At 40.9% G+C, this 72,089-nt stretch overlaps 2 protein-coding genes across 6 annotated transcripts; one reads left to right on the top strand and one right to left on the bottom strand.

The window, feature by feature from the left end:
* Window positions 1-5,405: 5,405 nt before the first annotated feature.
* LOC148025971 (carbonic anhydrase 2-like) lies at window positions 5,406-9,780 on the bottom strand. Of its 3 annotated transcripts, none has more exons than XM_087693213.1 (11): window positions 9,622-9,776; window positions 9,396-9,536; window positions 9,113-9,194; window positions 8,380-8,455; window positions 8,002-8,252; window positions 7,640-7,688; window positions 7,421-7,540; window positions 7,098-7,151; window positions 6,624-6,706; window positions 6,267-6,372; window positions 5,406-5,816 (listed from the first exon to the last, which is right to left on the bottom strand). In XM_087693213.1, exons 3-11 carry the CDS (start codon window positions 9,166-9,168, stop codon window positions 5,649-5,651), a joined length of 963 nt encoding a protein of 320 aa, XP_087549339.1. In that variant the 5' UTR covers window positions 9,169-9,194; window positions 9,396-9,536; window positions 9,622-9,776; the 3' UTR covers window positions 5,406-5,648. The 3 variants fall into 3 exon arrangements, with proteins under 3 accessions (XP_087549339.1, XP_087549340.1, XP_087549338.1); XM_087693214.1 differs by having other exon boundaries at window positions 9,396-9,522; window positions 9,622-9,775; XM_087693212.1 differs by lacking the exon at window positions 9,396-9,536 and having other exon boundaries at window positions 9,622-9,780.
* Window positions 9,781-42,085: 32,305 nt separating this feature from the next.
* On the top strand, window positions 42,086-70,127 carry LOC148025970 (putative sugar phosphate/phosphate translocator At3g17430). 3 transcript variants are annotated; one of them, XR_015693171.1, is made up of 11 exons: window positions 42,086-42,452; window positions 64,141-64,274; window positions 64,424-64,531; window positions 65,438-65,469; window positions 65,556-65,606; window positions 67,606-67,667; window positions 67,787-68,048; window positions 68,251-68,516; window positions 68,626-68,732; window positions 68,813-69,051; window positions 69,439-70,127. XR_015693171.1 is itself a non-coding variant. In XM_087693210.1 (10 exons), exons 2-10 carry the CDS (start codon window positions 64,191-64,193, stop codon window positions 68,975-68,977), a joined length of 1,137 nt encoding a protein of 378 aa, XP_087549336.1. In that variant the 5' UTR covers window positions 42,086-42,452; window positions 64,141-64,190; the 3' UTR covers window positions 68,978-69,422. The 3 variants fall into 3 exon arrangements, 2 of the variants coding, with proteins under 2 accessions (XP_087549336.1, XP_087549337.1); XM_087693210.1 differs by lacking the exon at window positions 69,439-70,127 and having other exon boundaries at window positions 68,813-69,422; XM_087693211.1 differs by lacking the exon at window positions 69,439-70,127 and having other exon boundaries at window positions 64,104-64,274; window positions 68,813-69,422.
* Window positions 70,128-72,089: the final 1,962 nt, after the last annotated feature.

The following is a 72,089-nucleotide window of genomic DNA, read 5'->3' as shown; positions in this document are numbered from 1 at the left end:
CTGAATTTAGTGAGGAAGGCCAACTTCAGGTCGTTCCATGTGCCAAAAGTTCTTGCTGCTTGTCTCTCATACCACTGAAACACCGCGCCCTTGAAAGTGGTGGGGAATATTGCTAACCAATGCTTAGGGGTTCTGGCATTGTTAGCCACACATGCTACCATAAATTCTGCTACATGAAGATCAGGGTCTTCATTGTACTCTCCCTTAAAAACTGGCAATGGGACTACATTTGCTGGCATGTCATCAATATTTCCAAGACGAATCTAACTAGGAAGGGGACCTTGAGTCGCCATGGGGACTTCTATAAAGAGTGCTTTTAGGGCGTCAAAGGAGGCTTCTGCTGTGAGCTCGTTCTCAGCTTTGATTTTTGCCTTCTCTCTTCTCACGTACCTCTAGACTCGTTTTGGACTCAATAGGATAGTATCCGAGAGGACTTTAACCAGTTGTTCTGGACTCAATAGGATAGTATCCGAGAGGGCTTTAGTCTTTGATAGATTCTTTGGCCAACATCTCCTTTACTTCCTTCTTTTCAACATCTCTGAATTCAGCTTTCAAACCACTATAGAGGGGAAGATATTCTATTCTAAAAGTATCAAAACTCATTCTTCTTAGGATAGTTGTTGCGTCATTATAATAATACCAGCTTCTGAGGGTTTCAACAGTGTATGTTGTGAAAAACACTCTGTCTACCAACTTCCAGTGGGTTGCTAATTGAACAAATAGGAGATTGTCAGTGCACCAAGCATCCCATGTATCTTGCTGTTGAGCATCCACGAACAAATTCAAACTCTTTTCCTTCTTGTTTTCGTGAACCTCTATAGACCAAGACTCCTGAAGCTTCTTCACAATCTCCCACTTGATGATGTCTGGAAACTTCTCAATGAATGCCAAATCTTCCATGGATGGTCATTCTCTGTGTTTCTTCTCTTTAGTTTGTTCCCAAATAGTTTGCCACCAAGATGCAAGTTTTTGCTGCTTCAACAGGAAGAGAAAAAAGTCCACCCCATAGAGCATGCATCATGATGGTGATATGTTTCCGCCATTGTGGGATGAACTTCTTGTGAAAAGTGGCTTTGATAATGAGAAAAAATTCCAAATCTTCAGTCGAAGAAGGAACTTTGCAAACATCCATTGAATTCTTCTATTCTTGGCAATGCCATTTCCTTCATTTTCAGCCTCTTTTGGTGCTTGTTGATGGCAAGCTTCCCCGGCTACGCACCAAAAACATGGAGCCCCAAGAGAAACACCAAGGAAAATGGAATTATCTTGCAATAAAATCTATCTTGTAACATCAACAAGATTTTATTTCATTCCTTTGATCATCAAAACAAAGAAAACAGCTAGATATCTCCCACGGATTTGATAGAATCAATCATATTCTCAAACATCTTCACAAAAGCCATCAATAGAACAAAGAACACAAAGGAATACACCATCTTTGAATGAAAATGCATCACATATTATTCATCTTCAATATCTTCTTAATTCTATTTCTCAATCTCTCATATACAGTCACACTGTTTCGATAAATTTGACTATCTCTAACTCTCTCGCTCTCTCGCTCTCTCTCTCTCTCTCTCTCTCTCTCTCTCTCCATCAATAGTACATCATATCCTCACTATAATTCTCTCATAATAACCCTCAATAATCCTTCTTAGGTCGTGGATGAACCTCCCAAGAGGTATGTTTGATATGAAGAGTCACCAGAGCCACTACAGTGTCTTTTCACAGCTCACTACTGTCACTGTCACTTAGTCTTCTCTTCAGTCTCTTCAGCAGCTGTTTCTTTCACCTGTTTTAGCTCTTTTGAACTTAGATTCATCATTTCCAAAGGTTAGAAAACTTTCCCAAAGTCACACATACTTTCTACAGAACAGTCACAGTACAGCACCAGAACAGCTACAGTACAGCTACAAAATAGAGACAGAAGCTCTACAGAAGATCTACAAAAGGTTACAGAAGGTCATCAAAACTTCATAACTCATACTCAAACCATTCCAAACTCTCAAAAACAATTCAATAAGCTTTCACAAGATCTCAATCTTCATCAATCATCAATCCATGCTTCATACAAAAGACAATCAAAACAAAACAAAAGCTATACAGAAGGTATACATAACCAATCAGAACCTATCAGGACATCATAGAACCTCATATCTCCACTGAAAATCATCATGAACTTCTAAACATAATCAATATCATCCAAAAAACTCTCAAATACTTCCATTAACAATCACACATCACTCTAAATTCACCAAAAGTCAATCATTCAAAAACTCAAAAACAACAAAAATCAGTCAAAATTTTAGTCTTTTTCCACTCTCAACAACGTGCTTGACCACTTAGTAAAATAATCAAACGCTATAATAATATATCTTTTATGTGCAATGGACGACGGAGTAATAGGGCCCACAAAGTCGATCCCCCACTTCTCGAACGGAAGGATCACCATAATAAGAGGGAGTGGTCGCTTCCTATTCTCTTGGCAATCATGTCGTTGGCAGATGTCGCATCTTTTAACGTACTCGAATGTGTCCTGGAAGATGGCCGGCCACCAATATCCCGCCCTCAAGGCTTTTTGCGTAGTTAGCCACCCAGCAAAATGACCTCCGCAAGCAAAGTCATGGCACTCTTCTAAGATGAAAGGGACCTCGTTAAGCATTATGCATCGGTAGTAGATATCGTCTACCCCTTGCCGATACAAGGTGCTTGCAATTACTGTGAATTTTAAAGCATGTTACTTGATATTTCACTTTTCTGACATTGATAGACCAAATCCAGTCTCTCCCGTCGACAAATAATGTGTTATCATTGCATACCAAGAGGGAATAGATGTCATGTCAACCTTGAACAATGAGTCCCAGTCACTGCCTTCAACCATCCTTTGGCTCCCCAAAGTCCACAAGGCACTCTACGATACCCTACAACCTAGATGTCTTGCTCTTAACCTCATAGTCAAACTCTTGCAAAGTGATTAACCACTTTTCCAAACAGTTGGGCAGTTGTAGCTTATTCGTCAGCAGTCATAGCCCTTCCGCCTTCGTATAAAGGACAACCCTCTCATAAAGGATGTAGTTCCATGAACTTTTTAGTCGCAAAGACCATCGCAAGGCACAACTTTTCCATATAAGTATAATTAATTTCGGATACACCCAGCTTTCAGGACTGGCAAAAGCAATCGGGTGATACCACTTCTCTTTCCACATCTGTGCTAAACAACAACTAATGCTATGCATGGTAGCTATGCTGAAAATATATAAAAAATTTCAACCCTCTTTGGTGCTTTCAGCATAGGTGCTCTTGCAAGTTCCAGCTTTACATCCTCGAAAGCCACCTTACAAGGGTAACTCCACATAAACAAATAGTTGAAGCATAACATATTTGTCAATGGCAATGTTCTTTCTGCCAAAGCGTTTATGAACCGTCGATAATATCCAACTGATGACAGAAAGTTGTGGACTTCTTTGGGGGTGCATAGCGGACTCATGGCGACTATAGCTTTGATCTTTTCAAGATCTATCTCAATCCCTATCAAGCTGACTACATGGCCCAGCAAAAGCCCATAAGGTACGCCAAAAACTCACTTCCTTGGATTGAGAGCTATGCAAAATTGTTTGCATCGCTCAAAACATTTTCATAAAATAATCAATTGCCTTTCTCTCATGGTGGCTGCCCCTAAATCGTTAATAAATACCTTCAACTCCTCAGGGGAAATGTCACCAAAGGTGTTATCGGTAGTTCATTGCCAAGAACTAGGGGCATTGCATAGACCAAATGCCATCACATGATACGCAAAGGTCCCAAAGACTGTTATGAATGTCGCTTTGAGCTTATTCTCTTCTGCGATTGCCATCTGATTATACAAAACAGTCCATGAATGAATATATCTCCCTACCCGCCAATTGATCCAGAATCTGGTCGATAAAGGGTAGTGGGTAGTAATCCTTTATTGTTTGCTTGTTCAACTCTCAAAAGTCCACACACATCCGGATTTGATTATTTTTCTTCTTCCTGATCACAATTAGTGAGCATCGTTCAGTGTGCTATACAAGGAAGATCAAACCCGCTCTACGAAGGCATTGGGCGCAGAGAAGCTGCGTAAGTTCAGAGACTTGCTTGGTGTGCAGGAATTGGGATTGAGCTCGAGGGGGAGTGTTGAGATATCGAGCTCCACTCGTGATATGCCAGGGTGACCGTTGTGCATTTATGTCACCGACTTATCAATGCAGATGCGGTTGGTACACCGCCCATGAATAATAGCTACATGATAGCTATCCTTATCTACTCTAGTTCGTGGCTCAGTTAGTATGCCACCTTAGTTAGTTGAGTTTGGTTTGAGACACATATATAGGGTTCTTCTATTTCCTTGTACTAGAGTTCTTTTGGCTTACACAACTAAGAAGAGGAAAACTGTTTTCAGCCTCCATCTCTGTGTGTATTCCCCCATTGTGCAAGCAAGAAAGCTTCAAGTGAGACTCCTTCCTTCTCTCCCACAATCTTGACATGCACAAGGTTTCCCTTGAACCTAACAGAGATCCCAAGCATACACTCCATCTTAGAAGCAAAGTCCACAAGAGCAAAAAGAAACCTTTCTTTAAAAATTTGTATTCGCTTCGAGATGCTTTATTTTGATTGGTAGACTGAAATTGCCAATAATCAAATAATTCATTTTCAAGAGGAAGGCAATCCAAACAATTTAAAAAACACTAGAGACAAAATAGTTGACATATCTATCCTTAATCCATTTGATTATCTTTAAGAAATTCCATTTTCTAAAATGCATCCCACCATTGACAAAATAATGGTGTCCCATTTGGCATGTTAAGATAGCAAGGGAGAAAGCAATATCCAACTTTCACACCTTTCTACCTTAACTTCTAATGTTGTGCATTTGAGTTCACTACAAAGCCATAGGTCTTCTTTGAAAGCCTTCTCCACTTCCGACATATGTATCTAAGAGGCCTTAATGACAATAATAAAATCAACATCTATTCCTCACTAGTATTCTTCTATAGCTCGTTGGTTGAGTCATGGTCCAAGGTTTCCACCATCTACAGAAATTTTCTTCCCTCACAAGGCTCCTTCCATGCATGCAATCACATGCTTCTAAAAGGAAGGCACTACCACATGTCACAATTCACACCATTTCTCATCAAGTGTCTATCTCCAACCCATAGCCCTTCTAGTTTGTAGACCGTTTGTAAAAACATCATCATTGGATAGAGAATTTCAAAATTTGGACATACACATCAACCTATGGGTATGCCTAAGGTTTCATATTCAAGTATTTAGAAATCTCAAAGGGACTTGTGATTGTAACTTAAAGGACTACAAGTACGTTTTCTAATAAAATACAATCAAAAAATTTTTTACACATCTTTCAGTATAATGATAACAAAAGAGAATGACGAAACAAATTTTTATTGGCAAACCATGGTAGATTGTATGTATATCATGGTGAAATACAAAGGATGTTATGTCGATATATAAGACAAAGTGGTATCCTCCCTTATGAGTGCACAAACCTTATGAGGAAGGTAAGGTAGGTCATCTAATCATGGTATAATGAACTAAATCAACAAACCAATACAATGAAATATTTTATCTTTATTCCCAATTCTCATCATCTAATCCAGCATGATAGTACTTTAGAAATACTTTTCTGCTTCACCATACTTGTAGTCAAGCTTCCAATGTTCAAAAGAGCATTTGCTAAAGTCATAGTAGCCAGCATGTAGAGAGACCTTCTTCTCAGCCACTGCCTCCTTCACGCAAGGGTAAGTCAAGCAATTATGTAGGGAATGGCTCACACACTCCTGCTCAAATGACAATGCCAACATTGGTAAGTAATATGTGGCACTCATTGCTAGGAGACTACAAATGCATGCAATATTATGCACATCACAAACATGTATATGCACACATGTGCATGAGCACACATGCATGCATGTATATACACACACAAACACGTGCAAATGCGTGCACACACACACATGCACACACGCACGCACGCGCGCGCGCACACACACACACACACGTGAACATGTATATGCACACATGTGCATGAGCACACATGCATGCATGTATATACACACAAACACGTGCAAATGCGTACAAACACACACACACGTGTGTGTGCGTGCATGCGTGTGTGCGTGTGTGCGTGCGTGCGTGCGTGCGCGTGTGTGTGTGTGTGTGTGTGCGCGCGCGTGTGCATGCGCGTGCACAAAAGATAAAATAAGTATGGAAGATACTATGTCACTCACCTTTTCACATACTTTGCATTGCTCTTCTACGGAATAAGATGCATATGATTCTTTCACCTTCTTGGATGAGTGTTCTCCAATTTTGAGCCAGCTCTTGAATGAATCCCTAAGGACGGAAGAAAGTATGGCATACGTAAGTCTTGTGTAACTAATGCTTCTAATGTTTTGTATCAAATTCTAAAGCATTGTATATAGTGTAAAGTAATTCTCTTTAGTTAAGATTCATTCTCAAATTTCATCAATAGAACACTTGTTACTGTTCAACATAAGACATATTTTTGAAGTGAAAAAATTTACAATGCATTACAAAATATATTTTTAAGTAAAAAATAGATTTTGAGAATGTGGAATTCTTACCCAAAGTGGGTCTCTGGTTTTGGGTTTACCAAATGTTGTACACCTTCGCACTTACTGTGACCAATGACCAAGATGTGTTCCACCTAAATACAAGGTTTAAGAATACAGTCATGACATGTGCTATCTTGCCAAGCTTCTTTATCTATGTGTGTGTGTGGGTGGGTGGGTGGGGGGGTTGGGGCGGGGGTGGGGGCGGCTATATGTGATTATGCTTCTTTGTATGTGTGTGTTCACGCCACACTAATCATGTGGCCTTGTATACTTGTGGTGTGCACATTCATGTGTATATGCATATATATCCCAAAGAGAAAGTATTGAATGTCCATGATTAAGGTTACATATTCATGTAATTATTGTATGGCTTTTACCTTTATCTTAAGAAGTTCTCTATGTTTTTTAGCTTTAGATTAAAAAGAGATCATATGTTCCAAGTTTCTAATTTGGGACAATACAATGGTAATAGTTATGCTTTACCTTCACTGCCTTAATAGCGTACTCAATTGAAGCTCCGGTTGATGGGCATGGACCCTATCAAAATCATGATGCATTGAATTAGAGGGCTCAAATTTAAAAAGAATACATTTACTACATGGGGCCCTATTATCCTAATTTGTAGTTAAGATTTACAAAACAACATTATCATCCTCTAGATCCTCACATTTAGAGATTACATGTAGACATATAGAAACATTTATTCTTAAGATTCTTAAGTTACTAAATTTCAATCTAACTTGATTCACATAGAGAGTTTATCCCTAATCTTTCTTTTATCATTTTAGATACAAAAACAATGTTACCTCTTCTCCACATGGTGCAACAAGGTTGGCAACATTGCGCACAACAATTGCTTCTCCTAGTTGCAAGTTAAGGATCTTAAAGGGATCAACCCTTGAATCACAACAACTGAATATCAAGAACTGCATGTGAAATGAAGGAGTTAGTGACTTATAATGGCAATTATCATTATTATCATATGCAATTTTACTCAACAAAGCTATGATCTATAATGTTAATACCTTTGGCTTGTGACATTCCACAAGTTTCTCATAGTACTCTTTCTCCTCTCTGCATAGAAGATGCAAGGGCTTATAAAATTGATCAAAGCTTTGCACTTACAGTTAGTACAAAGAGGCTAACTTTTTATCAATCTATTTCCTAGATTCCTAATCAATTTTTTTAATTCATATTATTGTTATATAGTCCTCTCTCTCTCTCTCTCTCTCTCTCTCTCTCTCTCTCTCTCTCTCTCTCTCTCTCTCTCTCTCTCTCTCTCTCTCTCTCTCTCTCTCTCTCTCTCTCTCTCTCTCTCTCTCTCTCTCTCATGTGAGCTATAAAGATCAAAATAGACTTGTATAAAGGTTGAGGTTAATGGTATTACTCAAAGTGGCTCTTGAACTTGAGGAACCCATATTTGATCTTCTCCAATGGGTTGATTTCATGGCCAATAAATTCTGCTTTGGCTTTGAGTTCTTCAGCTTCTTCACAAAGGTGAGCTTCACATGCAAGTTTCTTCTCTTTGAGTTCCTCTAGCTCCTCATGCACTTTGATCTCAGTCGCTTCTTTCTTTAGATGGATCTTCTCCTTGATAAGAAGCTCTTTAGCTTTCAATGCTTCTAGCTCCTCCAATACCTAATATCCAAAAAAGTGTGCTTGTTAGTGCACGAGAAATGGAAATTTAGGTATAGTTGGAAACAATGTTTCATGAAGAAGGTGATCCCTTTAAGGCTTTATCTATGTAGCTAGTGAGTTTACTTACTTTAAGCTTGAAAGAGAGCTCCTTTATGACTTTCTCAAGCTTCTTGCATGCGGTGGTCTTCAACTCAGGGCAATGCCTATATTTGGTAAATGAGTAACATTGATGAATAGATAAACACACTACAATTAGAAGAAGCACACATGCTAATATATATGATAGCCAGTGCTTAAGTAAGTCGAGTAAAAGGGTAGTTTAGGTTTGTTTTGAAAGACAAAATACAATATATCTTATTATAGTAATCCTAAATGTTTTCATGTGATTTTGAAGACCAATTTCAACCAAATTTATGGCTAGATAATGGGGTTGTTGTTGTGTTAAATCACTCACTTTTGTTGCATTATAGTGAAGTTATTAACCAAAACCCCTTTAGGCACCCATTTCAATATAACCTTAGAAATTAGGTGATCAAATAGGTCTACCTACACAAGTAGTTTTGGACATATTAAAAATTTTATTCCCGTGTGTATCAATTCCAAGTGACCGGAATGGATCTAAAACTTCTTGTAATAGTGTAGTGAAGTCATTCACCAAAAAAACATTTGAACATCAATTTCAATGTAACCTAACAAATGAATCAATCAAATGCTTTTACCATAGTGTAGTGAAGTCACTAACTAGAGAACCCCTTAAACACCCATTTGAATGTTGTGACTCTAATAAAGTATTATGATGTTTCAACAGTTTCAATTTAGCCTAATTGATGAGTTAAGATAGACATTGGCGAGGTACCCACTTTATGATGCCGTTCAACTCCTCGATGCACTCCTCGTAGCATCCGCATTTACCCATGTTTTATGGAAACCAGGCAAGCAAGTCTGATAAAACCCAATAAGATCAGATCAAAGTGAAATTCGACTGCGATAAACAGAAGGAAAACAAACGAAGATGGAAACGATCCATCAGGCCGTCCCAACAGAAAGCGCAAGCGAGGCATGCTCTAATGAGACGCTAATTACGAAGCTAACAGGCGAGGATTAATCACAGGCCTAGCTAGATCAGATGCGTTGATGAATCACCTGCTGCGAATGGGTTGATGATATGGGGACGGGATGATTGAGCCTCTGGGGATGAAAGCTGCAGCTTGGTATGACTATAAGAGCGGGCTGGCGGAATGACGTCGTAATGAAAACCCTAATCACGAAGCTGAAAAGCCAGCCCTAATTATCACAGGCCTAGATTATGAGACGCGCTGATAATCACCTGATGCATAAGAATGATAAGTGAGGGGATGATGCTAATTACCTGATGCAGATGGATTAATATGGACCGGGATGATAAAGCCTCGGGGGGGCTGGAGTCTGATCAGAACTGCAGGTTGGCAATATAATTAGAGTGGGCTGGCGGAACGTCTGATGGAGTGACAATTAGTATGTGGGCGGGAGGGCCTTATATATATACATATATATATATATATATATATGGAAATATATGTATATGTATATGCAGTGCGTTTAGATTGCGTGCCTGATATTCACTGTCTAATTCTTATTAATGCTTTCTTCTGGAATTGCGAGAAGACGTAGCCATGAAAGCTGGATGGAGTCCCTTCCGCCTGTCGTTTTGCCCCCACTATAATTCCCTTGCACGTTATCCCCACCCACAATATCTCAGCTACCCCTACCCCCCCTTTGCAAAACAAAGATAAGCACGTAACACAAAAGTCTAGAAAACTTACATTGACCTATTCATGAGTGCGATAGATTTGATTCTCTACCCCATCTCCCAAAGTTTATCCCAATCATTCCCTTCTTGTTTGATGGAAATAACAGAAAAATATTTGCCCTTGGCCTAACTTTGCTAACCTTTCTAAACCATCATCACCTCAACTTGCACCGCTAGCAAGCACAAGAAATATGTGTGTGTGTGTGTGTGTGTGTGTGTGTGTGTGTGTGTGTGTGTGTGTGTGTGTGTGTGTGTGTGTTGTGTGTGTGTGTGTGTGTGTGTGTGTGTGTGTGTGTGTGTGTGTGTGTGTGTATATATATATATATATATATATATATATTGCTATAACATGTCCTAAATTACTCAACATAATGACACATTTATTTGCACACCTAGTTTCCAAAATATTTATGTTATTCATATTGTAAGTGACATATATGTCAACAAATTATGAGAGAATTCTTAATGAAGTATGTTGGTAATTCAAACAATATCATATACAATAGGAGAAGGGAGGGGGGGGGGAAAATCAACATGATCTTTTGGGTGGGTCAAAATCAACTTTATTCACGTTACCTACTCTTCATGGCTTCACCGTCATGATGAAACACTTGAGTGATTAATACGTTCTTATGTGAATTGTCAACATGTATGCAAGATTCTCAAACACCAACATCGATAACTATCAAATTTCACCCACTTGAGTTGAAAACAAGTGCGCACCACCATGCACTGGAGCATTACCCTTTTGTTTCCAAGAAGAGCTCCTAGCACTACTTTAATTCCAAAAAGCAAAAGCTCTTTCAAAAAATTTATTTAAAAAGAAATATAAAGTTTAGTCAAACAAGTGACGTTAAGCTGAACTAAATCAATTCCTAACTCAACAAGTCTAAAAGTGGGCCAGTTAACTCAAGTTAATTAGAAGTAAATCCTTGATCAATAATCACGTTATCATTGTACTATTAAAATAACATAAGCCCTAAGGCAATGCTAACAAAGGTAACTTCTATCCTTGCTAGATAGTACTTTGCACATTAGATTGCAAGCATGTTATTAATAAATATAACTAAGCCATCAAAATCACTAGTAAAGTTGATCGCATGAGTTTGTTTGAAAGTGATATTAATTTCCTATTGTCTTAGATAGTACGTATGATATCTCTTATTCTCAATCATGACATCTCTCTTGTAGTTACTCACAATTACATAAATGAAAGATCTCTCTCTTTCTTAAACTATTAATAATCAAAAAACTTGTGGGTAACACCAATTTTATCCTCTTTTAAAATGGCAACCATAGTCATATCCAAGAAGTTCTTCTTTTTTCACTCCACAAAAAATATCTTTATATAAACAGATTTTGTATAGCTAAAACTTTTCAATGAACATTACAAGAAGTTTTATCTTTAGAAGGCCTACATAAGGGATCTATTTGTACTTCTAATCCCAAAAGTCCATAAATAGCCAATTCTCACAATACCACTTTAACAATAGTTCTTTGGTGGACTTTCATTTAGTGACACCACCCCTTTGAAGTGAATCTCAAAGAGGTTAGAATTGAGTCAACATTCATTTCAAATTGGTCCTAGTTTGCAATATTGTTTATATCTATATGGTTGATTATGTTGTATTTAGAAAATAAGTGTTTTTTAAATGACTATTGATTTATCATTCCAACATGTAGTGCATTCATTAGGCTCATAAGCATGTGGAAATTATATGCATTTTTCTGAAACTCAAGTTTTATTTTTAAAGAAATGTATTGTTTATGTTTCTACATGTCTAGCTATGTATACCCTTGGTATTATTTGGGAGATATATCATGTTTCCTATCTTCTAATATCAAGATTATATATACTTCTAATATAGCAAGACAATGCTATCTGTAGCTCATTTTTATATGGAATGAAAGCGAAGCCAAATTAGATGCATTTATAGTCAAAAGCTTTTGTAGTACGAGAGACATGAGATGAAGAAACTGTTGTGTTATTACAAGACCACTTTAGTCAAGGTATCATAGTGATGCATGAAATACCTAAAGAATATGGCTTTGTTACATTCATTATATGCCCACAATATTGTTGATGCTTGCATCTAGATAAGGATTATTAGTGTTCTTCATTTCAAAATAACAATGTATTAGGAACATGGTTAGAACATTACAACTAACCACAATGGATGTGCTATGGAATGAAAATGGTATCCATGAATGGATTTTGATAGGTAAATAGCACCCAAAAAAAAAGTCAAATGATCTCTTTTCACCTTATTCAAGTGTAATCATAAAGTGATTATGCTAACACTAAAGTAAATATAAGTTATGACATTATATTATTTGTTCTAGAATGCAAATTGTACGTCCTTGATGATAAGCTACCACGTAGAACTAAATATTCTTACACTATGAAAAATCGAGTCTCACATCAATGTAAACACTAATGAAATTGTAATTCCCTACTAACGTCATTGCATGTAGAAGCTATTACATAGGATAGTGATTACTCCTAAAGGATGTGTACATTGCAAAATGGATGTGAGATGCACATGTAGCAAACAATTGAAAAGCTCTCGCTCTCTCTTCTCTTTGTGTCTCCCAACTTATGAAATAGTAAAATGGACTTAATGTAAAAGTGAAAGGAAAAATACACAAGATTGGGTGCAATCATCCCCCTAATGCATAAAGAGGTGCTCCTTCATGCATGTATTTAAATATATGTGATCTTCTTTTGCCTAAAGTAGCCCTTTCTACCAACAATGACCATACCAATAATTGGCATGCACTAGCTCTCATTATTTTGAGATTTCCTTAATGTTTATCACTAGTAAAATGTAAATAGACTAATGCATGTTATTGTACTAGGGTCTCTTCAATATCCATGTTACATGATTTAATTGAAGAGTTATTCCACCACGTAGATCTATAATAGAATAAACATCAAAATAACAATGGTACTAGTGATGCTCTAATCTCATCACCTATTATTATCAAGCATTATCATCTTTGCTCTCAATACAATTGAAGCTCCAAATCATTCAAGCAAATACTATATCAATAAAAAGTGGATATGAATGAAATTTAACTAAATATCAAAAGTAACGCTAACTATAACATGTAGAAGAGTAAAATGAACTACAAACTACTCTTTTATGTTCAGCCATAATGCTAATTGTAACATACTCTTAGAGTAAATTAGCTAAATGCAATAAAACAAAGAGTAACCACTATCGACAACCCTCAAGCAATGCTAATCACCACATTGCTTATGTAATTTACTTGAGAAGCTACTCTATGTGAACTTACCAAAATGATTAAAGTTTTTACAAAGAGCCCAAGGATGAAACCTCCTCAAAATGAAATATCATCCAAAAATTCATTATTGGAACACTACCATAGGGTGATAAAGCTAATGTCTTGATTTGCAAGTCTTATGATCCTAATGAGAAATGAGATCAATGTGAGATTAAAGAGAAAACTTGGGAAATTATTGAGTACTTTTGAGCAAATGATCTTTATATTCAACCAAATGTCTAAATGCTTCGATGTTGATCAGTTGTTGTTTAATCAATTGACTTCAAGTTATGGAACGGTGATGGTTTCCTCTAACGAAGCTAGAGAATCAAATATTGGATGCGAATGAAGCTTGCCTTGAAAATGATAAATCAAGCCAATGTGAATATTTTTATGTATGTCTTAGTGAGAATGTTACTCTAATCTAAGAGCATTGTCATTAACCTTAAAAGTCATCTTTATAAGTGCACCATAAAATGAAGGTCCTAACTTAATAGAAGATTTTTCTCCATGCTTTTAACTTGATTTTCTAAATTTCTAACCAAGCATAGTCACCTCTAGTGAAAGTTTGGGCTCTTATATTTACTAGTTATGCAATGTATCATTCTTGTCATTGAGCAATATCTTAGTTTAACTTGATCAAGAGTGATTGGATGATCTTTGATAAATTATCAATAGAGGATGTTTTGCCATAAGGTAATGATAGCAATAGGAACTCTAATATCATACAAGAAAATTCAAAAGATGCCTTTTTCCTATGGACATAGTTTCTATCATGGTGCTCTTCTTCTCCACCATTGCTACTATAGATCTTCTATATCATATTTCAAGCTCTCCCTCTACTATTTCACCACTCCTCTACACCATAACTTCCCCGGGGAGGTTAGTCATAAAGATATGTATATATCATGTGGGTTCAACATAAGGGATTTTTAAAATACAAATTTACACGTTTTTTACATACATAAGGGTCCCATACAAGAGGTTGCTTACAGATTGAAGAGAAAGGATTATGTTTTATTAAGGGAAATTTCATAGATAGGGATATTTATAAATGGGCCTTGAATGCACGTGATATAGAGGGTATACATATAGTGAACTGCCTGGGATAACTTCCACCTAGCTAATGGTTGTACTACACTATTGCTATTGTTTCCTCTCCTATCTATTTAAACTCTCCCCCTCTTCTACCACCATTGTAGGTCTATAGACTCTTTTAACTATCTCTCACACTTCGCTCCTCCCCCTCCCTTTCTTTTGCATCCACCACCACCATTATAGAGCTCCATCTCCCTAACTTTTCTCCTTGCCAACATTCCTTCTATATCCACTACCATCATTGTAGGTTTGAGCTTCTACTCTCCATCTCCCACACTTTTCTCTCTCAACCTATCTTGCTTTTGCCTCGATGTGGGGATCACCTTATAAAACATGTTATGTATCATGTCAGTTCAAAAGAAAGGGTATTTTAATTATGTTCACTTATAGTTTTCCAAAAAAAGAAGAGGTTTGTGAATGTGCCTCATGTAAAATTTACATTAGAGGTTTTCTAATTCGAAAATTTTTAGAAGCACTTTTTAGGGATGGGGCTGGGGTGGGGAGCTATGGAGGGCGATGTAGGGTGGGGGAGGGGATGGTTGAGGGAAAGGTGGGAGGAGGGCAATCAATACTCTCTCTCTCTCTCTCTCTCTCTCTCTCTCTCTCTCTCTCTCTCTCTCTCTCTCTCTCTCTCTCTCTCTCTCTCTCTCTCTCTCTCTCTCTCTCTCTCTCTCTCTCTCTCTCTCTCTCTCTCTCTCTCTATAACATGCCATTCTTAGGCATTTTTCATGCCTTGTGTCTCTCCAAGTGATTAGATAGTGTTATAGGAGAGGCCAAGGAGAGGGGGTTGATGAATTAATGCACTAAAATCTATGCATGCTTGGAAAATAACCTCAATGGATTCACTATGAAAAACTTATGGAATCATGTAAGTGCAAGAGAGGGAGATTTCCTCAAAGTACATACGTGTATACATTAGGGGTAAGGCCCCATTGATCCCCCATTCCAAGATTAAAAATAAGGGGGGGTTGGTGAAAGGGGGGCATGGAAGGGGGGGGAGGACAAGGTGGATACTAGGCTATAAGCTTATTCATTTCATTATATTAGCATGGTTCTCTTCTAGGGCTCTCATAGTTAGGTGTATTTATGGTGCTTTTCTCACAATGTTCTAGGTAGCTCGCTAGAAAGAGTTCTTAATATTGACATTCCCAACACTCTTTTGCAAAGGTAAAGACAATAATTTGGTTTGATACAACCTTGAGTTTTCTCTAATATTATCCACATTCTAACAAGTTTCACATCATACCCCTCACCATACTAATTGAATATATTAAAGGTTTAGATTAGTATGTTTAAACTAGTTATGTTTATGTTCACCATAGTTCTTAACCTATCACTTTGTAGTAATATGTTGAAACTTCTAAGTTTCAACTAAATTTCAAGTCACACCAAAATATTACTCACTTTTTATTTAAGAGCAAGCTAATATCTCTCATTATTTTCATCAATCATTATACTAAATATATGTTAGGTATCAAATGAAATGTACACATGCACTCTAGTAGCCCTTTACATGGTCTTAAGCTTTCTTGGGCCTAACATTGTATGAATAGTGGAAAATCTTGACGTACGATAAGAGGGTAAAGCTATGGGTAGAGATTGAGTAGAGAATAATTAAATTTTTAAAAAATGATAACAATACCAAGTCCATCTCTAAAGCTAGAAAGATTAAATACCTTGTTCTCAAATATCATATTTTAGGAAGCATATAAGTCTCAAGATAAATTGAAGCATATAAGCCTCAAGATAAATTGAAGCATATAAATCCAAAGATAAAATTTTCTTAAAATGTAATCACTAGCTTTTAACCTTTAATGTAGAGGTTGCCCTCCTATTACTACCCTACCAATAAAAAATAAAACTTCAACTTGCTTAAATTCTCCCAATCCTTTACTCACACATGGTTTGCTAGCATTATCTATTGGTATAATAGTATCTAACAATGGTTTCATGACAATGTGGTTCTTCTCTAAAAATTTTCCCCTATTTAATTAAAGCCGTCTAAGTTTAAGATTTTATAGCCTATTATTAATAGAGAATCTTAATTACTAAATGTAATTCTTGCTTCTTCTTTGCTTGTTTGTTGTTGCAGCACAATAGCATTGGTTAAAGTTCATTTCAAGCTCAGGTAGTGAACAATAATGCTAGCAAACATTGAAGCACTTGTTTTAGGCAATGTAATGAATGATACTAGTAGCAATAGATTATGCTAGCTCTATGCAATAGATAGGAGGATTTGATTTTTTGCAACCTTTTTATTATTTTTTTGTGAGATTGCAAAGTATTTTGCAAGGTTTTATGCTATACTAGTAGGGTTTGAAAGGCAAAAAATAAAATGATATCTACACTACCTATATAGTCTAGACTATATTATAATTGATGCATATACTAAGCCAACGCTAGTTTTACATGGAGTTTATGGACGATTCCAAATCTTTGAATTTAATTTTAAATAACTAAAGTACCCTCCCTCACAACTCCCTCTTCTTCTTCTTCTTCACACACACACACACACACACACACATTATGCTAGGGTTGATAGTCAAGGGCTCTACCCAACATGTTCAACATCTACAAAAGACTATGTCTGACATACATGTGTTGAAAAGTGAAAATTTTGCAATGCTTCAAACTATTCTCCTTGTGCTACATGCCACTTATCATTCTAGATGGGCTAAGATAATTTGTTGGCATTTGCAAGACTTAAAATTATAATTAGCAAATATTTGTATATCTAAAGATACAGATGTTGATATACACTACAAGGATATGAGGGTATAGCGATGCCCATTAACGATGAGAAATAGTGGCGTCACTATTTGCGTCACTTCACGCATTCACAAAAGAGAGAGAGAAAGGGAGAGCGAGAGGGAGAGAGAGCATCTTGTTGAGAGGGAGAGAAAGAGAGAAAGAAGGAGAAAGAAGGCTTCTCACCGCCACCACCGTTGTTCACGAAGAAGAGGAGAAGGTGTACAGAGGGCAAAGACAAAATGCCATCGCGACGAGGAGCCGCCAAACCCTTCTTTGAGCCTTTACGATGAGTGCATTGTCCATTCTTGCTTTGCTTTTGTGTTTTCTCTCTCTCTCTTATTTGTTTTTGGTATAATTCGTGTGTATTGAGAGAGGGAGAGGAAATGAGAGAGAAAGAGAGGGAGAGCGAGGGAGAGGGAGAGGAAATGAGAGAGTGAGAGGGAGGAAATGGGAGAGGGAGGGAGAGAGAGGGAGAGAGAGGGAGAGGGAGGGAGAGAGAAAGAGAGAGGGAGGGAGGGAGAGGAGTTTTCTCTCTCTCTTTTACTTGTTTTTGGTATAATTCGTGTGTATGGAGAGAGGGAGAGGAAATGACAGAGAAAGAGAGGGAGAGGGTATAATTTGTGTGTATTGAGAGAGGGAGAGGAAATGAGAGAGAAAGAGAGGGAGAGGGAGAGGGAGGAAGAGGAAATGAGAGAGGGAGGAAATGGGAAAGGAAGAGGGAGGGAGAGGGAGAGAGAAAGAGAAAGAGAGGGAGAGGGAGAGGAAATGAGAGAGGGAGAGGGAGAATGAGAGGGGGACATTAAACATAATAGGAAAATGAGAGAGGGATAGGAAATGGGAGAGGGAGAGGGAGGGAGAGGGAAACATTGAAAGAGAGAAAGAGAGGGAGAGGGAGAGGGAGGAAGAGAGAAAGAGAGGGGGAGGGAGAGGAAAAGAGAGAAAAAACATTAAACATAATAGGGAAAGAGAGAAAGAGAGGGTGAGGGTGAGGGAGGGAGAAGAAATGAGAGAGGGAGAGGAAGAAAGCAAAAGGAAATGAGAGAAGGACAGCAGATAGAAAATGAGAGAAAAGATGTTAAACATAATAGGGAAAGAGAGAAAGAGAGGGAGAGGGTAAGGGTGAGGGAGGGAGAGAAAATGAGAGAGGGAGAGGAAGAGAGAAAAGGAAATGAGAGAGGGAGAGGAGAGAGAAAAAGAGAGAAAAAACATTAAACATAATAATGGAAGAGAGAAAGAGAGGGAGAGGGTGAGGGAGGGAGAATAAATGAGAGAGGGAGAGGAAAAGAGCAAAAGGAAATGAGAGAGGGAGAGGAGAGAGAAAAAGAGAGAAAAGATGTTAAACATAATAGGGAAAGAGAGAAAGAGAGGGTGAGGGTGAGGGTGAGGGAGGGAGAGGAAGAGAGAAAAGGAAATGACAGAGGGAGAGGAGAGAGAAAAATGGAAAAAAAACATTAAACCTAATAGGAAAAGAGAGAAAGAGAGGGTGAGGGTGAGGGAGGGAGAGGAGAGAGAGAAAAGGAAATGAGAGAGAGAGAGAGAGAAAAGAGAGAAAAAACATTAAACCTAATAGGGAAAGAGAGAAAGAGAGGGAGAGGGTGAGGCAGGGAGAGGAAATGAGAAAAGAAAATGAGAGAAAGAGAGGAGAGAGAGAAAACATTAAATATAATAGGGAAAGAGAGAAAGAGAGGGTGAGGGCGAGGGAGGAAGAGGGAGAGGAAATGAGAGAGGGAGAGAAAGAGAGAAAAAAATGAGAGAAAGAGAGAGAAAAAAATGAGAGAACGAGATTTAAAAGTGACAAAGGGAGAAGAGAGAGAAAAAGAAAGAAAAAGAGAAAAACATTAAACCTGATAGGGAAAGAGAGAAAGAGAGGGTGAGGGTGAGGGAGGGAGCGTATATGAGAGAGGGAGAGAAAGAGATAAAAGGAAATGAGAGAGGGAGAGGAGAGAGAAAAAATGAGTGAGAGAGAGAGGAGAGAGAAAAAGAGAAAAAAACCCATATACCTAATAGGAAAGAGAGAAAGGGAGGGAGAGGGTGAGGGAGGGAGAGGAAATGAGAGAGGAAGAGAAAGAGAGAAAAGAAAATGAGAGAGGGGGAGGAGAGAGAGAAAGAAAGAAAGAAAGTTATATTAACGTCTTCTAAAGACCAAAACTGGCCTATGAGACAAACTGTGATACAACTGATGAGGTCCAGCTATCCAAAATAAAAGTGCTGAATGAAAAGCTAAAAACTGGAAACTGAAAATACGGTGCTGTGAGTGTGATAAGTGTCATGTATGTGTATGTGCGTATGTAGCTCTGGTACTCCAGATAATGGCTACAAAAGGGGAACAAATGTCGGCTGTGATAGGGGAACAACTGTCGGCTGTGATAAAGTGGTGCGATGTGTATATGTAACAGATGCAGGGAGATATACTATCCTGGGATGTAGTAGCAGTCGTCGAAGTCGCTAATAGCAGGTGATCCCTCCTGGATGCAGGATGTGGTACATCGGCGGTGGAGAAAGAGCAAACTGGAGATCTGAGATCCAATGTGTGGAGTGTCGTCGGATCTCAGTTTTTCTGTCGATGTAGATCAAGAATCCTCCGGATCTCCTATCGGTGTGGTTGTGGGGTCCGAAACCCACGGATCCTCGTGCGGCGTCGGGTACGCTGGTCCTCAGCCTGCTGTAGTGTGAGCCCAGAGGTCTGGCTGGAGGCTGGTATAGTAGCTCTCACTCTGTCTGTCTGAAAGAACTATGTAATAGTCATCTGGGTGGGCCCCTCTCTGACTGGGACCCGCTGTGTGCTCTGCTCTCTGATGTGCCATGCCTCTCCCAGAAAACGGCCAAATGATCTCTGATCCATATCAGTCATACATCCCTGAAGTGAGCTGCTCAATGTGTATCTAGATCTCAATTCTGAGAAAAAAATGAGAGAGAAAGAGGAGAGAGAAAAAGAGAGAAAAAATATTAAACTTAATAGGAAAAGAGAGAAAGAGAGGGTGAGGGTGAGGCAGGGAGAGAAAATGAGAGAGGGAGAGGAAGAGAGAAAAGGAAATGAGAGAGGGAGAGGAGAGAGAAAATATACTAAACATAATAGGAAAAGAGAGAAAGAGAGGAAGAGGGTGAGGGAGGGAGAGGAAATGAGAGAGGGAGAGAAAGAGAGAAAAGGAAATGAGAGAGGGAGAGGAGAGAGAAAAAATGAGAGAGGGAGAGGAGAGAGAAAAAGAGAGAAAAAACATTAAACTTGATAGGGAAAGAGAGAAAGAGAGAGAGAGGGTGAGAGAGGGAGAGAAAGAGAGAAAAGGAAATTAATTGTTGTTGTTTGTTATTGTTTTTTGTTGTAGTAGTAGTAGTAGTAGTAGTTTTTTTTTCTTTTCTTGTTTATTGATGTTTAGTTTTCTTTTTTTTTGTAGTAGTAGTAGTAGTAGTAGTAGTTTTTTCTTCTTTTCTTGTTTATTGTTGTTGTAGTTGTAGTAGTAGTTGTTGTTGTTTTTTTTTTCTTCTTCTTATTCTTCTTTTATTGTTTATTATAGTGGTCATAGTCGTGGTAGTGGTAGTGGTAGTGATAGATGTGGTGGTCGTAGTCGTGGTAGTGGTAGTGATATTCGTGGTCGTGGTTGTGGTCATGGTCGTAGTCGTAGTCCTAGTCCTAGTCGTACTCGTGGTCATGGTCATGGTCGTGGTCGTGGTCGTGGTCGTGGTCGTGGTCGTGGTCGTGGTCGTGGTCGTGGTCATGGTCATGGTCGTAGTCGTAGTCGTAGTCGCAGTCGTCGTCGTCGTAGTCGTAGTCCTAGTCCTAGTCGTGGTCATAGTTGTGGTCATCGTAGTCGTAGTCGTAGTCGCGGTCATAGTCATGGTTGTGGTCATGGTCGTAGTCGTAGTCGTAGTCGTAGTCGTAGTCGTAGTCGTAGTCGTAGTCGTAGTCGTAGTCGTAGTCGTAGTCGTGGTCGTGATCTTCATCGTAGTCGTAGCCGTAATCATTTAAAAAAATGAGAGAGGAGAAGGAAGAGAAAAAAGAAGAATGAACAAGAGAGAGGGAATAAACATACAGCATAATAAAGAAAGAGAAAAAGAGAGAGAGATGGAAGGAGAGGAGATAATGAATGGATAAAAAACAAAGAGAGAGTGGTGGCAAGGCTCGGTGCAACACCACAAGACGGGAAACACTTATATATGTTAATCTGTGGTGGGTGAGTGGGTGGGTGGAGACTTTATATACGTTAATTTTTGCTGAGTTACAAGAGAAGAAATCCCTTCTCAAACAATTTAAGAAAGAAAAAAAGAATGATAACAAAAACAAATTGTTTGTCATAACGTAGACAAAATGGAAAACGATGAAGGTCTTGTTGTTCAAGATCGCGACGCATATCTTAATCAACGTGTCCCATGTCCTTGCTCTCAATGCAAGCTAGCAATGAGATGAAAACGTCAATTGTCTATAGAACATGTACGACGCTTCAGCGAGTTTCAATCTGAGATCATTGATCAGGCGATCTTGGATTTTCAGCAAACGATAAGAAAATTTAATATCAATCATGCATTGTACTCACAAGCTAATTGAATACCATATATAAGAAGATTGGGTGTGGCTAGCAAATTTTCTATCCAGGGAGGTGACGTCTCGTCCCAAGGAGGAGTGCACCCTTTGCAGCCAATCAGAAGAGTTCGTGGGCGTGTGATGGATGGAGTACTTGAGCCAATCCACCACTTGGAAGGTACTACCCAATCTATACTGTCAATACCAAAGGAGACAGGTAGCCTTCCAAACCTACCTACAATCTTGGAGCTTGAGATGGAGGCAATGATCGATGCATTGATTCCCATGGATTTCGAGACTTCTGATCCGCTTAGAGAGGAAGCATTCATACCATTATATGATGGGTTCCGAGTATCTCGCCTGAAGACACTGCTTGCACTCCTAAGTGTGCAAGCAAAATACGGGTGGAGCGATGCGAGTGTGACCGAGTTGTTCAAGTACCTTGTATGTACACTTTGTTGATTTCTTTTCGGCACTATTATTAAAAATATTTGTACATTTTCAAGGTGTTTTATGATTTTTTTCAAGTTACTGAAATATCATATATTACCACCTGCAAATACCATGCCTGAGTCTCGTGATGATACACGACATGTTTTACGAAAGCTTGGCATGGACTACAATAGCATCCATGCATGTATCAACGATTGCATTCTGTTATGAGGAGAATACGAGACTATGGAGACATGTCCAAAGTGTGGTGCTCACAAGTATCGATAGGACTTGCAAGGGCAAACCATCCCTCAAAAAGTTCTTAGACACTTTCCGCTTATCCCTCGCATAAACCACATGTTTCGTACGTCTGGCATGGCAAGCTTGACAATGTGGCATGCGCAGAATAGATCCACAGATGGAGTTCAACGAATATCAGCGGATTCACGCGCATGGAGCCACGTTGACTCTACCTTCCCAGGCTTTGCCTGAGAGCCAAGGAATCTTCGGCTCGGTCTTGCAATGGATAGCGTGAACTCATTCGATCTGCGCTCAACTTCTTACAGTGTGTGGTCTATAGTCCTTGTCAACTACAATATCCCTCCATGGCTTTATACGAAGAAAGGACATCTCATCCTTAGCTTACTCGTCCCCGGCCGCTACAAAGTCAAAAATATGGACGTGTATCTTCATACATTAGTTGATGAGCTTAAGATTTTGTGGGAGGAGGGGGTCACTATGCAAGATATGAGCAAGCGTGATGGTCGACGGTCCGCCAATATTCGAGCCACTCTCATGTGGACGATGCATGACTTTTCAGGATTCAGAGAGTGCTCAGGTAAATAGGCTTCCCTTTTATTGGTAATATCTATATTTTATCTCGTTCAAGTTTGTATTCACTGGATAGAGGTGTTGGAATAGGTCTGATTACCTCAGGTTATCATGCATGTCAATTGTGATGGCCACAGTTAGACTCCCGAAGGTCACGAACCATGAAAAAGATGGTATATCAAGGATACGCCACTTTCTTGCCAGAGGGTCATGAACTCAGGGAAGGTTTTCTTGGACGACCTCCAGCACGTATGAATGCCGCAAGTTGGTACGAGCTGAAAATGGTCCACGCGAAGTCACATCCAAATGGAATGCGACGGTTCTCAGTTTTCTACAAGTTGCCGTATTGGACCCACTTACAGATCAACCACTTGTTGGATCCCATGCATATTTTCAAAAATGTGGGCAGCTTGCTATGGGACCACATCACAGGAAAGAGAGACACTATAGGGGCACAAATGGATTTGAAGGAGATAGGCAAGATAGAGGCGCTTTGGCCGCAATCAAGTGCTGATGGTCGCGTGCAGCAACTACCTCGTGCTTCTTAGGTTTTGTCCACTAAAGAAGAGTACATTGAGAAGCAAGTAGTCAAGTCTATCCGCACGTTGACGGGTATGATGTATTCTCTCAGATCTGCATTTTTTAAAGACGACCAATTATCAGGGCTAAAATCCCATGACTGGCATAAGATATGTCAGGTTTGTACTATGAATGGATTGTAATTGGCGTGCGCATTTTGCTATTTAGAGTGCAGCCATTGTTCATAATGCTTTCTCATTTGTGGCAGTTTGTACTACTGATCGCAATCGCAGGATGCCTTACTTTAGAAATACGCGGGGCCATTTACAAGTTGTCGACTTTGGTGCAATGGATCTCACAGAAGGAGATTAAGACATCCTCTATTGAATCTATGAGGCGGGAAGCAGTGGAGACGGTCTATCTCTTTGAGAAATACCTGCCTACCAACATGCTCACGATACAAATCCACCTTCTTGTGCATCTTGTAGATGAATTGGAGATTGTTGGACCTGTCCATACGCAATGGATGTTCTTCTTGGAGCACTTCATGAAAACCGTGAAAGGCTTTATGCGACAATGAGCTCGGCTAGAAGGTAGCATGGCTGAAGGTTGGTTGGTGTCTGAGGCGCTAGTGCATATTTCACAATGGCTACCAATGGTGGATCCAAACAACAAAATGCTATGGTCGCTGAAGGACGATGATAGACTGACCAGAGATGTGGTGGTTGGAAATGGGGTAGAAAAAAGAATGGATGCTGCAATGGAGGAGAAGGTGAATCGCTTTTGTATGTTGCACCATGCCTCTATGGAGACATGGCTCACCAAGTACCAAATTGCTAAGCAAGATCGAGAGGAAGCACAATCTAAATTTTGACGTAGTACGTGCCATTGACCGATTCGATATCCCGAGAACATGGAGGAGATGCCGCCGTTCATGTCAACGCGATGGTTGCATGGAGCTTTGACTGCAACGTCTCGCAAAGGGGTGGAGGTCTCAATGGAGGAGTGAAAATTTTCGAGGGACGTAGTCCAAAGGTGGTGACATGTTTAGGATTTGTCGTATCTATATTTTATATGTTGAGTGTTTCAATGTACAGTACAAAATATATAGTGCAGCAAGGTCACGCGGACGGCATTTTCGTGTGGAGCGTATTGACAAAATGCGCTCCACAATGGACTATGGTACCATGGCAAGGTTCGAGCAAGAGAGACGATAACAAGCAACGGATCCAAACACGGTTATAGATGAGATGGAGTATTTTGGGAACTTGCAAAGTATTGTTATGGTGGATTACTGTAGCTTCTCCGTGATACTATTCGATGTGCAGGGTTCAAAGTGGTACTTGAAGGAGCTAGAGCAACAGCTCGACAAGGTCCATCTAGATTTCTAAAAATATATTCCGAAAAAAATGGACGAATTTGCGCGACACCTTTGTGTTGCTGGCCCATTGTGAACAGGTGCATGAACTCATTTGTTTGTTATTTGTATTACAACATGATACATGTCACAATAGTTTAATCTCTCTTGTACGTGTTTGTGAACATGTAATCTTCTATCAAAACCCTCGACAACCTCGATGGTGGTATGTTATACCTTCAACTCCCCAAAGTGTGAGAGTATATAATCAAAGCGATATTCTGAGCATAGATAGGACAGTATGCAAATAGAGGGGTTGATATTGCAAGGGGTGGAGGCCACCGAAAGCTTGGGGCATGTAGAGGAGCCAGCATCGGCTAACAATGATGGAAATACAAGAGTCCAAGAATTCTTTGAGAACGAGGTGGACTCATCCTTTTGTGGTGACATGTCTATCGACCTTCTAGTGTATGCGGAGTTGTGTCAGGAGATTGATATGGGACCATAGAATACTTCATACTTGGAGCATCCACTTACTCAATTCGTTGACTAATCCCTTATAAGGGTACATAAGATATGCATTTTAAGTGAGATCGTTTTTTTAGGATTTATATTACCGTGCTTTGTATGATTTAAATTGATTATGCTAACATCATTATTTGTTTGTGCAGGTGACCTTTTCAGGATGAGTCAAGGGATGAGCGATGAGGAGTTGCAGGATATCTTCACGCACATGTCTCCAGATCAGATGGCGAGATTCAGAGACATAGCGGACCAGGAGCTGTCTCAGACATCGTCAGGACGCTCTATTAGATCTACTTTGGTGCGATCAGATGCTTCAGCTTCGAGCAGACGAGGTCGACGCTCCAGACTTGGGCCAGAGGGAGGGAGTGCTTCAGGGTCAAGGGGAAGCTGTAGAGATACGAAGGCAGTGAGGCCGTGGTCGGCATGGGATATAGGTGCAACTCCTCGCTCTCATGGCGATTCCAGGGAGCGTGGCTCAAATGGTTGATGTGGAGGCACGAACGCGATGTCTACATCTCGTCGTTCTACTAGAGTTGTGTCACCTCCAGGATTTTTCACACCTATGGGGACGTCTACTCTAGTTACTCCGGCTTTTGCTCAGTCGTCTGCAGCACCCCTATGGGTGCTACACCGATAGATACTACCCCAGTAGGTACACCGGATGTACAGGGGTCTCTTGGATATGCCCAAGAGCATGGACACAGGTGGGAGAGGACCCATCTTAGGCATACCCCAGAGGGATATGCATATCTTGTCGATGATAGGTCAGGAGCCATCATCATGAATGATGAGGGGAAGAGGGTGATGGCTCGCATGAGAGAGTTGTACCAACAAGTTTTTCGGCACAACGTCTTAGATCATTGAAAAAACATACTGGAGGGGAGCAAGGACTACATAGTAGCATCCTTGCATGAGGAGTTTCCGGTTCCAACCCACAGCAGATAGATTTTCTATGAACTGGATGATGGACTATATGCGTGCATATATGTCACACAGACAATCGGACGCACGCAAGGCACTCAAGAGTGGGGCTGCAAAGCTCAAGTGGCTAGACGCAAACGACTGGCGTCGACTCAGGGAGGAGGCTATAGATTCTCCAGGACGTTGGAGTTAGCAATGCGAGGCGGCGAGGGCATGACTAGAGGCTCGAGTGGTCCATCATCTTGGGAGTGGTGGCCACAGGACATATCTGGAGGGCTTTGTAAGTTTTTCTTTTGTTTTTCTTGCTTTTTCTTTTTTGCAATATCCTTTATACTAACAATCATGTTTCTAACATTTAGTATTTTGTTTTCTTTGCAACACTCCATTACAAATCGAGATCCGACCGGCCTTGAGACTCGATATGCAGAGAGACACGGTCTCATTGCATTGATCGACCGATTGTATAGACGCGGCGGCCCTGTAAGTCACTCATCTTTCTTGTCCGTAGTTACCATGTTTAATTAGAATGCATTATTGTATGGTGGACTGATGTGTAGTTGTTTCTTTTTTTGCAGAGTCCGTTCGATGCTTCTTTGCGGTGGAATGAGCTTTCCGATAGCAAGGATATGTAGCTTGCCCTTGGATCCCTGGAGCTCACACACCCTTCTTTTTTGGTCGCCTGATTTGTGTAGACATTTTCTATGTAGTAGTGATATCTTGTCATGATTGTACCAGTCGCTTTCATTATGCAATCATGTATCTATTTCATGTATTAGTGTTATGATTTAAGTATACTTTGTTTTTATTTACACGAGCATTGTACACAGTGCAGAAACTATTTTGTATGGCCCAAATAAAGGATGATTTTTTTTTTCCTGTTACCGTCACTATTAGCGTCGCAAATTTACCTGCACATGTCATTATTAGCGTCACAAAGCATCGTTATTTGTGTCAGTATCAGCATCGCATTTGTGATGCTGATATTGACGTAAATAGCGACACTAATACCGACTATTCTATGGCCTCGCCAATAACGACGCTTTTTGCGATGACTGGGGCAAATTTTGTTATTTACATTTTTGTTGCTTTTAACGTCGGTATAAGGTCTATATCTTGTAGTGATATTTTTTAGGCAACTCCCTAGCACCGTGCCCACTATGTCTCTTCTAGGGGATCTAACTCATTCAATCACACTCATTTTTCATTTATTGGGGTTTAACACCTTACATGTAGTGCTCTCTCTCTCTCTCTCTCTCTCTCTCTCTCTCTCTCTTCATCCTCATCTTGTAGATATCCATCTCTAATAGCTGAGCCATTGAGATTTCTTTTCATTGTCTTTTGAGGTATGATCCCATAGAACGTGTTTAGCTTCAATGATCCTACTTCTATTCAACACTCTCACATGGTATCATCACTAAAGGAGGAGAACCAAAGTTGTTCATGGAGAAGAGATTCATTCAAGTACTACGCTTTGCATTCATCTGAAGCATTTTGGCATGACTTGGCATATTAACGGCTAAGCAAATCTAAAATGCATCTTTTCAAACAATTTAATCCTCTCTCCCTTTGATGGAGAGAGAGAGGGAGGGAGGGAACAATGCTGACAAAAATGCTAATGCAAGAATCATCTTATCACGCTTGAGCAGTGATGGCATGTGTGGTGTAGGTGGTGCGTGTGGTGAACAAGGATAGGAGTTGGGCATGGCTAGGATTGCGCGTGCTAGCTACCTAGATTAGCATGCGCCATTCAGCGCTTACATGCTAGTCAACGTGGTGCATGAGGAGAAGTAGGTACCGAAACAAGAAGGTGATAGCAATAGGATATCGGGGTGGTGGGAGGGGCAAGAGGAGGCAATGCCAATCATGGGGGTGGTATTTAGGTGGAGCTCATGCATGAGCATGCTAAGGTTTCTTAGCGCACCCAAGATGGTGGTGATGTTCACTGGGGCACTTCCACTAATTGCCAGTAGTTCATATCTAGTAGGGTTCAGACTATTAATACCTTTTAGCTACATCTCTCAGCATGTGATGCTTGCTATTCATAATCTTTGATTCCATTGTTTTATCTACTAGCAAGTTGAGATACACATTGTTTGTGCAATAAAGTCTTCACTAATCCAAACGTGGTAGCCTTTGTGACAATATTTCATAGATGACTTGATGATAGGTGCAACCATTTGGACGATTTAGTGCAAGATTTAGGCTTTCAATGATTGTCATATAAAGGAATGTTAGCATTGATGGGGTCTCAAGGCGTGTGACTCATTGTTTTATCTGCTAGCAAGTTGAGATACACATTGTTTGTGTAGTAAAGTCTTCAATAATCCAAATGCGGTAGCCTTTGTGACAATATTTCATAGATGACTTGATGATAGGGGCAACTTTTGGACAATTGAGTGCAAGATTTAGGCTTTCAATGATTGTCATATAAAGGAATGTTAGCATTGATGGGGTCTCAAGGCTTGTTGACTGCTCAGATCTCACTAGGCTTTATGGGTAAATGCTTGCCATACTTCCTAAATCTACTCAAGTGGAGGCTATCATAATGACATGATTTGCATTCATTTTGTGACATGAATAAGAGGAAGATATAAGAAAAAACATAATCAATATTTCATGATATTTTAGGTGGCATGAAAATGGTGGTAGTCCAGCAATAACTATTACAAACCAAGAGCACATCGATGTATGTGGCCAGTTTGAGGTGTGTATCTAATATGCTAGATTAAAGCTTTGATTAACCTGCATGACCTAAAGCATGATACACTACATTAAAGTCTTGACTACGCTTGTGTGACCTAAAGCATGATACTTGTATTTTGATGCAGGACATGGCGTACATTCAAGATTTCATGCTTGTATAGAGGAAGCTCATGCTCAACTGCCAAGATCCACGAATCGCTTATTCCTTCAAGTGTTTCAAGCAAGTATCTATGGCTATCTCTCACCTAGATGATGCACCTTTGATCCTACTGGAGTGTAGTGAGCTTACCTTGATGCCCAAATGAGTTGCCTCCTCCCTCAAGCACTCCAGTAGTTCCATGATTCGTGATGCAAGCTCAAGCATCCTCAAGCCTCCTCCTCCAAGCTCCATCCTCCATAGCCACGCGTGAGATGAGATAAGAGAAGAGAAGAGAAGAGGAAGAGAGGAGATGATGGAGAGCTTCATCTCCAAGATCCCTCACCCCCACACATCACTCCCTTACTCACTGACATTCTCTCCCTCAAGCACTCACAAGCAAGCAAAGAGAAGAGAAGGAGAGAAGAAGATGAGTCTACTTTTGCCACACACCAAAGAATGAGCTCTCATTCACGTTTTGGAGTTTATATACATTCCCTAAAATCCCTTGGACACCCATCCCTTTTTTACATGGCCGACCATTGTGGCAAGGTCCTCTTTTTCATTTCCATTCTACTTGCCTTATTCTTTAGCATATGCCTGCCTACCTTTTACATTTTGCACAAGAGGGAGCCTGGCGCTCTTTTACAACGGATTTTAGGATGCCTTGCACTTAAAAATGTGTCCTTTAACTTGATTTTTGAGGCCGTCCTTGCCCCTTGCTTGTTCTCTGTCTTGCTTCTTTCATTGTGTTCATATTTTATTTCTTTTTCTTCCATCTCGAGCCGGGGTTAACGTTACCCCCTCCTAAACGAGTGCCACTCCCATGGCACTTGCGGGTCTTTGGTGAGGAGGCTTGGTTCTTCAGAGGGTGGTTGCCTAGTTGGTGATGGGGCCTTGTGTGGATTGTTGCTCATTGAGAGGCTTGGAAATGATTGTGTCGTTGGAGGCTAAATGTCAACAAGTGGATGATAGGGCTTGTGATGTTGGTGGTTTGTAGCATCCGGTATTACTTGAAAAGAGAAGAAGTGCGCTGCCTAGGGGGAGTGTCTACCTTACTATGTGGTGTATTATGCTCATGCTAGTGGAACTGGGAGCTGGGTCTGACCACAAGCAAGCTTGGGTGTTGTCCCACACTTGAGGACCTATGTTGTGCATAAGGGAGGTGCAGTGTGTGTAGCTTAGGATGACAGATCTAACCATAAATGAGTGTTACCTCCCTAGGTATGTCCTGCCCTTGATGTGCCCTAAGCGTGAAGAAGTGGGGAATCCAAATGAGGCTAGGGGGTTAGGGATGAAGTCAGTCAACCAAAGCCACCGGACGCACCTAACTTGAGAACCCCTAGGTACAATGATGATTGTTGCCTATGTGGGGTGAGCTGCTTTTCGTTGTGATTTCTTCTCTTTTCATCATTGTTTTCTTCTTTCTTTCTTTTTTTTGGATTACATAGGCAGGATGAGAGTTAAGCTTCGTCGTCCAAGTGGGGTGGAGAAGGGGGCCTAGGAGATTTATTCAAGAATTGCCAACTCTACAAGTACCCTTTGAGGTTCAGGCAGAATTGCAGAGTGGTAGTAGAGAGAAATGGATGATTGCAACGTGTAAAGAGGCTATCATTCATATCTTCTAGAAGGGATAAATAAAATGAAGGGAGAAGAGCAGCACACAATATCAGTCGATGATGGGACCTAAAATGGGTCGGCACTGGCTATGGCACTAGCCGGACCTCATGCTCATGACACACAAACACCCTCATGGCCTCACGGACTAGGAGTGTCAATCTAATGCTAAAGGACAAACTGCCCTAAAGCTTAATCTATTGTGTTTATAGTTCATAGTCCAACGTTTCCCTTTTCATAAGCTCCTCAGAGGGAGAACCCATACACATTGGCAATGTCACGATCACACACATGGAGGCAACCTCTCAGTAGAAACACTGCAGCCCCACTGCAGCTCTCCTTCGCAGGGATTGGCCCCTTAATGCGCTTCTCAACATATAATACAAAGGAACACAAACTCCTCTCTTTTATATTTCTCGTATTTCCAGGAGATATACCATGTTTCCTCAATTAACAGTCCCTTAGGAAACCGACCCTCTATCCTATGGCAAGGGATGACTTTACACTCTCAATCGTGGGTCAAATTTCTAAGAAAACAATTGCTATGCAGTCAGGAGCTTTTCTTTTAATACCATGAACCATGTATAGTGCATAATGTGAATGGTTTAGTGCACAAACAGAAGAAAAGTAGAATTGTGCATCATGCGAAACCAATCTTTTCATGATTTCCATGCTAACGTTTATGTATTGAAACGAGGAGAGACACCGAGCCTTACGCTCATGTTGCTTTTCTCTTTTATTTTAAAACAACATCCTATAGGCATGATGCAACACATAAATCAGATTTTAGTATGTATTTTGACGCTCAAACTCCCCTCTCACCCTACCGTTTAATGTTTTGCATTCATTAATAGGTTAAAATGTCGTTTTATGTGTATTTCTTTACAAAGAAAGCGATAAACACGAATAGAAACATAGAAACGAGGGTAAACCGAGGCCAATCTCATGCTCTACTTTTATTATACATTGCACAAACACACATGTAATTTTTTGGAATTTTTCTTTTACCGTTTTCTAATTTTCTCCCATTTAAATCCCATTTTTCACTATTTTTTTGGATTTTTCCTCTATTTTATTCAATTAAAAATGACTAAAAATTAAAATTGATTGTGGATTGTGGCCCTTAGGTTCCTTGATAGCAAAATTTTAGGTTTTTTTGGCATTATGTCTCATATTTCCCATTTATTTTGTAAAAAACCCCATTTTACCCCTTAAACGCATGTTTTACAGGTTTTAAATAATTAATTGCAGCCATATCACTTATGATTTTCTGATTTTCAAAGCATAAACTGATAAAACTCATAGAAAACAACATTAAAATGCATAATCAGCCCATGGGAACAATGTTTCATCATCCAAATAGCATAAAAACTTATTTTTCCTTCATAAAAATTGAATTACCGCTTAGGCTTTGTGTTTCGGGATCTTGGTTTTGGTGCGGGACTGCGTTCAATGTCCAACATCTTCACAATCAGCAATCTTCATGTCTACATTGATCCGGAAGCAATCCGATTCCAACCGGACAAGCTTTCCTTCACTATTCTTCATTTTTCTCTTGCACACAAGAACAGCTCCTTAGGGAAGAGAGAGGGAGGAGAGAGAAATACTAGAATTGGCTCTTCTCATTCAGGCCACCATTGGACGGGCGAAGACAAGTGATAAGATCAGCAGAGAGAGGGAAGATCGGGGGTAATGTCGGTTGGGTGGGTTACTTGCAGGCTGCCATCTCCATTCATCAACATAAGGGCGCATTTTTCGGGCGTCAACAGGTGCCATCTCCCCACGTTTTTTTTCATGCTTTCTCTCTCCACGATTTGTGCTAAGTTTCATCTTGGCATAAAATGCTCCAACTCCCCCAAAGGTCATACCCATTTGGCCCAAAATTTGTCCACCTCTTCATATCTTAACCGGTTTCTTGGCCATTTCCCCGTCCGAGCTTTGATTCGAGTGCTGTAAATTTTTGCGCATCCGACTTTACATCCCGCATTGGCTAACAACTCCTGGCAACCCACATGATAGTCTGAAAAATTAACAAAAATCCACAAGTGTCGCTCGAGTGCCTTTTAAAAATCATATTTCACTTTGTGCTTAAAATCGTCCTAGCTGGAGCCGCCGCCTTTGATGTTAACTATTTTTTTCCTAAATTCCAGATTTTTTGGAAAATTTTAGGCACATCCCAAGCTCAAAACTCTGCTCTCATTGGCGACCATGGGATAGGTCGACTCAGCCCGTCGAATCCCACAACAGATCTGCACAAAACAACCAAAGGAAACATCAAGTTGATACAAAAATAGATACATACTAAAACATAGCACAATGCTCACCCTACCCCCTGACAAAACCAAGGCATGACATCCACAAGGAGTAGGCCTAGTATAATCTGATAGAAGGTCCAAAGCTAGTCACTAACCGACTGCTCCAACACGGCCAAACTAGAAAGAACTATCAAAGAAGTCGCTCGAAGTGGTGGTCTGAACTACCTATCTAACTAAGGACAACACAACCAAGAGCTCCTACTAGGCGAGGACTCCTATAGCCTAATCAAAAATTATTTGCTTTTAACACATTTCTTCTTTTAGGTTTTTATTTTCCATACTCGAGCATGAAAAAAGGAGGGAGCTGAGCATAGTGACCCAAGGAGAACAAGGCATCAGCCTCAGGTCCTATCTCGGTACCCAAGAACCTACCAAGCCCTCGCCGCAAGGCGACACTTAATCCTTTTCTGACGCCCACTTTTATTTTCGCTCCAACCTTCCTTAATTTCTTCTTTTCCAACAAGATGCCACCCCTAGGACGACAAGGCAGGTCTGACTCGTCCCTAGGAACCTACCAGGCCTCCGCAAGGCGATGATCAACTCCTTCTAAATTTCCTCTCTTTTCTTTTCTACTTTGATAGGGGGTTAGAACCCCTTTTTACACACCTTTGTATATATTTATTTTCTTTTAAGATATTCAGGGTTTCTTTTCATCATCATTATTTTCTTCTTCGACGGGCTACTCTAACTGCCTCACAACTAACAAGAACTCCTAGAACGGCTGCCTAGCAGGCTAGCAGAACAGGGTCACTAGGACTCCCTTCTAAAACAGATCTTTCGATGTCTGGCAATGTCTTTACAAGAGGCAACAACTACTCAGACCTCCCTCAAACATACCTAACCTAAACCCGGGACTTCATGCCTTAAGCTTGGCTTCTGGTCCCCAACAAGAAAAGAAAATCCTTGACAAGTACACAAACACATATAGCATAAAATACGATAGTCATAAAGGAGAAATATCACCTGGATAGAGCCACAAGAAGCTTCCGCGCAACAAAGGCTCCTTCCAAGCTCGTCTTTGAACCTGTCTAGCACAAAACTAAAACAAGAAACCATTAACCGCACCTGCACTAAACAGACAATTGGCCCTCTTGGCCTAATGAGATCAAATAAAATAGCACCTACACATCCCTCCCCAAAAGAATACATATATACAATAATGGCCTCCTTTTCAAGGAGGAAAAAACCAAGGCTCGTAACCCTAAACTAAATGCATAAGGTTATGACCCATCCCTCCTGTATATATAGCAAGATGCGTACGCATAACATGTTGTCTAATCAGCCTATGGGTCCAAGATATACAGCTGAATATTGAGGGTCCACCCTCTTTAGGGCGTCGACTCCCTATCAGATTATGCTGCTTCTTCAAGAAATTGACGTCAACAGCTATTTGCCGATATTGCTCAAAAATCATGTCAGTGTAATGCTTCATCATATCCTTAACTTCTCCAAGGACATCAGATGCACTCGACTCATAGCCCCGATCGTCTATCCATCGTTCCATTGGCCTAACAACTTGATTGGGCATTGGTTGTTGACTCAAAGGATCAACATTAGGGTTCGGAACTTGGCCTCCAACATTTGGTGGAGCCGGTATCCATGCGGATCGTTCCACCGTGCTCAAGGTACATCTCTCGTCGAGAGTGTCATGTCTCGTCATCTTGGCATGTGTAGCTTGCTGATGTTGCATTTCGCTCTGACTAGACATGGTCTGAACACAATATCTTTGTGTTCTCATGGTGTGGCCTTTTTGCCCTTGATGGCTCGAGTGGCCCATTGATGTTCTAGGGTCTTTGTTTCTCGCTGTTCGGGTATGGGCTTCCGGCTGCTCTTTTGCAAGTGAGAATCCATGCTCATGTAGAGCCATTACTTCACTAGGGTCCAATTTGGAAGACATGTCACGGCGCGCATTTTCTCTCCAACCTACTCGGGGGAGGTGTGGAGGGGGGCAGAGCCCCCTCTGCGGGGGTCCGCGGGGGGGGGGGGGGGGGGTAGTCCCCCCCGGCCTGCAGGGCCGTTACGGTAGCTGCCATATGCAATTTGGAGGACTGTTTATAGCCAAATTTTGAACTACGTGCTCTAAATTTTAGCCCGATTATGGATCTGTGATGTGCCTTTAGCTCTACGTGGCCTTTGGGGTCAATCTCGGGGTTTAGATGTGTCAAAATTTATGTTCAATATACCTGTCCGATTTTGACAGTTTTTTGGTCCGATTCTAAGATGTCCGATTTTCAGGAGTCCGATTATCAGAATCGGACGTCCGATTTTGGGTGGGTCTGATCAAACCAGTGGTTCGATTTTGGTCATGTCCGATTCTGGGAATCGGATCGGACAGAGTGGTCCGATTCTGAGCTAGTCCGATTTTGGGAATCAAACGACCTGGTCCGATTATGGACTCATCCGAGTGTCCGAGTCGGACAGGTTGGTCCGAATCCGAGTGGTCCGAGTGCCACGTGGCACGTTCGATTCTGAGCTAATCCGATTCTGGGAATCGGACGGTCCGATTCCAAAACTCGGTTGGTCCGATTCTGGGACTCGGATCACAGCGAGTTGGTCCGAGTGCGTCGGCGGGCATGTGCGATTCTCGCGCGTTTAGCCCCTCCTCACTGTCTGGTGCACAACATCACCACAAACTTTCTAGATCTAATCAGAGCACTTGTTGGAAAACACCAGACTCACCTAGAGCAACACGAATCACCGGCGCCTAGAAATCGGGTAGCGCTTTCTCGCCCTGTGAACTACTCTCTCTCTCTCTCTCTCGGCAAACCAAGGAACTGAGGTCTGTCCTGGCCTCCCAGGCCTCTTAAGGTCCTTTCCCAGCACTACAGAACCTCACAGCTAGTTCCCTGTCCCTGCCTCACCCAAAACTTGAATATGGTCCCCTGTTTCCCTGTTTTAGCCTGTTATACAGCAACAGAAAACCCTGTTGTTTTCCTATTTTTTTCTTCTTTTTCTTTGTTTTTTCCTACCCTAAATGCATCCAAATCACAAAATATATACCTATGCTACTCCATTCCACAACATCAATCTCAGAAAGCAACAAACCTACTTGCCAAGGAGATCGAATACCATCTTCAACCCCCTCGCTTTCTACCTATCTACCTCAAGCACCGCTTCGGGGGAAACCCCTTACTTTGATGCTCGATTCGAAGCGCGCAAGCGCTCAAGGCTTGAATCCATTGGTCCCGGCAACGGAACCAAAATGTGGGAGCTTTTACTCAACCACCAAGACCCACAGACCGCTTATTGTTTCAAGCGTTCCAAGCCGAGCACTAATGGCTACCTCTCACATAGCCGACGCGCCATCCATATCTACGGGTATAGTGAGCTTACCTCCGTGCCGATTGAGTTACCTCCTCTCCCGCACACTCCGGTAGCTCCACGATCCAAGTGCAAGCTTCAAGCAAGCTCCATCCTCAAGCTCCACGCTCCAAGATCCATTGCCGCGAGCAAGACAAGAGAAGAGAAGAGAAGAGAAGAAGAGAGGAGAAGATGGAGAGCTTCTCCTCCTCGGTCCCTCACCCTCACACACTCACTCCCTCACCCTCTCACACTCCTTCTCTCAAGCACAAGCTCAAGCAAGCAAGAAGAAGAAGAAGAAGAAGATGATGAGAGCTACTTTTGGCCACATACAAGAATGAGCTTCTCATTCACTTGTCAACTTTATATACAAAACCCTAAATCCCTTTTCGGCGGTCATCCCCTTTTCCCCTTTTTACATGGCCGACCATAGCCTAGGCCCTTTTTTCCATTGTCCTTCTATCTTCCTAGCTTCCTGTCCACCGCCCGTCTACATTTACAAATTGCACGGGTGAGAGCCCCGGCGCTCTTTTACAAGATTTCAGGGTGCGCCTTTTCCCTTTTGCCTTTGCCTTGGACTTTTAAGGTTGCCCTTGCGCTTTTGGCCTTTTCTCCTTTTCTTTCTTCAGTCGGGCTACCTTTTTTCCGCCTTTGCCCTGCATCTTTTCCACTTCCTTTTGCTTTCTTCATGTTGGGGTTAACAAAAGGGAAGAAGAGAAGAGCTTTTGTTAGCCACACACCAAAGAATTAGCTTCCATTCACTTTTTGAACTTTATATATACAAACCCTAAAATCCCATGGGCGCCCATCCCTTTTTACATGACTAGCCATTGTGGCAAGGTCACTTTTTCTAATTCCTTCTTCTTGCTTCATGCCCTAATCCTATACCTATCTATTCTTTTACAAGTGGCACAGGAGGGAGCCTGGCACTCTTTTACAAGAGTTTTTGGAATTTTTGAGCCACCTTTTATTTAAAATTATTTTTTTGTTTCCGGCTTATCTTTAGAGGCCGACTGCATGTCTTTGCTCCTCTTTCATCTTCTTCCCGCTTTTTCATTCATTCTTCCACCTTCTTGGCTTGGGGTTAACAATAGTTTAACAATAGGCGTGTCCTAGGCCTACTCTTGAATGCTTCCAAAATTTTATTAGTCTATGAAGAAGAGTGAAGAATTGGGTTGGAGAGGTTGGATAGTTGGAAAGTCCAATTCAAGATGGTGATATGTGGCCACTAAGCCAAATGGATGACAAAGACTAGAAAGTGTGGCAAATATTTGAAACCTTGATCCTTAATGGATGATGAAGACTAGAAAGGGTAGGAATTATTTGAAACTTTGATCCTTATATTGATTTGGAAGTTTAGGAAAAGGATTATGCATGGTAGGAGGTCTAGTAAGGCCCTATTAGAAGTTGAATGCTCTATGGAAGAAGTATTAGCTTTTTAAAAAAATCTTAGAATCAAGTGGCAAATTGGAAAAGTCCTCTATAAGAGGCTAAGTTTCTGTCTTGCTCTCTTAGTGGTCACTTTTGGTGTTGTATGCCCCTTTACAATCAATACTATTCTTTTTGAATTAAACAAAAACATATTCAATGTAAGCTTATCCTTGTTGGGATTGTATCTTTAAGCTCTTTTCTACACTTTTGTGGCAAACTATATTCTATAATTTATGATGTAAAAATGTGGTTGATGACAAAGATGCTTTTGAGAACCTTATTGCCAGCATTGTATACAAGGAACTACCTCAAAAGATCTATAATGTTGATAGAATTGATATGATTAACAACTCATGTACTTTTCAATAGTATGGACATGATTGACAAATTTAATGGGGAAACATTTTGAATGGAAAAGCATTGAAAACTCTAAGAATGGTAGCCATGTTCATAGGATATGGTTAGTAGAGACATAAGTAATTGGGAATACTACCATGCTCATATTAATGTATCAAGACTAAGCAATAATGACTCAAAGGTAATTGAAACTCATGTGATTATTCCAACAACTTTCAACATCATACATATTAAGAGTATGGAGCAAAGTGACATGTCAATTTTTCAAGAAGAGCAACTTAATGCCACCATTCAATGTTATTACTCCCAAGCTCCTAAAATCATATCCTTAAGCAAGGATTACTTTAAAAGTGTGTTTTTGTTCCCAACCTTAAGAGACATTTGTACATTAAGATTCTTTATGTACATACAAAGCAATATACATGATTCAAAATCTAGTTACATGTACTTGGCATTGCTTGTAAGATTTCATAGAAATATATTACACCACATGATTGAGTTGTAGAGACAATGCATGCTTGTAAGGTTTTGTGAAAATGTGGTACATAAGGGGTCCTCTATTGTACATAAAGACTAAGTAGAGGACCCCTCATCTTTTTCAAAAAATGAGCTAGAGAGAAATAACAAGTCTTGAAGTTCTTTTGTATAGCCAACAAATTTAAGTTCTTTTCTATAGCAAACAAATTTATTGCACAGGTAAGAGAAGTTGCAACTTCTTTTTACATTACTATCATGATTCGTGCATGAAAGGTACACGTTTCATGGAGTCTAAAGAAGATAGAAGAACACTTTGACATAATAAAGAAGCATCATGATTCTAGCATCCCTCACATGTGGCTTCTCTTATGAAAATACTAAATGACTAAATGGAAATGCTAATAGTGGCTATGATATTGAAATATTAAACAAATTAGTTTTGTAGTTATAGGGTAGAGATTTTCTATAGAAAAGAGACAACTTCAAATAATTAAGGTTGATATAAATTGGTCTTTAAACCTTGATATGGTAGTATTTATTAATTTCTTTAATTATTTTACAAATATTAAAGTTGTTTGTTCACATTCCTTGCTCCATGTGGTAACATTATAAAAATGCTACTAGATTTTTTTCTTTTTGTAATGCAAGCTTCATTTAAAGGTGGTTGCTTTTATAAGATAAAAATCTAAATATAAGAGTAGTAAACCATGTGAATAGTGAGCCTTATGTCGTATAAATTCTTAACTTGTGAAGAACTATATCCAAAATAGATATAATTGGAAACAAACATGAAACTATTCAATTTAAGAGAAGATATCTAAAAAACAGTTAATTTTATACTATCTTTTATGCAGCATACTCCAAATACATTTCTATGGGTCCTTCGCCAAGTTTTCATATGAGTTTCAGCATAAAACACACATAGCATTGACGATAGAAGTTTTCAAGATGGTTAGTTCTTGGAAGTCGTTAGAGTCACCACTCCTTAGCATAGAATTACAACTACACTCATTGCAAGATGCCCGAACCATATTATTGGAGACAATAGGCTAGAAAGTGCTTAGTCGCACTCAAATGTAGACATGTATTTGGTACTGAATGCTTCTAAAACTTTTTAAATGCCAAACATGTGAATTTTATAGCAAGGCCAACCTCACAACAAATTCTTTGTCATGAATGCCTATATCAACGACATAGACATCTTGGCATGCATTGGAGCATCACCCTTTTGTGCTTTGTTCACACCTCTAAAGCAAGGGCTACTTTGATTTTTATGAGCAAAGTCCCATTTTTCTCTCTCACACAAATAATAAAAATATAGACTTCACTCAAAAGTCTACCGCTCAATTTTAGGAAATTAGAAGTAACTTTTGGATAACGATTCACCAACCATTGTAAAAGCATATGTCCTAATGAGAAATGTTACATATAAGCAAAAATTGAACATAGTTGGACAATATATGTCCACCCAAACCTAGTCACAATGTGTGTGGATGGGTGTGTGCATGCACTATAATTGAAAAAGTACTTGGTAATGATATCAAAGTGTGTAGCCCTTGTGTGGAGGGATATTTCACATGGATGTGGTTGAGTTTGTTCCCACCATGTTATTTGAGGGTTGAAGTAGACATCTAAGATAAAAATAAATGTGTGCTTGACATATCCATTGAGTTGTGATCCAATTGTTTTTTTTAAATAAAAATAATGCAATGCCTTTTGGCATATTTCAGTAAAGTGTGGGACATCTCCCACGACCCCAAAGTGGAATGTTTCATCCCATAGGATAGCATATCGCAAAGTCACTTAGATTTAGGGATTGAACTTGGGACTTCCCAAAAACCACACACCCACCCCAACCATTTGAGCTGCTACTTGTTGATGGCTATGGTCCAATTGTTCATTCACTTTTAATTTGTCATACATTCACTTATCCCTAGCCAAATCATTATGAGTGATGAGCTTAGAGAATCGCATAAGAAAGTTGTGTTACTCTTAGCCAACACCATGATGAACAATGAGCTTGAAGAATTATATAAGAAGGAAGTTGCATGTCTTCTAGTTTCAAGTAAAGGATGGACTTTTTGGAATGGTTAAAACCAACAAACTCTTAATAAAAGGCTTGCAATTTGTGAATTACAACAAGTAGAAATATCAATACTTATGTTTGAATACCAAGGTTATTCCCAACTAACTATGAGATCTTTACTTACATAACTCTGCTTGTAGTGTACTCTTCTCAATAGAATCTTATATGATTGGCCTTTAATTTTCAAATGTAAATTTTGAGGATTACACGATAGTTCGACTTAAGTGGCTTACATGATGCTTTCTCTCTCCTCCACAAGGCCAAAATATTGCGATGCTCACCTTTCATGTCAACTAAGGTGACTAGTGCATGGACCAATGAGCACATGGTTGTTGAACTTGCACATGTAATGGAATGGACTTGTGAGTGTTGTCGGTCTAAAATTTTGTATAAGAGTTGGGTCACACCCAAGGTGAGCAGGGGGACTAGAACCCCATTTCCCCTAATGACTTCAACTTGCACTCAAGAGGGATAGAGAGAATGGGGTTCCGCTCCCCCTTTGATCACCATATTAGCCCTTGCTGAAAGACAAGTTTAAAAGAAAGTTAAGAGTGCTATCAAATGGGATAACATAGATCACTATTAGTTCGATGGATGAGTGAATGAGAGGAGGCCAACACGAAAAGAATCTGCACAATGTTATTTCTTACCACTATGGTGTGACTACAGATTTGTAGGTTTTGGGCAATTCCTCTCTTTGCATGGCACCACAAGGTGTGACATGGTTGTAAGAGCAACTTTACATGAGTGTCTATGTCCAACATCTTGCACAACATGTTACACTAGAAATTTTCAGGCTTGCTACAACATGGACATCTTCACATCCTCTTACCTACATCATGTCGAGGCAGTAAATCCTCGGTAAATGTGCTAAAAGGATGCATGATATCAAATAAAAAATTGATAAGACAACCAACGGGGTCATGGCATAGTGGTTTAAGTGTGGGCTGAGCTATTTGAGTATATGAATCCAAACCCTATGCCCCACATCTCTTGAGGCATCATTCACTATCTATTCATGTCAAAAACTGATAAGACATAGTAAAAACCCATAGCAACATACATAACATGTTTGAACATCATGGAGTAGGAGTTGTTGAATCTAATGGGCCAAAATTTGTGGCCATCCAAATTGGAAATTGTCGTCCATGGCAAAGATTTTCCTTCGAGATTCAAAATCATGTGAAAGTTTTCCTCAATTTACCATCATAGTCTTTCACAAAGAAGATAGCAGAAATCACCAGATATTAGACCTGATCTGAAGACGCTTTAAACCTTGGTTTTGGGAGTAAACATGTTCTTTGGGGGCATTGGTGTGAACGGTCCTACATTTAAATGTTGCTATCATTACCTTTGCTTCTCAAGACTCAACCCGTGGAAAGAAACAAATCAGGGAAGAGGACAGACAGTAAGGGAGATCTCTGCCTCTCTCTCACTCACACCCTCACACGCGCGCGCGCGCACGCACACACACACACACACACACACACACACTCTCTCTCTCTCTCTCTCCTGTGTCGTCGCTGTTGGCATTCTGCGTTCCCTTTTACATCGCCGCAGCACGCCATGGTGCGCATGCCTCTCATTTTCTGGTAGAGTCGCAGAAGTGGAGCGGAATATCCATTATCGACCACTGAAGCTTCGCATGGGAAACGCCTCTCCATGGATGGATGCTGCCGATTCTTGCTCGCAGCCTCTGCTTGGCTCTCTCCTCGGCCCTCCGCCATCTCTCCACTGTAGAAATTTCGCAGGTTCTTGAACACAGCTGCCTCTTGATACGAATCTGTACAAAATCATGTAGTTTTAAAAAATCCTTTCTGTTGTTTTTGCACCCTGCCATTGTAGCATTGCAATGGTGATGATGCATTTGCACACTCTGCATACATTTTGAAGAACAGCAAATCGGTCGATCTCATATCTGACAACACTGCTAGCCTCGTCTCTTTGAGAACCAGCAAATAATTATTTTGAATGCTTGAGCTAAATTGCCTCTCAGCGTGAATGCATTTTTGCTTTCTGTTATTTAGCGTGCGCGCCTGTGTTTTTTGGTTGGTTTGCATGCAAGAGAGCTTGGTCAACAGATCTTGATTCTTTCTGAGTCGTAGAGTGCATATCCTGCAGCTCCCATGTGCAGTAGATTGATACCTTGTAGGCAACGCTATGAGCTAATCTCGTAGTCTGCTGCAGTTTTGACTGAAGGACAAATCGTCTAGGCATGGATAGCTCCTCCCTTTTCAAATGATGACGCAAAGGGAAAGACTGTCCCCCATTTTGCCGCGTCTGGTCAGCTGTAACTAGACTGCTGAAATTGAGTGCACCCAACTGCTGTAGCTGATAGTACGAAGGTCATATGTCAAACTGAACCTGTAGCTTCTCTTTTAACTGATTCCACTGATCCATCGGTTGGCAAGTGGTTGTGATGCAAATGCATGTTGATTTTTGCACCCATTGGTGATGGTGTGCTTGTCTGGATGCTGCTGATTCTATTTCAAGGGGGAAAAGTGGATGTTTTGAAACAAATGTGAATCTCTGCATCAGAGGGCTTGCACATTTGACTCCTTGGAAAAGAAAAACAGATATTTTCAGGCAAATGCTGCTCCTTGGTGAGAGATCACCTACTCCTCTGTGAGAAACCTCCAAACTGTGTCCTCACTTAGGCAATGATACCATGTGAGAGAGTGCAATGGAAGACAAATATGGGGAGAGAGAGAGAGAGAGAGAGAGAGAGAGAGAACGAATACTGCACGGACTGAAGAAGAATGCTGATACAAAGGGGGTGGACTGATCAGTCCCTGCACACAGTCCATAGTGTTAGTGAGGGCACCAGTCCATAGTGTTAGTGAGGGCACCAGATCAGGATGATGATGATGGCAGCACCAAGCATTGAGGATCAGAGTGTTGGAGTGTGCACCTGCATATGATAGAATGAAGATTGGGGAGAGTTTGTGTCTGCCAAGTGGGGGAGGCAGGCTATAACTGGCTTACGTGCATTCGTAGGTTCAATAAATGCTGGCTGACCGGCATTCAATGCTGGTTGCATTGGAAAAATACCAAAAGGCCACAGAAAAATCCCGGATAGTAGAGTCAATGTCTAGCAAGTAGAGGTAGATAGGGAAAAGCAAAAACAAACCAAGGAATGCACAAAGGAAGTTGACACATAAATAAAATGCACCTAAAATTGTGAGAGCTTCTTTGTCTCCATCAAACTTTGATAGAAGCTCACAACCAGGAGATGATAGACTAACACAACTAGGTTTAGAAGGTTGCCACTTGGTAGAAATATTCATGTAATTGAGAAAAAAAGTTTTTGGGCCTAGTTTGAGTGATTCAGTGGTTTTTCAGCATGAGAGAGAGAGGGAGAAGAAGCTACTTATCAGAATTTGCTGCTGTGGAGATATTTAGGAGGTTGCCAATTGCTGAAGGAGACCTAGTGATGGAGGCGATAGCATTTATGATGCCTACAAATGTAGGTGACAGCAGCTGGGCACTCCTTGATAGTAGATGATAGCTATCCAGGCTGATTGGAGCAAGCAACAGTCAATTTCAGCCATTTCCCATGTGGAAAATCGGGAATTTCTCTCTCTTTTGCATTCTCTCATCTTCTCTAGTCCATTCGCAGATTATCTCAGCATATCTCAGTCATTTGGAGAAGATCATAGTTAGATTTGGCGGACAACAAGAGAATTTTTGTTGTAAACCCTTAATTTTTGTAAAAATTAGGGTTTAGCAACCACCTCAGGACATGTGCCATTATAGGCATCGTACACTGAAATTAGCATTGGAAATTCATGGATTTCAGATGCTAGTCCATCCATTGTGAAGTTGGGATAGCATTTTGCCAATTGGGGTTCCATTAGGGAAAGTCTTGGGTGAAATTCAAGGGGCAATTGGCCCGAATTGTTTGCTATTAGCTGGTTTAGCAGGAGGCTTTTAGATCAGCCAAGGAGATTGTGGAATCTTAGCTTGTACTCATTTCATAAGCCAATAAAATTAAATAAATATTGAAAGGGGCACTAGGTTTTGAGCCAATCATGTGTCTACTATCCAAGATTATTAAGGTAAAGTGTGCATTTCAGTTTATGCTCATTAATTTATTGTTGTAATTAAGTGCTTAATCAAGTATTACCATTGTATATGAGAAGGAAGGTTGGTTTTAGTAGCCATCATCATCAACATGATGTGGTGCCCTTATTAGTGACGCCTTGCATTGCATGTAGGGATTGATCAATTCACGATTGTATTCCGCCTTTCATTAAGATTTAGTGCAGATTATTACTTCATTCTCTTCTATCTTGCTGTCTCTCTCTTCTCTATTATAAGACGACATACCAATGAGGTAGTAAGGTTTGCGAGGAGGAACACAAAGTGAACTTAGCAAACACTGAGAAGAGAAGAGAAAATAAACTTCGATGAATGGAATGATAAAGATCTAAATCATGGAGTGAATGTAATACAAGGGAACAAGGGTGCTGTAGCACAAGGAAGATGATGAAGACAACCACGAACCATGAACCACAATGTTCTCTTGAAGGGGTGTGAGGGTAGTGGAGAGGTTGGAGAGAAGAGGTGACAGACTAAATGAATCAGCCGTTTAGAATGAGTGATAAAGGCAACCTATAAATAGGCAAGAGACTGTCTAGGGTGGCGCTCAGAGGGAGGGTGTTGGAGCGGTGCTCCACCGTGGGCACCTTGTCTATTGTGAAACCCTAAATGCAAAACGCAAAACGCAAACTGCAAGTGAAGGGTTTCTCAACACCACCTCTCAGGTCCAAAAAAGGGGAACAAGAGAAGAGCGAGGTGAACCACAATGTTCTCTTGAAGGGGTGTGAGGGTAGTGGAGAGGTTGGAGAGAAGAGGTGACAGACTAAATGAATCAGCCGTTTAGAATGAGTGATAAAGGCAATCTATAAATAGGCAAGAGACTGTCTAGGGTGGCGCTCAGAGGGAGGGCGTTGGAGCGGTGCTCCACCGTGGGCACCTTGTCTATTGTGAAACCCTAAATGCAAAACGCAAAACGCAAACTGCAAGTGAAGGGTTTCTCAACACCACCTCTTAGGTCCAAAAAAGGGGAACAAGAGAAGAGCGAGGAGGAGATGCAATGCTACAAGTTGAAGAATGCTAATGTAGTAGGTGGCTCTTGGATAATGTCCCTCGAGGGAAAATTATTCACTTGTCCAAGCGCCCTAGTACAAAGATGATGAAATCATGTAATGCATAGGAGGAATGTCAAACTTTGTGTGGTATCGAGAACCATAAGGATATGCCCATACTCGATCTCGGGAGTTGGCTCCATGTTGACCAAGGGACCAAGACAAGAAGAAGAGGAGGAAGAAGATGTAGAGGATCCCTAAGATCCAAGATTTCCACACGAAAGGTAAGTTGTAGTAAGGAACAATAGACAGAGTGAATTGGAGAACTCGAAACTCAACCTGGGGAGAGAAGCCACTAGCTTCGTGCATCCATGCGAGAAGGAATACGAAGGCCTCGTCACCAAGTCGCGACTGAACCTCCCTCTTGGGTATTAATAGGTGAGATCAGTGTAGGAATGAAGCCACCCCATCCAAGGGTAGAAGAAGAAGGTGAAAGGTAAAAGCCCTTTGCCAGGGTGTCCGAAGGACTGAGCGGTGAGCGGGGATCCCCTTTGAAACTGGAGAAACAGGAGCCTCCTCTGAAGTCGTAATAGATGTAGATGCTCCCTTAGAGGGCAAAGAAAGATCATTCCCCCTTTGAATCTCCCTTCGAGGTAGATAGAGAATCCAAAAACTCATGGATGACAGACTTCAAAATGTCTGAGGACGAAGGAAGTGCCGTTGGTCATGTCGAAGAAGGTATCTAGGGTGGTAAAGAACTCCTAGAGGTGGCCTCTCAAACTTGAGTAGGCGAGGGTGAAGGGTGGGGCTCAGATTGAGCAATGAGTGGGCAACAATCGCTGCTTCTCAATGGAGCGGATTGGGAAGCCAAAGAAGAGGAAGGAGTTGGGCAGTCATTATCTCTCAAAGGAGCGGACTGACGAGGAGACCATATCAAACAATCACTGTCTCTCGATGGAGTGGATTGCAGAATTGCGGGCCTTGGTAGCCATTGTACTTGAAAATAGGTGGGAGAAGATTGCTGCTGGCACTGTGACGATCTCTAGGAGGTCGTAGCGCCAATCGATACTTCATGTGCTTGAAAGGACTTAGTGCACATCGGATGCGTCTTATTGCCTTGAGCATAGTACTTTGATAGCCAGTGCAATACGATCTTTGTGGCCTAGAAAGGAGAGGTGGCACGAGTAGTGCCGGGTGGGAGATGCATATACTTCAGGAAGGGGGGAGCAAAGGTCGAAGTCGCAAGCATCGGTGGTGTGTACGGTGATGCCACAATAGGAGCACCCAATAGATTGGTCATCTGTTGGTAAAGAAGCCATGGATACTAGTGTGCCTTGTTAAAGAAGGCAGAGGTGGAAGAGGTCAGCCACGAACCACGAATTGCAATGTCCGCCTCAAGGGATGTGAGGGCAGTGTGAAGCACGAATTGCAATGTTCGCCTCAAGGGGTGGGAGGGTAGTGGAAGGGTTAGAAGTGAGCTGCTAACTGCAAACGTAGCATGCAACAAACCAGGATGAGCGGTTAGCAAATAGGGAGGAGTGGCCAACAGTCAGGGATGAGCCGCCAACAACTAGGGAGGAGTTGCCAATTGTCAAACGCAGGGTAAATTGTTGGTCAAAGAGGGAGAAGGTTGTTGCCAGATGTTGCTTGGCTGAAACGCAAGCTGAAAAGGCAGGAGGAGGTGATGCCAGTGGTTGCCTAATTGAAACGCAGGCTGAGAAGGCAGGGGCAGGTATTGGAATATTGCTAGGTGGAGCAGAAGAGCTATCAGCAGTAAACACAGCAAAGGGGAGGTGGAGGTGGCAGCAACAACCTTGAATGCAGGTTGGAAAAGAGCAAATGCAGGAGGGAGCAACCGCCAATTGGGTGTTGATGCAACGGAAGAAGAAGAAAAGTGGATGGCGAACCCACCACCATGTCAAAAGACGATGTACCAGCGAGACAGTAGGGTTTACGGGGAGGAACATAGAGTGAATTCGGCAAACACTGAGAAGAGAAGAGAAGAGAGAAGAAACTCTAATGAATGGAATGATGAAGATTTGAATCATGGAGTGAATGTGATACAAGGGAACAAGGGTGCCATAGCACAAGGAAGATGATGAAGACAGCCACAAACCATGAACCACAATGTTCTTCAGTGGAGAGACTGAAGAGAAGAGGTGACGGACTGAATGAATCAGCTGTGAAGAATGAGTGATAGAGGCAGCCTATAAATGGGCAAGAGATTGTTTAGGGTGGCGCTCGGAGGGAGGGTGCTGGCTGTCTAGGATGGTGCTCCATTGTGGGCACCCAACCCCTTTTTGGGGCTGTCCACTGTGAAACCTTAAATACAAATGCAAAATGCAGGCGTCCCTTTTTGGGGCTGTCCACTGTGAAACCCTAAACGCAAAATGCAAAATGTAAATTGAAGGTGAAGGGTTTCTTAACACTCTCTGTGTTTGTATTTCTCTTCTGTTGCAATTTTACATGGTATCATCACCCAAGTGAGGATGTAGAGGCTTTCATAAGTGGAGACTGCATCTAGGTTGCTGTTTGGAGCAGATTTGTCGTGAAGAATGCAATCTTGTTGCTGTTTTCAGGCCTTCTACCAAGCGTGCGGGACATTTGCAATCTTTATTTGTAGGGTACATTTGATCTTCCCTCCGCTCTAGCATTTCGATACCACAACACAAGTTTTGTAGTGTAATTATAGGTCTATTACAAAGGTGAAGTACCATTAGTTTAATGCGTTTGATGACTCCAACAAGGAAACTCTCTTTTCCTCTAAACATAGGCGTTCTCATTGGTTTGAACGTTGCGAGATGAGGAACAAAGATTAGAGTCTCTTTTTGTAAGGGAATATCATTTTGACAGGTCTCAAAGATTGGAGTAGCTCTCTCCTCCTGTTGCTTGTTTATATGCCTCATACAGGGCTCATCCTTTCGGCCCTTGTATTGCTATGATGGCACTCTTTGTACAAGTGACGGTTCTCTTCCTTACCCAAAGATCGACTTGACGTGTTGAACTACTCCCTTTTGTGATGCAAAGTGGAGTGCATCCTTGATACCTTTGATCTTTGGGATTTTGTAACTATTGTTGGAGTTGCAAGGATAATGGAGATCGCGCACACGTGCGCGCACATTACGAGAGAGAGAGAGAGAGAGAGAGAGAGAGAGAGAGAGAGAGAGAGAGGATGCTTTTACGAAAAAAAAAAGAGAGAGAGGATGCTATGTTTGTGGTGCCTCCAATGGCTCTCTTGTGAGCAACACCTTATTGTCTTATCCCTCTTAGAATATAGAATGAGTGTGTACAAATATAGTTAGGATTAGTGAGTAAGATGGGCGGCTAACCACATCGGCCTTTACCTAACAACGTCCCACTTAAAGGCCAATGTGCTTTTAAGGGGGACAAAAGAATGAGAGAATGTGTGAGGTATAATACATGTGAGTTATCCTCATCCAATGCCTATCAATTCCTTGTAATGTGCAAACTTTTGAGAGGCCAGACTCTTGTGAGAAAGTCTGTAGGGTTATCATATGTATGAACTTTGATAAGCCCAACTTGCTTATCCTTGAGCACTTGATGAATGAAGTGATGGCTCACTTCCATGTGCTTTGTTTTTGTGTGAAACACAAAATTCTTTGCTAACATGGTGGCACTCTGACTATTATTGTGTAACAATGGCATGCCTTCATTGAGGCTCAAGTCTCCCATTAGATGAGTAAGCCATATGGCCTTTTTTCACACCTTTGTGGCTGCAATATACTTAGCTTCAATGGTAGATAATACCATGCATTTTTGTAAGCGAGATGTCCATGAGATTGCACCACCATACAAGGTAAAAACATATCTTGTGGTTGACTTTTTGTTGTCAACATTCCATGCATAGTCTGCATCTATGTATCTAAGTACCCCATTGGTACTTCTCCCAAAGCATATGCATATATCTCCTGTACTAGTCTAAGTACACCAAGATGCCTTTTGGTGCTTCCCAATGCTTCTTGCTAGGATTTGACATGTACGTGCTCACTATACCCATTGCAAATGCAAAGCGAGTGGTAATCATTGCATACATGAGGCTGTCCACACATGATGAATATGGAACCTTTGCCCATTTTAGCCTTCTCCTCATTAGATTTATCATTTGGGACAATCATCAGTACTAAGTTTCACATGTGGAGGCAATAGAGTACCAATTGTCTTTCCCCTCCATATCGAAACATTGCAACACTTTGTTAACATAATCTTTTTAGGATAGGTAGAGCAATCTCTTTGTTCTATCCTTTATTATGCACATGCCAAGAATGTGATTTGCATGTCCCAAATCTTTCATTTCAAAGGTTTCTATTAACCTTTTCTTTAGGGTATCAATCCCATACTTGTTTTCCCTAGCTATCAATATATTATCCACATAAAGGATCAACACTATCTAGTTGCCATCTTTACCCTTTCAAGTGTATAATAGTGGTCTGTCTCACTTCTCTTATAGCCTTGAGGTTGCATAAAGTTATCAAACTTATTGTACCATTCTCATGGAGCTTGCTTTAATCTATAGAGACTTTTTTTTAGCTTGACATCCAATTGTACAAGGTCCATATTTGTTAGTAGTATAGTCAACTCATGAGTGAGTTTAGGCATGTGTAATAGTAGGCTTGACATGATAGTGTTTTTAAGGCATTTTTGTGTGTCATTATTATGGTGTTTTTAGCATTTTTTGTTGGCCAATCAACATTAAATTCTGGTCAACCCGATCATTTTTAGGGCATAGTTTTGGCCATTATATTCAAGCCCCCTCCTCCTTAGTCCATCATTCATCTCTTGCAGGTTCCAGTGCAAGCTCTCTTGGAGAGAGGGAGCTGGTGCTAGTGCCCATGCAGCTAGTGACTCATTGTTGTACGCGGCTCTATCTCATGTTTGGTATATGGATTCCATTTCCCGAGCATATCTTTGAGTTCTCTTTGCAATGTTCTTGTGTTTTCACTTTTCTCTCTCTTCTCTCTTATGTTTAGAAGTTTCTTTTAGCATTTTTCTATGTTTTCATTGTTGCATCCACTTTTGACATGGTATCAGATTTTAGGATCTACGTTCTTGGTTCTGTCTACTATTGATTGGTGATCACCTATGTCTATTGTCTACTTTTTTCAATTTGGGTGACATCAGCGCGATGTCAATCGGCCTATCTACTGCCCCCAATCTTGCATTTTCATTAGCAAAACTTGTGTTTACTGCATTTCATGCTGTGATAGTCTCCTTGTTGTCCTACTAATGACAAATTTCACGGCTTTGATTACTTAACATGGAGTGCTTTTATGAAAGCATGGTTTGTGTAGAAGTGGTTATGGTATGTTGTTTTGGAGCTATTGAAGTGTTCTCAGGCTCCCACTCCTCTTTCAGATGATTGGGACTAGGACAACCACAAGGAAGTTATACTTACATGGGATTCTGATGATGCATGTGTATATTATGCTATTCTTTGCTCTCTCTCTAAAGAGGTACCTCCAATGGTTGTCCCCAGTAGGACAACTGTAGCGATATGGCCAAGGCTTTAGATGATGTATGAGGCTCCCTTGACCATGCGTGCAGTTACCCTCTATGGACAACTTCAATTGATGAAGTTTGAGCCGAATGATATGACATCAGCATGCGGCAGGTAGGGTAGGTGATACATGGCAAGTTGGACGGTTTGTAGTAGCAGGTTGGACAACTATTGTCCAGTCGGCTGCATTTTAATGCAGTCGACATGCATTATTTCACGTATTATTTGTAGCCTATTTATTGGTCCCAATCTCTACACTCTTGCTTAGTTCAGATCTTAGGTTTTTAGGCTACAGACCGTGGAGACTGCCCTCAGGGTTAAAAAGCGTGAGATCTTCCAGGTGGAGACATGCGCAGACATACTCTCTGCACCCGTGTACATATTTGCATCCTTATATAGCATTCTTCATTGCAGATTTTCTGCATTTCATTCTCATTCTCTCTCTCTCCTCTCTTTGTTCACTCTTTGTCTTGGTCATACGCTTCTGCATTGTTTCACTTTGACATGGTATGAGAGCATTGAAGGATTGGACCTACTTGAAGAGGAGATTTCAGCACGACACAAGGTTGTGTTTTCAGCATTCAAGGGTGAGTAGGAGGGCTGCGCATCGGAACAAGGTTGAGGCGAGCGTGGGCGTGCGAGAAAGGAGCAGATTTGCTGAAGCTCCTGCTGATTTTTGTTGTTAGAGAAGGAAGAAGGCCGCGTTTTGGGTTCTCAAGTGTAGAGTTTAACTTTTCATCGCCTCCGGTAGGTGAAGAAGGAGCGGGACGAGTGGCAAAGAGCCCTAGCAGGTTGGATTCACATAATCAGAGAGGGTTGCTTTTTGTGTTTTATGTAGGCATTGTAGGTGAAGATGTCTTTTGAGGCCAAGATAGGGTTTCGGGTGATCATTGACCAGAAGGTGTCTCTGTTACTAGCTCTTCCATTAAATCAAAAGATTGATGGTGATTATTATTGCATTTGGCGGGTTATGATGCTTGCTATTTTGGAGTCCTATGATTTGGCGGGGCTTGTTACAGAGGCTATTCATTGTTCTTCTTTGCGAGACGAGTCCAAACTCTCTTTGAGTGATAAGTTGGAGTTGGCAAAGGCTAAGGCACATTGGGGCAAACTCAATGCTCTCATTCGCTCGTTTATATTTCTCTCATGCACCATAGCTATTCTCTCTCATTTCGAGCATTTGACAATGGCCTGGGAGATATGACTGGAGCTTGATTAGATCAATAATCGTATGACCATCATGAAACGAGTTTCTTTGGAAGTGCAGATGAGGACTACGAGTGTCAATAAGTCATTTTCTATGCAGAAGCATATTAATAAGCTGAGGCGACTTTAGATGCAAGTACAAAATGCAGGGAAGATGATCACTTTTGAAGACATGGTGATAACTCTTCTTTCACAATTATTGCTTTGTTTCAATGGCTTTTATTTCACCTTGATTGCTTCAAGGCGGTCTGAGACTCTTCGGGGGGAGGAGTTGTTTTTTATGGTCTTGGACTAAGAGGAGTAGTTGAAAGGAATCAATCCTTCTAAATTTGAGACCTTGGTTGGTTAGTCCTTCAGAAGAAGAGGAAGGACCAAAAGAAGAAGGATGACAAGGAAAAGGAATCCACTTGTCACGTCTGTGGTAAGACATGTCATTGGAAGAAGGATTGCCTTGACAAGGAGAAGTAGGACAAAGAGAAGAAGGGGAAATCTTCAAAGGTTTCGGAGCAGTAGTTGCTCCCTTGTTAGTTGCTTTCCTCCACTTGAAGGTGGTTGAGGCATCGACCCTAAAGGCCTCTGTTGTTGTGTTGATGGCCCTATACACTTGGGAATGGATTGTTGATAGTGGTGTCTCACGGCACATGACTCCCTCTTCAACAAATGTTGGTAATTTGTGGCCTTTGCAAGGCCAGATTCTCATTTGTGATAGTTCTTTTATTCCTATTCAGGAACGGGGTGACATGCATCTTATTCTAGATGGGCAAGGTGGTGCCCATACATCCGAGGTGCTTTATGTGCCGGCCTTGGGATACCGTCTACTTTCGGTGCACAAGATTTGTACCCTTGGCCTCTTGGTCGAATTTAATGTGGATTTTTTTGGATTCTTAATCATGGATCGAGACATGTTCTTTCTTCGAGTTATGAGGAGAATGGACTTTATAAGTTGCAGTTTTCTTTTGCCTTGAGTTCTCTTCTTCTTACCTCTCAAACTCAGTCCGAGCTTTGGCATGCTCGGTTTGGCCACCTCAACTATGATTACCTACGGAAGGCGTCTAAGGGATAGCTTGTTCGAGGCTTACTGAATATTGTGGTGAGCCAGCAGCCTTCTGTATCCGGTTTCCATCAAGGCTTCGAGGCGGTCTTGAGTACCCTTGGAGTTTGTTTCAACTGATCTCTATGGACCGATGTAGATGGAGTCCCTTTGAGGGAGCTTGTATTTCATGCTAATTGTGAATGATTATAGCAGGATGACATGGGCTTATTTCTTACGATGGAAGTCAGAGGCTTTCTCCAACTTTATGGCTTGGTTGCTCTTTGAGGAGAATTGATCGGGCCGGAAATTGAAGACCTTAGGATTGGATAAGGGTGGAAAATTTGTTTCTAATGAACTTGCTCGTTTTTGTGCTGATCATGGTATCCAATGCCCACCAAGAGTTTGCTAATACAACCACCCCTCAGGAGAATGGCATATTGGAGTGGAAGAATCGTAGTGTGATCGAGATGGCCTGTACCATGATGGAGCATCGTCAAGCACCTTAGTGTCTATGGGCTGAGGCTATGGCTACTACTATGCACATTCTTAATTGATCCCCTACTTTAGCTATTGTTGGCATGACTCCTTATGAGGTGTACTTTGGTTCTAATCCAGATGTTTCTTATTTTTGCGTTTTTGGGTGTGATGCCTATGTTCACATTTTGAAAACACAGTGTGAAAAATTTGAAGATTTTTCCAAAAGATAGGCCTTGTGCCTGTCCAATGTGACATCACTGCGATACTTAGACTTGAAGACCCATTTGACTCCAATGATCTTCTTATGAGGAGTCTTCGGCACAAGGTACCAAGTGCCATTCCTCTCAATTGACTCCAGCTCTTGAACCATTGCTCTCCGCTAATGATCACTACTGGGGGACAATTGGTAAGTCCAAGGGCTGCGAATGAAGCTCCTCATCTGAAGAAGAGTCCTCTAGAGACATAGGCTCCAGAGGAACAATCGCGAGTGCCCAGCTATCACCAGGATCTCCAAGAACAAGGTGTTTCTCACCCTCCCCCCCCCCTCCCCCCCCCCCCAAAACCTCCCCCCGCCCTGAGGCTAGAACTTCCACAAACCGAACATCACGGCTCATGTAGACATCCCGCTTAACAAGATCATACAATCGGCAGCCTTGAGACTGCAAGCTATAGTCCACAAAAGGTTTTGCACAGCACCCAGGCATTGATTTCCATGACACTTTTGCCCCTGCAACTCGGATGGCTACTATTTGTGCAGTTCTTGCCTTGGCCAGCCATAGGAGATGGCTGGTCTATTAGTTGGATGTGAAGTTTGCCTTCTTGAATGGGGAGTTGAAGGAGGAGATCTATGCACTGGCTTTGGTTCTTCTAATGGTAAGGTGTACAGATTGAGGAAGACTCTCTATGGCCTTGAGTAGGCTCCCTGTGCTTGGAATCAGAAGATTGACTCGTTCCTCCAAGAGAAATTGGGGTATCGATGTTCCGAGGCCGCCCCTCAACTTTATGTTCATACCTCAGATGGAGGTTGTGTGTTGTTTGTTCTTTATGAGGAGGACTCGATTGTGATAGGTGACCATATTAAGATAGTCAAGCAGACGAAGGCAACACTTCATGAGAAGTTTGAGATGACGAATACATGACTTCTTCATTTCTTTCAGATTTCGAGGGGGATCTTTATTTCCCAACAACAATATGTATAGGAGCTTTTGACTATGTGTGAGATGGAGGAATACAAGTCCCTTATGACTCCTATGAACCCGAATTGGAAGGCTATAGCTCATTCCGATTCTCCTTGGCGGATGCTACCCATTGTGGGCAGCTGGTTGGCTCCTTGATTTGGCTTCTCAATACTCGTGTTGACTTATGTTATGCTGTCGGTGTGCTGGCCGGGTTCATGAGTGAACCCAAGATGGCGCATTTGTAGGCTGCTCAGAGGATTGTGCGGTTCCTACGGGGGACCCCTGAACTTGGGATCTATTATCCAACAGGTACAAGTGCCACAACCTTGGTACTTATAGGACGGAGTGATTCAGATTGGGCTAGCGATGTGAATCATCGACGGTCCACGAGAGGTTATTGCTTTACCTTGGATGCTGGTGGTATTTCATGGAGTAGCAAGAAGCAACCCACGGTTGCTCTATCTTTAATTGAGGTGGAGTATTGGTTGGCATCCTCTACTACATGTGAGATAGTGTGGCTTCGCAGGCTCTTGGAGGAGCTTGGCTGCCAGCCGCAGAGAGGTCCTATTGTTCTTTAGTGTGACAATGAGTTACATTGCCTTGGCTAGGGACCTTGTGTTTCATGCTCGGAAGAAGCATATCGAGATTCAATACCATTTCATTCGGGTGAAGATTCTAGATGAGACTATTGCCTTGGTCTATTGCAAGACAGAGGACAATCTTGTAGACTTGTTTACGAAGGTCCTAGCCTTCTGCCGTGTCCATGATTTGAGAGGGGGTATTAGAGATTGGCATTTCCGGACAAGCAGGTTCAGATTTGAGCAATTTCTTGTAGTTGTACCAAGCAGTCCACGTGGCAAGCGGTGTTAGAGATTGGCATTTTCGGACAAGCAGGTTCAGATTTGAGCAATTTCCTGTAGTTGTACCAAGCAATTCACGTGGCAGGCAGTTGACATCAACAAGTGGTAGGTAGGACATGTGACTTGTGGCAGGTGGGACAGTTTACAGCAGGTCGAACTATGCAAGTCGGACAATTATTGTCCAGTCGGCTGCATTTAATGCAGTCGACCTAGATTATTTCATGTATTATTTGTGGCCTTTTTATTGGCCCTAGTCTCTACACTCTTGCTCAGTTTGGTTCTTAGGTTTCCAAGTTGCAGACCGTGGAGACTGCCCTTAGTGTTCACGGAGTGTGAGATCTTCGAGGTGGACACATGCGCAGCCATACTCTTTGCACCCATGTACATATCTACATCCTTATACAACATTCTTCAGTGCAGATTTTTTGTGTTTCATTGTCTCTCTCTCTCTCTCTCTGTCTCTCCTCTCTTTGTTTACAGTTTGTCTTGATCATACGCTTCTGCACTTTTCCACTCTGATATTTGTTACTTCCTAATGTAGGTGATGTGGTCATCCCTGGACTCTCTAGTACCAAAGAGAAAGTGTGAGAGGGTGCTGAGGTGGGGCAAGTGAGCCTCATCTATGTAGGCATACCGATGCACAGGTTTCAGAGAGGGATTTTCTTGAATCATCAACTAAAGTTTGGCAGGTTTTGAAATCTTGGATGTCGGATTGATTTCTAGGTTCATGATGGGTTGTTACTTGAAAGAGCATAGGATTGGCTCCTAGTTTGAGCTCACATGAAGGGACACTTTGGCGGCCTTGGCCAAAGGTGGGGAATCCATGTTCACATATACTCAGAGGCATTTTGGATGATGATGTATGCTACTATGAGGCATTGTTGATAAACATCGAGAGATGCTATGACTCTTCTTTATTTTCAGATTTTGGTACGACCGACATCAACATTAGGTTCTCTTCGAGGCACCTTGGTGGTGGCTTGATCACACACTGCTTGGGTATCCATGGTCCTATTCTAATGATCTTTGTTGTATGGACTGTGATAGGACATTATCATTGTATCGTTGTATTGTATCAGATCTATGATTTGAGAGGGGTGTTAGTAGTATGGTTAGCTTAGGAGTGAGTTTGGGCATGTGTAGTAGTGGGCCTGACATTATAGTGCTTTTAGGCATTTTTAATGTATCATGCTTATGGCGTTTTTAGCATTTGTTGCTGGCCCACCAGCATTAAATGTTGGCAGTTGTGATCATTTTCAAGATATATTTTTGGCCTTTATATTCAAGCTTCCTCCTTCATAGTCTGTCATTTATTAGTTGTAGATTCTAGTGCAGACCTTGTTGGAGAGAGAGCCTAGTGCTAGTTCCTACGCAATTAGTGACTCATTGTTGTACATGATTGTCTCGTGTTTGGTATATGGATTACATTTCCGGAGTATATCTTTGATTTCTCATTTGCAGTGTTCTTGTGTTTTCACTTTTCTCTCTTTTGTCTTGTGTTTACCAATTTATTTTAGCATTCTTCTATGCTTCCATTGCTGAATCCACTTCCAACAATATCATCCTCAGCTACCAAGGCAAGCACAATGTGAAGAGTAGTTAATTTCACCACAGGTAAAAAGATCTCATCAAAGTTCATACCTTTTTCTTGCTTAAAACCTTAGTCCACCAACCTTACCTTGTACTTTGGTTTAGCATCATATGTAACCTTCAACTTATAGCTCCACTTAGATGTCAAAGAATTTTTGCCCTTTGGCAAAGGAACCAACTCCCAAGTTTGATTCTTCATAATAGAATTCATTTCAAACTGCATAACTAGCTTCCACTTAAGCTTATCATCACGAGTTGTGGCTTCTTTATAACAAGATAGCTCCCCACAATTTGTCAAGATCACATAGTTAACCTTAGGTTGAAATCACTTAGGGGGATGAGAGATATGAGTAGATGTGCGCAACACAATGGGCAACATGTTACATACTCTCCCTCTTTCTCATCCTTGAAGGTGCTGCCATCATTATTTAGCCTAATTCGGTGTCCTCAATGACGCCTTGGACTATGCTCAAGGATCATAGTCACTAGAAACGTTTCGTCCTATTTTGTGTTTCATATAATAGGTAACGTAAAGTGAAAGTAGAAACCGATATTGGTGAGAGGCCTAAGGTAGAGGGGAAGATGGAGGAGTGTATGGAAGATGTGGAGGACAAAGAGAAGGAAGAGACAAGGTGGAGATGGAGGAGGATGAGGCGGAGTAGGAAGAGATGGAGGAGGAGGAGGAGGAGGAGCAGCAGTAGCAGCAGCAGCAGCCGCCGCCGCCGCCGCCCGCGTGTGCAAGGAGGAGGACAAAGAAAAAATATGGGTCGTAATAGAAAAACAGCCCACATATTCTTTTAATAAAAGAAATACTTTAAAAGACTTTTTGGTTTGTGTAATAAAAGAAACACTTTAAATAACTTTTTTGTTTCGTGATCTTTTGTGAAACAAAACAAAGTATGAAAAGATGGAGGAGGTGATTGGGCATGTAAGGAGGGTGGAAAAAACACTAATTGTAAAAGAAAAACAATCCGCCTAATCTTTTTAATAAAGAAAAATCTTTTTTTAAAAAAAGTTCGTTTTGCAAATTTTTTTTTTCGCGACCTTATTTCACGAAATGAAATGAAACGTTTGGCTTGTTTTGAGGTTTTGTGTTTCGTGAGGATAAAACACATATTTTGGTTACTATGGCAAGGATTGATCAATCCTCATTGTATTAAGCTTTCATCTTTGTTTAGTGCAAATCATTCTTCTCTTTCAGCTTTCTCTTCTTCTCTCCTTTATCTCCGTGTTTGTGATTCTCTTCCGTTGCTCTCTGCCAGGTCGAGGTAGTCTTCATTGTCTTTGTTGTGGACAACAGGCTGCACACTCTCCATCTCCGTCACTATCACCATTGAAGGTGTTGTCATTGTTATTCAACCCGATCTAGTGCCCTCACTGATGCCTTGAGCCCCTTCTCAAGTAAGACACCATGCATTGTGTTGTATGCTTTAACCTTTTACATCTTTGAGTGGAGGTCCCAAGCAACACCCTCCCATCCCATACCTTATCTTCCACACCTTTATGGGTGGTTGGGTAGGTTTTGTGTTCGTAGGAATGTGAGATAACCATCCCTTTTCTCCACCAAACGCTCACCAAGGAAATTTTGGGGATTTAAAAAAAAGCAAAGGTAACAAATAATAAAATATTTGGGCTCTCAAGGAAGATGACCATTGCCTCTGTAGTCTTGGTAGGTTCTTGTATAAGTGACATGCATCTAGTGACTAATGCCCTAGTTGCTTTGGGGTGGGACCTCTCCGAGTAAAATAGAGGTAATCTCTCATTGCCTTTGTAGTCTGGGTAGGCCTTTGGGTGTTGATGTGCACCCTTGGTCTGTTTGTTTGATGCCTTGGCTGCTTCAAGGTGAGACTTCTTGGACAAGCTATGCTTTGTGGTCTCTCTTGGCTTGTGTTTTTGACTGAGAGGGAGTGTTAAGCAACAAAGGGTTAACTAACTATAATCCCCTTTTTTCAGCTCATTGAACATCCCCAAAACTCAAATATTAAATGCCCCAAAACCATCCAGGGACCCACATTTAATCTACCCAAAGTGTTCGGACGCTTCATGAGAGTGCTTGGGTGCCACCCAAGATAGTTGGCTCATCTGTCTAAATAGGGATCTGTCTAGCCACTTTGCGCAACCTGCAAACCTCATTCTTCAGTTATTACTCACCATCCTTGTTGTGCACATGTTGGCGACTGCTCCACTTGTTGCTACTAGCTGTCGCCCTACTATGTATACCTCCTCTAGCTGCAATTGACTAGTTTGTAGCCTTGTGTTCGATGTTTCCAGCATCAAATTTGTTGTGTTTTGTTGTTGTTTTGACCGCTTGGCTGATGTCATCATCTAGACAATTTTCTGCATGTGTTTTCATAAGCCCTTGTTGTTGCTCAATTTCCAGACCATCCAGACAGTTGTGTTTTCTTCTCTAGAGGTTGCATGTTAACTTCTTTGGGAGTGCTATAGTTGTGTTTTTTCCCTCTTCGATTGTGATGGCATTCTCCAACATTCGAACTTTAGTGGTGTACTGCCTCAGGATCATTTGAAGGCTGCCCCCATCAACTCCCTCCGATCAGCTCACTCCTGGAGAGAGAGTGGTTTGAGTTTTTCTTTGCTCTTTGGAGATTTGTTAGTTTATTTAGTTAATTGAGTTACTTTTCACTCTACACTTTGTTGTGCTTTTTTGAGTTTCTCTTTTAGTTTAGTTGTTTTAGTTGAGTTCATACACACTTTGTGTTTTCTTTGCAAAACCTAGGTTGTTCTTCTCACACATCCCCCACTCATACCATTCAATGATCTTCAGCTATTGTTGCACTCCATCATCATCATCTCTAGCTTCCACGACTGCTTCAACACTTGCTCCGACACTCTTTAGCTGCTGCCATCTTCATCCTAAGTGTTGCATTTGCTCTAAGTAATTTAGTTGTGTTCGTACATTGTGTGTTTTCAGTCACGAGGACGTGAAAATTTGATGCTTTGCTTATGTTTAATTGACATTTGATTAAAGGATTAATCAAATGTGCAATTAAAAGATGCACATGTGTTGCACATGTGAGATGCAAGCTGCTTTTTTACAGTTGAAGCCCCAAGGACCCTGTGAAAAAGATGGGTGTCAAAGGCAAAAGTTGTAACAAGTTACACTTGTTAGATTCTAGGTGAATTTTGGTGTCAGTTTGCCCCTAAGACCATTAATTGGCCATTAAGTGTCAGTGGTGATACTAGGGACTAGGCATTAATTAATGGATTAATGCTTGTCCAAGGGTCAATTAATGCATGGGACCACTTTGGGTTGCAAATGGCCTAGCCAATTAATTTTTGGATGGGCAAGGTCGATTTTCTGGGCATGGATTAAGGGCTGAATTAATTTTCAAAATTAATTAATTCTAAAAATTAATTAAATGGTTGGAAATTGCTGAAAATGGATTAAGAAAGCTGCCACTTGGCAAAACTTTTCCATGCAAGTGGGGGAAAGGCTAAATAAGGCTGAAGGGAGAGAGAAATCTCGTTTTTTCATTTTGGAGCTGTTGGAAAGAGGTGTTGGACTGTTGCTGCCAGCTTTTGGGGCCATTTCCCAGCCATTGGAGACCATTTTTGTGATGGAGATTGCATATTCTTGACCTTGGGAAGCTGGCAATTGCTGCCGATGCACTTTCTCCTGAAGATCACAGTCTCTGATGCTCTTATTGTTGTTGGTGCATCTGTTTGGGGTTGGTATAGCAAGGCAACAGCTGATTTTGATCAGTTCTTCGCGACAAATCTCAGAACTTTCTCTCTCTACAGCACTCTCTCATCTCCTTCAGCCTATGCTCAGCCATTCTCAGCAATTCTTAGCCATTCGGAGGAGATCTCAGCCATTTTTGGTAGGCTGATTTGTAATTTCTGCAGTAAACCCTAATTTACAGCAGAAATTAGGGTTTAGTAGCCACCTTGGGATTCGTGCCAGAGATTGAAGGCTCAAGGGATTGAAATCAGCAGTTGATAATTGAAGATTATCAAGGGATATCGGGAGCCAGCCCATCCCAAATTTATTTGGGGCAGCATTTGGCCAGCCAAGGGTCAAATGGGAGAAGAAGTCCTGGGTGAATCAAGGAGCAAATGACCCAAAAGGCTTGCTCTTGGGATTCGTGCCAGAGATTGAAGGCTCAAGGGATTGAAATCAGCAGCTGATAATTGAAGATTATCAAGGGATATCAAGAGCCAGCCCATCCCAAATTTATTTGGGGCAGCATTTGGCCAGCCAAGGGTCAAATGGGAGAAGAAGTCTTGGGTGAATCAAGGAGCAAATGACCCAAAAGGCTTGCTGGACATTTATGACAGCAAGAGCAATTGGTTAGCAGGAGGAGATTGAAGAATCTCAAGTTGTACTCCTTCCAATTGAATGAAAGCTAAAGAAATACCACAAGGGGCGCCAGTTTTGGGGCCAACGGGGAGTCTACTGTCCAAGAAGGTTATGGTAAAGTGTGTATTTCATTTTATGTGCATTTATTTATTGCTGTAGTTAACTCTTAAATCAGGTTATCACCACCCATTCCAAGAAGGAAGGCTGGTTTCAGTTTTCTCTGTGTATTGCTCCAAAGCAGCCCTTGCTAGCCTTTGGGACACATGCTCTGTCACTTGGTCTTGGATGATCACCTCTACACGAGCCTTGGTCCATTCACTGGAATGTGTGGTCATAGTTGTAAGGTACGAAAGGTATGATACAATACTAAATGGCACCTTAAGATTTTATAAGGTACGGTATGATACGATATTAGTACAAAAAAAACTTGATTATTTTATTCTAAAGATAATAGAGTAGATGTTTAAAGTCTAAATAGCAATGCTATTAGAGTATATACGATAATACTTAAGGGTAACATGCCAAAACCTCATGCCTTTGCCAAGGTAAGACAAAACTTGTCACATTAGGACTGCCTCCGCTATGCTTGAGGTGCCAATGCACAAGGTGGATGAAGCCAATTGCGGAGCTATGTTGGAGAACAGAGTGACCCACAACTTGTTCCGTAGTCTGTGGTCTCCTCTAAGTCCTATGTGGCACGACCATTTAGAGCCCTTCCTAAGAGAGGACCCTAAGCAAGTAGTATGGTGGTGTGCATCTGTAGGTTGCATCAGGATAGGACCAGATGTTGCGATCGTATATGTCTCTCTTCGGACCACCTGAGCTTGCTGCTGGCCAACTATGGAAGAGGGATGGCTGTTACAAGGGGACAGTGCAATATGCATACAACTGAGATGAGGGCAAGGCAAGGAGGGAAGGCGAAGCTGGTGCTGCAGGTAAACAGCAGACAGGCAGTGGTGGCAGCAGGGAGCAGGTGTGAAGCGCAAGAGAGAGCAGTACAGAGGAGGCGGTTTCAGGCGGCAGGTGGGAATCTGTAAGACAGGGTGGCACAGTGGACAGGGATGCAGCAGCGAGGCAAACACGGAGGCTGGGCAGATGGGATGGGAGCTGGGTGGACAGTAGGGGAGGAGGCACTAGAAAATGGGTGGAGCAGGAGTGTGGTGGCAAGGTAGGATGGTGGTGGCAGTGGCAGTAGTGTTTCTTTTTTTGCCCCGGGGGGGGGGGGGGGGGGGGTTTGTGCTTGTCAGGTCCCTGAGAGAAGAGTGCTGTAGACCTTGGGTAACTATGGGGGTACTTCTGTCTGTTCATATTACTCCTCTGTTGTCTATGAGGTTATAAAGTGGTGTTTTTCTCTCTGTCCTCCCTCTTTTTTGGAAACCCAATTCAACTTTACTCCTATTTTTAAAACTTAATGTTTCCTTACCTACTCAACAAATTGCCCAAAGGTATCTTATACCTTTCTGCCAGAGTTCTTTCTGCATAGACTATTTGTCAGTGCTTTGGGACTTCCTTCTATCAATAATATCCGTCTCTTGTCTATAACAGCGTAAATGCACATTTATGTGAATGCTTGTATTTTATGTCTCTGCTTAATTTTTTTGTCTGCATAGAATATTCAATTGCTATGATGTCTTATATCTTTCTGGCTTCTTATGGATGCACAAATTTACCTTCTATAACCCAGGCACATTTCACAATGAAAGATAGTGTATCATGACTCCTAAGTAAGTGGAATTAGGCACCCCAAATGCACACATTCACCTTCTAGACTTTTTAATGAAACAGGTTTCACAATGAAAGATAGTGTATTATGACTCCTAAGTAAGTGGAATGAGGCCATCTTTGGGACTTCCTTCTATTGATAATGTCCATCTCATGTCTATAAATGTAAATGCACCTCTAGGCAAATGCTTGTATTTTATATTTCTGCTTAATTTCTTTGTCTGCATAGAATATTCAATCGCTGGAATATTGATGCACCTTTGTTCGCATGTAAATTCTTTGTGACATCAAGAATTATATTTTCACTGCATATTCTCAAGTCTATCTTAGTGCTGCTTTCTTGTAGTGCTCAAACATGTGGAGTCTTCTCCAAGTTGAGCAGTTGTATTCACAATACTGGTTTCCATTTACAGATTTGGTGTCATTATAACTCTGTGTGCACTTCTATAGGAGGATTTTGAAGTTCTTTGGAGTTCCTGTCCGTCAACCTATATTTAGCCATGATTACCAAGCCACTTCTCTTGACATATTTTTACCTGCTTATCTACATATCACTCTCATCTGGGGTGATTTTGTACAACAAGGTAATTTGAAGCTTTGTGCTCCGGTAGAAAACATTTCCTTTGACAACTTTGAGGTTTGCAACATGAGACTCATAATTGTTATCGATACTGAAAGTTTGGTTTTGGATATACAAGTAGCGTTTTGCTTATTTCTGTAGTGGTTATTGCAGTGGGTACTTTCTACAAAGCATTTCAACTTTCCTTTTCCAATTACTTTGACTATGATACACATGGTTTTCTCAGGCGCAGTAGCTTTTCTTCTTGTGAGGGTTCTTAAGGTATGTTCTCTTTCTTGGTGGGCTGCTTTGGTGTGTTCTCACGGAGGTATCTGTAAAGTAGAATATTAACGATCAAGCTGATAATTGACATTACAATTTAGTCTCTTGTTAGAAGCAGAAGCAAATGAGATGATTTGTAGTAGGAACTTGTGTAAAGCAAAGCACCCTACACATATAAAGTTTATGTTGACAAGCATGCTATCTTTTTGCAATGACATATCTCCCTACAAGACCCTTAAATTGTGCACACAATGTTGGCAATCTGCATGGGAGTTAATGATTTTGTTGTGGGGCTTATTCATGGGAGTTAATGATTCTTTTGTTGGGTTTAGCCATGAACTAGCTGGGCACTGTCCTGAACAAATAGAGAAGAGTTGAGGTGATTGGGCCTGCAGTTTTTTCTTTAAGCAGGCTGACATACCTCTAATAGGAAGAGGGAGATGACTGACCTAAATTGTAGGAGGAAGTCTGAACTAGTTAGATTAATGTCTTTTGGAGACCAAAGTACTCGTGAGACCAACATTGTGTTATATATGTCTAATGCAATATGATATCTGATGCACTGTATCATTTCTAAAATAGAGTTTTGGTTGACAATTGTAAACCAAAATGTCAAACAAGAGACCCAATCACAAAGGAGCACGATACTGATCGGCATGCAAAAGATACCAACTATTCAACGTGTCTAAACATGTGTGAAAGCATTATGGTTAAAAGTCTAACCTGGATCATTCGGATGAACATGGTGTGATAGATCTAGAGCATTTAGCTCTGCTATCTTTTCCAGTCAGAGTTATTTAAGTTTCCAAAAGTCAAAACAAACTCTTTCTGAAACCAATTGCTTGATACGTTAACCTTCGAATCTTTAACTTTTGTTCTAAAGGTAATCTTGCTTTGCTTTTTTAGGTTGTGGCACCAGTAAAGATGACATTTGAAATGTAGGTATTGTATTCAATTGTTAATAGTAGGTGTTATTTCTCTTGGCTCTATGGAGTGGTCTTTGATATTGGACGCGTGGCTGCAGATATGCAACTTGTGTGGTTCCCATTAGTGCATTTTTTGCGTCCAGTTTATGGTAAGTGCTCTTAAGATATTCATGTGGCTTGAAGGGTATGGATATGATGTGAATGGTCTCCCTGTGTTGAGTCTCCAGACAATTTCACTTTTGCACTTTTATTGATTGTCCAGAATATAAAATGGTTTTTTTTTTTTTTTTTGTTTTTGCATTGCTTCTTTTTTACATGCAAAAACCTTTTGTATTATGCAATGCTGTAGAAACCCTCAGTGTCGGACTTCCATATTTTATGCACTTCCATATTTTATGCAATCAGAAATAGTAAAGAGAACAAACTTAGTTGCTGGAGCTCAAGTTGCTCACGCTCCAGGCTAATGATCAAGGAATGCCTTGGTCAGGAAGTAACGATACCACTGTTGTGGATATTCAGCTCATTCCTCTTTTTTCAAATGGTATAGAGTGTCCAAAATCTCATCCAAGAAAAGAAAGGGTGCATGATGAATTGACATAGAAGGTGCCAAATGGAAAGAAGAGCATGCTGAAAGATGACCTTAGAAAACTAATTGGCTGCTTCTGTGTAAGTGTTAGAAATTTTTTTGTATTTTAGCAGCTGCATAAGAAATGACACATAATTTCTTCAAGGATTTTTTCAAAATTTCCACTAGGCTAAAGACTTCTGCATTTGTCACTATCCATCTTCCAAGCAAAGCACATAGTAAAATGATATTGAAGCATGGTTGGGATCAGATTCCATAATAGCCTCCAATGGCCCACAAATGTCCCCTGGACTTTGCTCTTGAGGAAATGAGAGCACTTATTCATTCTGGCAAGGGTCTTCTACCGGTTGAATGCTGCTTTCAGCCTGATAAGTATGAATTGGTTCCTGCCACTGAATCCAAATAACACCTGTGTGAAATGGCACCTCCTGGTTTTATCACTGCAAGACAATCACCACATAGTTACTAAACATGTCTGCTGCTCATGAGGAGCAGCATCAACAAGGTGCACAGATGCAGGATATTTTTCCTGTTCAGTTTGCTTTAGAACAGCCAGTGCAGAGGACAGTTGCTGACCAGTGCTTGCACAGGACTGCTCATCTTGATGTACAGGTGATGATAGCTTGGACTTTGATTCAGGGTGTGACAGTGAGATCTGTGAACCAGCACTTGGAGATGCACATGCTAACTGATGGATGCAATGTGACTGTCCTCAGGAGGCCCCTACAGTAAACAGTTTCAAGATAACGTTTTGAGTTATGGCTCAGAGCAAAAACGAGCAATTTTCTCAATCTGCTGGTTCTTACGTATAACATGGCTTCATGGATCTTTCTCATGTGTTAGAGCTAGGGTTGGTGCACCAAGTCCATTCTCACTAGACCAGTTTGCAAAACAATACCCAGCTTCCAATGCCCAAATTAGAAAGTTTATGAGTAACTGCTCAGATTCTCTCCAGGATTTGGACACTGATTGTTCACACTCTGGAGAAGATAGGAGAGCTCACAGGGTGACTCTGAGTGCATGAGCTTTTCTTAGCATTTGGGATACATGCATCTTCTTCCATCTAGAGTTGTACATGGTTTGGCATTACAGGCCACCCCGAGTGGCTATCCCCAAGCCCTTGCATTAGACTTCTTTTATTTATTCTTGTTGTATCATTGAAGTCCTTTACGGGGTCAGTTTGTATCTGTATTTTACCACTGAAGTTTATTTCTGAGGTGTTTATTAATAGATTTCTTGTTTCTCTGAAAATAAAAGTAAGTTTATTTCTGTAGTTGAGGTAGCTATCAAGTTGAAGGTGATGGCTTTGGGCTCAAGTAGCATACATGAAACTTATTGAATGTTTCATGCCCTTGGTATCGATTTGAAATGGTATCAATGCTGCTTAAATGTGGACAGAAAGAAGTAGCACAAATATTAAAGCTATTTCCATGTGCGTTTTGGCTGGGCGTCCTCTACAAATAAGTATTTCCATGAAAAAATAGTCGTGTGACCTGTATTCAGTAGTTTTCTTTCCTATACCTATTTTGGAATCAGTACTTACCTTTTTTATCTTTTTTCAGGTTTGGGAACACTGCCTATCTGTATATATCAGTGGCATTCATTCAAATGCTTAAAGCACTAAGTATGTTTGATATAGTCTTCATGGATATCACACTAACTTTGTACCATCATCAATTTTTATGTCTTCATGTTGAGGCATAATGGTGATTATGTATTGATTAATAGTTTTTGTCTTTGCAGTGCCAGTTGCAACATTTTTAATGGCTGTTGTATGTGGGACTGACAAAGCTAGGTGTGACCTGTTTCTGAACATGTTACTTGTCAGTCTGGGAGTTGCTATCTCCTCTTATGGAGAGATTCATTTCAATATCACAGGAACGGCTTATCAGGTCACTGGCATACTAGCTGAAGCTCTTCGTCTGGTCCTAACGCAAGTTCTCCTGCAAAAGAAAGGGCTAACTTTGAACCCTATCACGAGTCTGTACTACATAGCTCCTTGCAGGTGATTAATATCTAACCAAATGAATGAAAGTTCTGCAGTATGTTGTATGGAAGTTGACAATGTTTTATGTTCGTGTTGGTTTTCCTTGAAGGTCTAGTCTATGACTTGAATTTCCTGGTTTTGCAATGAATGCATGACTAAAGACTTTGAGAGTAGAATGAAACCACTACCTGAATTACTCACTATATTGGTTGGAATGCAGTTTTCTGTTTCTTTTTGTGCCATGGTTCATATTGGAAAAACCTGAGATGGAGGCCCAGCAGATCACGTTCAACTTTTCGGTCTTTTTCACAAATGCCCTGTGTGCACTGGCCTTGAATGTGTCGGTGTTTCTGGTTATTGGTAGAACTGGTGCTATCACTGTCAGAGTTGCTGGTGTCCTGAAGGACTGGATATTGATTGCTCTCTCCACCCTGTTGTTTCCAGAATCAAAACTAACTGGACTCAACATAATAGGATATGCAATAGGTATTATTGTTTTTATCACCCACAAGCAGATAGTGAGAAACTAGTCTTGTATTTTCTATCCTGCAGCTTTCTCAGGGGTTGTTAACTGAAACAAGTCTTGTATTTGCAGCTTTATCAGGGGTTGTTACTTATAACTACTTGAAAATGAGAGAAGCTCGTGCAAATAATCAGCTCCCAGTTGAGGGAATTTCAGAAAGGCTTAAAATTTTAATCAAGGTAATTGTGTGGTGAATGCTTCTTTGATTTTCCTGGTGTTTGCCTCCAATATCATTTTTATTTCTCATTGATGAAAACAGGAAAGAAAACTTGAGAAAAAGTCATCAGAAACTTACAATGGGAGCCCTTCAGAAGTGGGTGGGATAAGCCCTACACCTATACTAGTGGATGAAGAGGCTCCTCTTATTTCCAATTCACGATTGTCCCACATTGGACGCATGGCAACGAACAACATTGACAGCTAGGATACTTGACCATGTGCTTTTTGCTGATGCAGAGCATATTCCTTTCTTTTGATGAGCAACTCATTGCTTGATAGGTCAGTGGGTTGGTGAGATGTACACAAGCATGCAGCTCCAGTGTCTTATCCTGCAGAATGCAGAGAAAGTAATATCTTCACCTATTCTTTGGTGTTTTTGGAGCCCTTCAGATTTTCCAAGTCAAAGCTTGAGATGTATTATTCAGGCTTGCCATGGAGGACTTCAAAAATATCTTATATAATCTATTCTTCGCGATATCCTCCTGCTGTTTATCTACAAGCACTTAATTCTTTCTAGTGAATGAAGGAAATTTTTGTTAGTTTTTGTGTTTCTTCATCTGTGCAAATTTGCTATATGCCAACAAACAATCGGAAGTTGCTTAGCTGGAGACATTATAGCATTTCTTTCTTTATTAAACTGTGCTGCCTGGTCTTCTTTTCTTCCAGGTCTTATTTGAGATATAAGCAATGGTGTGGATGCCTATTCTTCAATGTATGGATGGATGTGGTAAATATAATGGAGTGAGTACCTGTTTTTCAATTGATCAATAATGAAAGGTGTCTCTGGTGAAGGTGCAACTGGCAAGAAATAAAAATGCCCCACGATTATCATAATTTCACTCTGCAAGTGAATGTCTACAGAGCAGTTCATAGTTCATGTTGCAGGGGACGGATGGAACAAGAGTGACTTGCCATTACACAAGACCATAATTGATTTGGAAGCTACCACTCTTGGAAGTGGGCTAATTGAATCTTGAAGGACTGTTATGCTGGTGAATTGGGCACAATGCCTCTCAGGTGGATATATAGGTACATTGGGTGAATGGTATGCATGCACTTTTGGTGGGGTTGTGGTGTTCGAGTGATCTTCTATGGATTATAAACTGCCTCGTCCTATCTTTCTAGGCATAACCACGTGCTCTTCATTTTATCTGATGCGAGTATACTTAGCTATGATCTGTGGTTAGGGTCTACACAATTTGACAAACGAACGTGATGAGTGAATTTGTGATTGTGATGCACAAGGTCCGAAAGCATATGCAAACATCCATGAAATTGTGTGCTTTTTGATGATAAAGAGATTTTGAGAAATAAACTTGGGGTGTATGTTGCTTAAGAGGAGATCGAACAAATGAAAGATTGCATGCAAACCTTAAGGAAATATTGCTTAAGAGGAGATCAAACAAATGAAAGATTGCATGCAAACCTCAAGGAAAAAGCTCGAGGACTCATGCATTCTATAACAAGCTCTTCACCAGTCTCTATCCTCTGTTGGGGAGGTTTCCCCAACAAAACCATGGGGACCTCCAAAGTAATGACATGTTACCATTATCATTCAAAATATGCATAAATATAAGGACCCATAAGTTAACATGTGCTCAGGTGCATACATGTACGTGTGCAAGCATCCACACGCATCAACACCCACCAAAACTCAAGGGCACAAAGTTGTGGGTTGTAGATGAGCTTGCACAAAATGAGCTCAAGGAGAAGTCAAAAGAGATTGTGAAGATAAAGCAATACAAAAGTAATGCAAATGATTTGTATATGATGTGGGCAAGACTCTTATTTGGGAGTTTTAGGCATCGCCAGGTAGAGGGCTTCTTTTCTTGAGGTTTATTATTTTGGTTGAGTTTTGTGCTTTTTAATACCCGTAAGTGGATTGCTTAAAAATATTTGATAATGTATGGCATTGGTCCTTATGCATATGCAACGTCTTAAAGGATGCTCTCTCTCTCTCTCTCTCTCTCTCTCTCTCTCTCTCGTCCTCTTAGTAGGTTGAAGCCATCCCTCTCAAGCTTGTGTTTCTCTATTCAACTTGTCTCTCAACAAGCAAAAGCTTTTACATAGTAGGTTGAAGCTCCATAATAGCAAGTTGAACCTCTAACTCTCTCTCTCTCTCTCTCCAGCCCACCACACACACACACACACACACACACACACACACACACACACACACAATTGAAGCTCCTTTGAACTACCACATGACCTCCTACGTCTCTTGCTAAACCATAATGCCTCTAGTATCTTATCATCCAATGGCTTGCTAGGAGGCCTATTGATCAAACATACTATTGTCTTTATAGCTTCAACTGAAAATCTATTAGTGAGAACTAGCATTACAAAGCATACTATGGACCCTTTCTTGAATGGTTTTGTTCATTTTCTTAGCCACATCATTTTAAGTAGAATTATTCTTTGGAGTTGTCAACTTTCTTTTGATACCACAACTTCATAAAGGCATGTAAGGTAATACTCTCTGCCTTACTAGTTTTTAAGCACTTAAGCTCCTTACTTGACCAATTCTTTGTAAATGCCAAGAACTTTTGAAATGCATCCAATACATTACTCTTCTTGAAAAGAGGATAAGGCTAGAAATTTCTTGTTGCATCATGGGTAAAGGTGACAAAATATAAAGCTTCGGCCAATGAAACCATGGGTATTGACCGACACAAATCACTATGAATTAAATCAAGATCAATAACCATGGGTATTGACCGACACAAATCACTATGAATTAAATCAAGACATATTGATCTTCTACTCCCACTACCTCTCTTATGCAACATTTTAGTTTGCTTTCCGAAGATAAATGTGACAAAGTATAAAGGTTCGCTCAATCAAAACATGGGTATTGGCCAACATAAAACCATGAATTAAATCAAGATATTATGATCTTCTACTCCCACTACCTCTTTTATGCAACATTTTAGTTTTCTTTTCAAAGAGACAATGCTCACACAAGCCGAGATTGAAAAACATTTAGACAAGGAATATAGTTCAAACAAAAAGTTTTCATTTCAATGACTAACATATGCCCCAAATGATGATGTCATAAAGAGATAGATACATGTTTAGTATAGCTACAACATGGTCTTTAACACTAAATACACAGAATATAAACTACGAGATTTTTATCTTGTGGTCACAACAAGAGATCTCTTACAAATCTTCACACATGATCACCAAAGATTACTTCATAACCACAATTATCAAGCCATCTTATACTAATTAAACTTTTTTCAAGCCCAGAACATGCTGTGCATTCCAAAATGAAAGGTAGGGCCCAAGTGGAAGCACACAAGCAGAAGCAAGAG

The sequence above is a fragment of the Lygodium microphyllum genome, chromosome 14 (assembly GCF_053477565.2).
Source record: "Lygodium microphyllum isolate KBCC chromosome 14, Lygodium_microphyllum_v1.1.10, whole genome shotgun sequence".
In the NCBI taxonomy this organism is placed as follows: domain Eukaryota; kingdom Viridiplantae; phylum Streptophyta; class Polypodiopsida; order Schizaeales; family Lygodiaceae; genus Lygodium; species Lygodium microphyllum.
Note: the sequence above shows the minus strand (reverse complement) of the source record. Positions and strands in the feature narration are given on the sequence as shown.

Coding starts and splice junctions, on each gene's coding strand:
- LOC148025970 (XM_087693210.1), top strand. CDS start 64,191: ATGATTACCAAGCCACTTCTCTTGACATATTTTTACCTGCTTATCTAC. Junction 67,668..67,786: donor TCAAATGCTTAAAGCACTAA/GTATGTTTGATA, acceptor TTGTCTTTGCAG/TGCCAGTTGCAACATTTTTA. Junction 68,049..68,250: donor TACTACATAGCTCCTTGCAG/GTGATTAATATC, acceptor GTTGGAATGCAG/TTTTCTGTTTCTTTTTGTGC.
- LOC148025971 (XM_087693212.1), bottom strand. CDS start 9,168: ATGGGTAAATGCGGATGCTACGAGGAGTGCATCGAGGAGTTGAACGGC. Junction 8,253..8,379: donor AGCTCTCTTTCAAGCTTAAA/GTAAGTAAACTC, acceptor TTTGGATATTAG/GTATTGGAGGAGCTAGAAGC. Junction 6,707..7,097: donor ACGCTATTAAGGCAGTGAAG/GTAAAGCATAAC, acceptor CCTTGTATTTAG/GTGGAACACATCTTGGTCAT.